General features: G+C 37.5%; 2 protein-coding genes across 3 annotated transcripts; one reads left to right on the forward strand and one right to left on the reverse strand.

Moving 5' to 3' along the window:
- Positions 1-14,641: 14,641 nt before the first annotated feature.
- On the forward strand, positions 14,642-40,551 carry LOC126809794 (polycomb protein SUZ12). Its single transcript, XM_050534572.2, has 15 exons — positions 14,642-14,895; positions 17,522-17,568; positions 18,014-18,078; positions 18,469-18,540; positions 20,212-20,264; positions 23,393-23,460; positions 24,471-24,693; positions 25,741-25,946; positions 26,653-26,821; positions 28,209-28,429; positions 28,726-28,883; positions 29,411-29,500; positions 30,135-30,243; positions 37,282-37,361; positions 38,695-40,551. The coding sequence occupies exons 1-15, from the start codon at positions 14,787-14,789 to the stop codon at positions 38,900-38,902; spliced, it is 1,878 nt and encodes a 625-aa protein (XP_050390529.2). The 5' UTR covers positions 14,642-14,786; the 3' UTR covers positions 38,903-40,551.
- LOC126809795 (methyltransferase-like protein 22) lies at positions 40,368-56,201 on the reverse strand. 2 transcript variants are annotated; one of them, XR_007674951.2, is made up of 13 exons: positions 56,044-56,201; positions 52,959-53,040; positions 52,535-52,607; positions 51,973-52,261; positions 51,693-51,795; positions 51,257-51,433; positions 50,676-50,864; positions 47,522-50,093; positions 45,589-45,651; positions 45,322-45,420; positions 44,998-45,038; positions 44,390-44,534; positions 44,111-44,227 (listed from the first exon to the last, which is right to left on the reverse strand). XR_007674951.2 is itself a non-coding variant. In XM_050534573.2 (10 exons), the coding sequence occupies exons 1-10, from the start codon at positions 47,610-47,612 to the stop codon at positions 40,852-40,854; spliced, it is 930 nt and encodes a 309-aa protein (XP_050390530.2). In that variant the 5' UTR covers positions 47,613-48,280; the 3' UTR covers positions 40,368-40,851. The 2 variants fall into 2 exon arrangements, 1 of the variants encoding a protein (XP_050390530.2); XM_050534573.2 differs by lacking the exons at positions 50,676-50,864; positions 51,257-51,433; positions 51,693-51,795; ... (2 more) ...; positions 52,959-53,040; positions 56,044-56,201 and adding exons at positions 40,368-40,890; positions 42,216-42,384; positions 42,796-42,892; positions 43,320-43,391 and having other exon boundaries at positions 44,114-44,227; positions 47,522-48,280.
- Positions 56,202-72,089: the final 15,888 nt, after the last annotated feature.

Consider the following 72,089-nt stretch of genomic DNA (forward strand, 5'->3'; position numbering starts at 1 on the left):
TTGAAAGTAATGATTGTGCCAAATTTGAACAAAGTCAGTTTACATTCGCGGCCTATAGGTAGAGTGTTGACAGATCAAACGTAAAAAAACCCAAAGAAAAAACCAGACCTATAAAAATATATTTCTAAAACTCTTTTAATTTTGAAATAATATTGTTTTCGCGTGTGCTAAGTGTTTCAGCGAATACATGTAGTTACAGAAAGGGTCTTGTAGATTAAGACTATAGCGCATGTGCAGTTTCAAACTTCCGACACGACAAGTCGACAAGTCGATGATACGACAAAACCAAACTGTCGTATCATCGACTTGTCGACTTGTCGTCTCGGAAGTTTAAAACTGCACATGCGTCATAGTCTTCATCTACAAGACCCTTTCTACAACTATTCGCTAAAACACTTATCACACGTGAAAACAATATAATTTCAAAATTAAAAAAGGTTTAGAAAATATATTTTCATAGATCTGTTTTTTTTAAGGTGTTATCTGTCAACCCTCTGGTATAACTACAGACTGCGGAACTAGATGTTCAAATTTGGCATAATCATTACTTTCAAAGACAGTGTGCTATGAGGGAATATTGCCCGGGAAGCGGCGCTACGGCCCGCTCTTATATCGAAATCCAACTGCCAAGGGATCTTTTACGTGCACGCCAATGTGTCCACGGGACCTCGGTGTTTCGTCCCATCCGAACGACTAGACAGTTGTCATTGTCAGGCCCTCCGTCCTGCATCACTGACAAGGGGGAATTTTGTCGGCCAATGCAGGGATCGAACCAATCTGTGAAAAAAGTCGTCTAATATCTCTGTAAAAGATGACTGTTTTCAACACATGCAATCACGTCACGCGGTGTCAATCATTGGACCAATGGCGCGTGCATTGTTTATATAAGACGTAACTGCTTCGGGTAGAATGATGCCTTTTACTCATTTTAATACCCATTTACGCTACATAGGAAATATTTTTTACCTACAAATACTTCAAATGTCTTTATTTATTTTTCTAATACATAAAAAAAAAATTTTTAGAATTAAATTTGTCGGAGGAATAATGTTAATATTGGGGACTCATTAAGTCGCATCGATGTCATTCTTATCAGAGGCCTAGCGAATATTCACTTCTGATCAGTGTGGGATCGAACACCCGACCTCCAGGCTAGCTAGCCAGCGTCTTGCCCACGTAGCCACGCGATCCTCTGAAAGGATGATACTCTCGGGTGTAAATACATGACCGAACCAGTACTGTCATATTGAAGACGGGTATACGCCATACTATGAGCGAAATTTTGCCAGGACAGCGCACTATGGCCTACCATTATATCGAATTCCAACTACCAAGGGATATTTTACGTGCCAGGCCCTCTGTCCAGCACAACTGACAAGACCTCGTCGTAAAATCTGGATGAACTTTCTCGTCCAATGAAGGGATCGAACACCCAGCTTTCGGGTTACCGAACCAACGTCTTACCTGCCTAGACACTGCGACTCCCCCGCAAAATATCAAGCACCAAAAACAATGGATCGAGGCCTAGATGATTACACACTATGAAAGCCTCATACGCCCCCCCCCCCCACGTCTCTTATTTTGTTTTACAAATAATTTCAGAATCAATAAAATGATATCAATGATGTTTGATACGACTGAAAAATAACATGTATAGCATTGATTAAACAACATAGGTAGTAATGAGAAATATTACATATTGAATCCGTCTTAGTGATAGCGTAGATTTACTCAATACGTTCTTTCCAATAGATCATCATTTAACTTGAAACAAGGGAAACAGTCGATCGAAGAAAACAGATTTTTTTTAAAAAAAAAACAGGTTTCAATGTGACAGTAGTGCTTCGGTCATGCATTTACCTCCGAGAGTGCCATCCTTTCTTTGAAAGTAATGATTGTGCCAAATTTGAACAAATTCCATCTAGATTCGCGGCCTGTAGGTAGAGTGTTGACAGATCAAATGTAAAAAAAACAAAAAAAACAAAAACCCCAGACCTATAAAAATATATTTTCTTAAACTCTTTTAACTTTGAAATTATATTGTTTTCACATGTGCTAAGTGTTTTAGCGAATATTTATAGAAGGGTCTTGTGATAAAGACTATAGCGCATGTGCAGTTTTAAACTTCCGAGACGACAAGTCGACAAGTCGATGATACGACAGTTTGGTTTTGTCGTATCATCGACTTGTCGACTTGTCGTGGCGATAAGTCGATGATACGACAGCACGACAAAATAAGGTCGATGATACGACAAAATCAGACGATCTTACGACAGTTTGTTCTGTCGTAAGATCGCCCGATTTTATCGTAAGATCGTGTGATTTTGTCGTGCCGTCGTATCATCGACTTGTCGTGGCGATAAGTCGATGATACGACGACACGACAAAATCACACGATCTTACGACAAAATCACGCGATCTTACGACAGAACAAACTGTCGTAAGATCGCGTGATTTTGTCGTGTCATCGACCCGATTTTGTCGTGCCGTCGTATCATCGACTTATCGCCACGACAAGTCGATGATACGACGGCACAACAAAAAGCGAAACTGTCGTATCATCGACTTGTCGACTTGTCGTCTCGGAAGTTTAAAACTGCACAGTGCACATGCGCTATAGTCTTAATCTACAAGACCCTTTCTATAACTATTCACTAAAACACTTAGCACATGTGAAAATAATATAATTTCAAAATTAAAATAGTTTTAGAAAATATATTTTTATAGGTCTGGGGTTTTTTTTACGTTTTATCTGTCAACACTTTACCTACAGGCCGCGAATCTAGATGGACTTTGTTCAAATCTGGCACAATCATTACTTTCAAAGAAAGGATGACACCCACAGATGTAAATGCATGACCGAACCACTACTATCATATTGAAACTTGTTTTGTAAAATCTTTTTTTCTTCGATCGGCTGCTTCCCTTGTTTTCAAGTTAAATGGTGATCCATTGGAAGGAACATTTTGAGTAAATGTATCATTGATACGGATTCAATAGGTAATATTTACTACCCTAAATGTATCATTGATACGGATTCAAAATGTAATATTTACTACCCTATGTTGTTTAATCAATTTTAGACACATTAATTTCCAGTCGTGTCAAACATCATTGATAGGGACCTACCATTTTATTGATTCCGAAATTATTTGTTAAACAAAATAAGAGGGGGGGGGGGGTGCGTAGGGGACTTTCGGAGTGTGTTCATAGCTGAAGGCAATACTGGGCCTATTTTTAATCATCTAGGCCCCGATCCCATTAGTGATGCCAAACGGATGAATATGCGATAAAGTCAATAACAGCTGCAAATGGCTTTCTTCACCTCATAAAAAACCTCCCCTGCACTTATTGGGATGGCGTGCTACACCAATGCGGTGATTTTATGTGGTCTGATTTGAGGTTTTATATAATCCCCTTCCCACTCTAATAAAATAAATTGGAAATCTTCTGAAATCGCTTCTAAACTATCGCTTCAGTAATCTATAAGTATTGGTGGGTGTCGTACACGAGGCAATGCATACTTGTTCGATACCTACCGACACCACTTCTTATTCAAGGAATTAACATAGCTGACTCACTTTTGTCCTGCTATTATGATTCTAGATTTTTTGAATGTAATACCAAATATAATTCAATTTTGGGCGCAAAATGTTTCATTTTTTTTTAGAAAACGAATCAACGTTTTCCTATTATCTCTTTTGACGAGTCTTATTTATATGTATCTATGTATATGTATCTGATGTAATGAGTACAGCTGTATTTTTGTGACTTGTAGAAAGAGACTAGGACAATAAGTCGACATCTCGACGTTACGATAAAAATAACACGATGATACGACAGAGTTAAGTGTCGTATGATTGCGTCAATACTGTCGTGATGTCGTGTTGTCGCGCTATGAAAAGGGCGAGATTTAACATGGCCACTATCAGCCACCATACCCATTACATGTTACAATGTGATGCCTCCAGCACTGGTCTATGCAAAGCGGTCACTCCGTGGCTTTACCCTAGTCGAACATTCACCCCATTCGAGTGAAACTATGCACAGATAGAGTTGTTAGCCATTGTGTTTGGTATTACCAAGTTTCGCCAGAAAAATTTTAGTAGAGAGTGATAAAAAAATTTCTAATAATCATAATACACCCTATTACTTGCAATTTCAATAATTTTATACGTTTGTGTTCCTTTTTGATTAGGGCGTGGATGACCGAATGGTTAGCGCGTGCGCGTTGTATCATAAGGTCTACCATTGAGTCAACTGGCGTGGTTTCGATTCCCCAGTTGTACGTGGGTTTTCTCCGGGTCCTCCCACTGCTAGACCCCTACACGCAAGCGAATTATTGAAATAAAATTGAACCATATATTAGTCCCAAAATGACCTAGTTTGTGTCGAGTGGACGTTAAAGTGGGCTTATACCTACAAATGTGTGATATTGTGATAACATCTCACCGACACACAAACACACCCAACTCGCGGGTGTCGAACACGAGACGAGGTATGCTTCCGTTTCCTAGAACACCTGTTATCACATAGCTAATGCACATTTTGTATGTCACGAAGTGCCAAAAATTGTCCATATTCCCAACCCTTTTCGTTGGAAATAACGACATCAAACAGAAAAACATATAACAATAATGTAGCAAAACGGAATGGCTGTTCGGACGCAACAAAAAGCCGAGGTCCCGTGCATACCGTTGGTGCACGCTAAAGGTCGCATGGCAGGTGGACTTGGAAGTGTATAGCGTATGTTCTTCGTTAAGCCCGGTTGGACGTTGAACTCACTGAGTAATAACTCTATGGTTGAACTCTATTTATTTCCTCAGTAAACGACCCGACAGAAGCTTTCAATCGGGTATTTCTGGTATTTTTCAACGTATTCTTGAATATATAGAATATGCGTTATGATGTTTATTCGAATATTGTATTGAGTATTGATGAACTATTGCTTTGAGTGGCAAGATTTAGTTCGTACCTCAAGCAGCCAAGCGAAAAGTTTAGATCTATCTAGAACACCTTCCAACAAGATAAATAATATTCAAGAAAGTGGAATTTGATATAACAGTCCTGAGGAAGAAGGGAGCCCAGCTACACCAACCCACAAAAACAAAAGCGGGAAGAAGGCGGAAATGTTCCAGTCATATAATCCAAGATATCCAGACCATGGTGGAAATTCGTACAGTCAAGACGTTAGAATATTCAAGCCGACGTCATCAAATGGAAGTTTAGATAACAGAAGACAAAAAGGTGTGTGGTCTTTTTATCAAGGTAATCGCCATGCGCCGTCTAGTTATTGTCAGTTTAATTATCAACATCATAGTCCTCGTGCTCTTGCTCTTGCCCCTAAACATGAGTATAAAGTCAAACGATCTGTTTCCTTAAATGTTCAAAGAAATAAAAATAAAACATCGGCTAAAACCGATCGCGACACTAAAAGAAAACATGAATATGAAACGCGGAAATTCTTTATGAGGCAACTTCCACTTTCGCAAATTGGCATACGAGCGTTTCATGAAATTCAAAATTTAAATGGCGTGATAAAGCAACAGTTAAAAGCAGTGATGAAAAAATTAAACGTTACCCATACAATTAGGAACACGCCTTTTCAAAATCTAAGCCATGATAAATGTAACATTGAAGCTAATAAATTAAACATAAACATCTCTGAATTAACCTCGGAACTTGAAAGCGCGCAAAAATATAAACTTAAGATACACCTTGATCTCGACGAATTGTTACGGTCTAAAGAACAATTAGAAACGACCCATGAAAACGCTATGCTCGAAATTGAGAGATTGGGCGTGAGAGAAAGCTTTTTAAAGTCGACCAAGAGTGACATGATACGCGAGCTTTTGAACATCAGAAACAGATCGAAGACCTTAAATAAGAAAATAAACATTTAAAACAAGATTTGGACGAATGTTACGACTATGATGAAAACGATTTTTATGATGGTCCACCCAATACTTGTCCCTGTAATAACGGGGACGATTTTTATGATGGCCCACCCAATACTGGTCAATATGATAATGGTGGCAACGATTTTAATGATGGACCACCCAATACTCTGAAGTATAATAATGAAGACGAATATGCGTCCATATAATAATGGAGGATATCATTTTAATGGCCCACCAAACAATTGGCCAAATAACAGTGGACCAAAATATAAAAATAAATTTAGAAACAAATCTCTTAAAAAACGATTTTAATTATTTTATTTACGTGATAAAGATTGACAATATAATTACCTTGATAAACCACATACCTATTCCAATTTATATTTTATGCATACTTTTTGATGGCTAAACAGTTTTAATATTTTTAATTTATATGCTTATCGGCATAGAGTGTGTTTCATTATGATTTTTTTATATTTTTGTTTTATGATATTAATTAAACTGGACCAGGGCGCATATATCCACTATGTGTCGACTCCCATCCGCTTTACAGAATTTATTAATTTTTATATTTGTACTTATATAATATGTTGATATTGATATGATGTATTATGATTATTTTATATATATGTTGCCGATTAATATTCGGGACGAATATTTTTTTTAAATCTGAGAGTATTATAGTAGGGTGAATTTGGACCCAATAGTAAATGTTTAATACGTCGTGCTAATTCGCACAGTATGACTTAATTCAGTAAATTATATTTTAATGGATCTTAACCACCTTAATTACCCCCATTTATATCTATTTCATATTGTCTTATATCTCTAGTATTCTTTGTTTTACACTACAAGTTAAAGGAGCTAAATCGCTAATATTGTGGACCTAGAAATTGGCACAAATGAGTCGCAACACACATAATAATGTAATATGAATTAATATATACTGTTTTACATTCAATCGTGTCCGTTTTACTGTGAATTGTCATCAGTTATGTTCGGCGAAATACGCCAGAAGTCTCAACCGCAAGTCAGTTTCTAGCGTCTGGTTATTCCAGTCAACACCGATATTATTTATTGCGCATGCTCCCCAAATAAGAATATGATATCACCGTTTGACATGACTTGTGGAATATGTCTAACCTCATTCTTTGAGCACCTTGTTACAAATGGCGCTGAAACGCATTATGGTACACGATTCGTGTACCAATGGTAAAATGTTTATTTTGTCTTAAATATTGGATATCAGAAGCCAACCTTTCCAGGTAAGATCGCAACACCAATGCTGATTTAAATTGCAAAAAAATTCGTGTTTTCAATGTGGAAGATTTTGGATGATATTGAGTTACGGACTTAGCTACTTTAATGTCAATTCCCATATCCACATTGAAGCTTATTTACCATTAAGGATTGGACCAATAATTGTTACATTAATTGTCTGCCGTAAGTTATGTTGATTATTGTTAACCAAAGAATACATAGTAATATTAACAATCAACAAGAATCCTGACTTCATTTCATCAACAACGAGAAATCCAGAAAGTACACAAGAAGTGCACTTGTACAGTATTTCAAACCTGTGACGCGGGATTCAGTCCTGTCACAGTTCTTTCAGTCCCGACAGCTGAGGTGGTGTGAGTAGAATCGTGACGTAATTAAACCGAATGACTACGTTCAGCAGTCATGGTTGGTTGAAATATTTTCTCATGCCGTCGGCGCATGCGTTCTAGCCCCGAATTCCCATTTTCACTCGATTGTCACGATTTTGGGGTTTGATATAAATTCAATTACGAAACGTTCAATCGAGCATCCCCTATGTAATGCATGATCTAAGGGATGTAACTATGACTTAATTTCAGGTATCAGACTAGTAATCCTTTTCCCGGTTGACTCCTCCTGTGCCTACTATTATGTACACGTATAATCTTCCAGTTAATTTTCTTTAAAGAATTGTCATCTTGTTTTCCCAGGAACTGAAAATTATCATTGAATTTATATAATTACTTATTTCTATTATTCCTACAAGTGTACCCCTCTTCCACAATCGGCCACACCAATAAAGTTTCCGTGTTTCACTATCATAACCAATATATAGAAGCTGATACCAGCACCCATTGATAATGAATTCAGACGTCTATGCTGTCCTAAATGCAGGATTAAAAATGTATATTAATGAATGTCATCATATGAATATCAATGTACATGTAGATTAATGTCAATATTGATAAAAAAAAATAATAAAAGTTTTCGGTAACTCATACATGTTGACAAGCAACTTGCCTTCACAGTCGGATGGTAAAATCGGTAAAACGATTAAATTATAGCGGAAGTATAGTTATATACAGCTTTCCTTTGATAGTATGTACTAGTCAGACCAACAATCTGAACTTTCCCCCAAACACATTGTATCAAATGTATCCAGTGGAAAGCACCAACCTTTAATTTTATACTGGGGAAAAATTTCCTCGGGGCAGAATCCAGAATACCATGCTCAACTGCAGGATCAATGGACTCTTATTTTCATCGTGTCCTGAAATTATTCATGATAGTTACTAGAATAAATCGTAGAATCAACCAATTCATTGATTTTTATGCATAATAGTTACTATATCGTAATTAAACTATCGCAATCTTGGGTTGTCCTATATAGTCATCAGAACGAACTTGTTTCAGACATCCCCCTATTTTCAAAGAACCAGGACTTCCACTCGGGTCATTTCCTGAATGAACGAATGAAATGAGGTTGAACTTATTACTTTTCTGCATTTCGGGACTAACATCTGTGACAATTTTATTTCAATAACTAGCTTGCGCATAAGGGTCTTAACAGTGGAATGAAACCAGAAGAATCGGGGCCCTCACAGTCCTATGTGGCGCCACAGGGCAAAACTTTCAGTGAGGCTCCCACCCCAGCATACTGTAACTGCTTTGTTCAATGTCTGCGCTCAGTTGACTTTTTATACGCCCACATTTTCATGTGGACGTATATTGTCGTCTCCCCTGTCCGTCCGTCCGTCCATCCACAATTGTTTGTGAACAGTCTACAGGTCACAGTTTTTATCCGATTTCAACGAAACTTGAAATATAGGTTTATCACCCTAAGATCTCAGTTCCTTTTGATATTGGCATGTATCGGACAGTAACTTCATGGATTATGGTCCTTGATTGTACGAAAAATCACGTTTTAAGCTTGTGAACACTGTAGAGGTCACAATTTTTATCCGATTTGGTTTAAACTTGAAATGTATGCTTATAACCCAAAGATCTCGGTTCCTTTCGGTGTTCGCGCATATCGGAAGGCAACTTCCTGAATTATGGCCCCTGATTGTACGAAAAATCGCGTTTTTAGCTTGTGGACCCTATAGAGGTCATAATGTTTATCCGATTTAAAAAACGTATTATTATATCACCGTTACACCCTAAGGACGACTGAGTTCGAATTTCGTGAAAATCGGCCCAAACCTGACAGACAAAATGACCGCCGTTCGTTCTCAAATAGCGTAAAAATAAGGTATATCAAGGTTGTGGACCCTATAGAGGTCACAATTTTTATCCAATTTTGTTGAAACTTGAAATGTAAGTTTGTAACCCAAAGATCTCAGATCCTTTCGATATTCGCGCATATCGGACCGTAACTTCCTGAATTATGGCCCCTGATTGTACGAAAAATCGCGTTTTTAGGTTGTGGACCCTATAGCGGTCATAATTTTTATCCGATTTAAAAAATCGTATTATTATATCACTGTTACATCCTAAGGACGGCTGATTTAGAATTTCGTGAAAATCGGCCCAAAACTGACAGACAAAATGGCCGCCCTTCGTTCTCAAATAGCGTAAAAATATGGTATATCAAGGTTGTGGACCCTATAGAGGTCACAATTTTTATCCGATTTTGTTGAAACTTGAAATGTAAGTTTATAACCCAAAGATCTTGGCTCCTTTCGATATTTGTGCATATCGGACCGTAATTTCCTGAATTACGGCCCCTGATTGTACGAAAAATCGCGTTTTTAGCTTGTGGATCCTATAGAGGTCATAATTTTTATCCGATTTAAAAAAACGTATTATTATATCACCGTTACACCCTAAGGACGGTTGAATTCGAATTTCGTGAAAATCAGCCCAAAATTGACAGACAAAATGGCTGCCGTTCGTTCTTAAATAGTGTAAAATATGGTATATCAAGGTTGTGGACCCTATAGAGGTCACAATTTTAAGCCTATTTTGATGAAACTTGAAATGTAAGTTTATAATCCAAAGATCTCGGTTCCTTTCGATATTCGCGCATATCGGAACGTAACTTCCTGAATTATGGCGTTTGTAGCTTGTGGACCCTATAGAGGTCAGAATTTTTATCCGATTTAAAAAAACGTATTATTATATCACCGTTACTCCCTAAGGACGACTGAGTTCGAATTTCGTGAAAATCGGTCCAAAACTGACAGACAAAATGGCCGCCCCTCAAGTAGCGTAAAAAATATGGTATATCAAGGTTGTGGACACTATAGAGGTCACAATTTTTATCCGATTTTGATTAAACTTGAAATGTAAGTTTATAACGCAAAGATCTCGGTTCCTTTCGATATTCTCGCATATCGGACCGAAACTTCCTGAAGTATGGCCCCTGATTGTAGGAAAAGTCACTTTCTTTTTAACTTGTTCTCTATCCATCTCTGGAGGTCATAATGTTTATCCGATTTAAAAAAAACATATTATTATATCACCGTTACACCCCAAGGACGGCTGAGTTCGAATTTCGTGAAAATAGGCCCACAATTTTTATCCGATTTTGTTGAAACGTGAAATGTAAGTTTATAACCCAAAGATCTCGGTTCCTTTCGATATTCGCGCATATCGGACCGTAACTTCCTGAATTATGGCCCTTGGTTGTAGGAAAAGTCACTTTCTTTTTAACTTGTTCTCTATCCATCTCTGGAAAATGTGGGCGTATCCTGCCTGGCAGCCGCTGGCTTTATATACTTTTAACACTTTTATCTTGATAACTATTTTAATTTATTAAATCAACTTATATGTAAAACAGTTATGTTTATTTCCCCTTCAACCCTCCATATTATCGAAAAACACTATAATATGTCTTGGAAAAATCATAATTCTACCCCCTCTATTTGCTGAAATATGAACTGGTTTACACAGGTTTAGGGGCAGCGAAGGCCGGTGATTTGCTATTTCAGCCTCCATGGAGGCTAGCCCATAAATAATCAAAGGGTCCGTTTTTAGATAATTTGCCGCCCTCCTCTGCCTCCCCTACGTGAGGGCCCCGAGAAGAATGTCGACGAGGTTGCAGGCGATCCTTCTGCTTGCCACGAATTAGTTATAGGGATCGAAACCACCCCACTTGACTTAATAACAGAGAGAGAGAGAAATGGGGTTTAACGTCCACTCGACACAAACTAGGTCATTTCGGGACTAACATATGGTTTTATTTTATTTCAATAATTCGCTTGAGCGTAGGGGTCTTTAGCAGTGGGAGGAAACCGGAGGACCCGGAGAAAACCCACGAGGTTGGACAGGCGCCCCTATTCCTTGTCACGTGCAACCGGGGATTCGAAACCACGCCAGTTGACTCAATGACAGGTCTTATGATACAGCGCGCACGTGCTAACCATTCGGCCATCCAACCCCCCGACTTAATAACAGATCGTACCACCAAAAGCGGACGCGTTAGAGCACTGCCACTGGACAACATCAACCACCCTGACAAAACGAGTAAACAGATGCTGGTTACTCTATACCATAAAATACAAATTGTAAGGATATTACTAATTATAGCTTTAATCACACATTTCTGGCTTTGTAAATACATTGCCATTATTTGTGTGTAACATTTCTATTGGTCATATTACTTACAACATTACATATTTACGTTATAACTATATTTCAAGCATACATGTGGCATTTCTCATACTTCATAATTAATTAGGTAACCCGTTTGTGTAAAAGTGAAATGGGGTTTAACGTCCTTCTTTTCTGCACCGACTGGGCCGTCTAGGACGGGTCCATAAAGTGTAATATGCTGCACTGAAAAAACTCTTGTGTTGGATTTTCGCACAAGGACTTGTGTTTAAAATATTCTAAACAAGTTTGGAGTTGTTTCAACATTTAACACAAGTTTGTGTTGTTTCAATAAAAGTTGTGTTGTCTCAACACAAGTTTGTGTTTTTAAATAGACACCTAACTTGTGTTGAAAAGAGAAGGTTTTTTTTTCAGTGTAGAAATTTTGGCCGGGCTAAAGTCTACTCTTTTTTCGATTTCCGACTGTCAAGTATTCTTTTGCGTGCACGTCAACGTTTACACGGGACCTCGTTTTACGTCCCATCTACACAACTAGACGCTATTATTTTCATGGCCCTCCATTGTGAACCACTGACAAAGGGAAATTACTTCTATTACATTATCAATTTTAAAACGGGCGAATGGATGGGCGAATGGTTAGCGCGGGCGCGTTGTATCATAAGGTCTGTCAATGAGTCAACTGGCGTGGTTTCGATTTCCTGGTTGTATAGTGACAATGAATAGGGTCGCGTCCAACCTCGCGGGTTTTCTCCGTGTCCTCTGGTTTCTTCCCGCTGCTAAAGACACTACGCGCAAGTGAATTATTGCAATAAAATTGAACCACATGTTAGTCCCGAAATGACCTAGTTTATGTCGATGGGATGTTAACCCCCCCCCCTCTCTCTCTCTCTCTCTCTCTCTCTCTCTTTGATATGTTTGAACATACCCAAACTATTATGTCTATCAAAACTTTGCTTAAAATCCCTCTCACAACATTTTAATCGTTAGGGTATTCTAAAATTTATTTTACGCAGCTCTGTCAAGCGACTTGAGTGACCCGTGTGTGTGTGTGTGGGGGGGGGGGGGGTCTAATGCAGGTGGTATTTGCCTTTACTCCTCTCCATTTACCACTTTTTTGCCGTGCAGTAATGGCACTCTGTCGTACGTTTAGGTCGCTTACTGTTCTCACAACCGCTAACCATTCGATCAAAATATAAAAATCGACCTTTACGTCCATAAGCCGACCGGTTCCAGTTTGTGATAACTTTACAGCAGTGGCGTATCTGCAGAAAATGCCGCCTATGACAAGCACTGGAATTACACCCCTGTCTATACATCTGACAAACATTTCTTTTAGATAACATAAAATTAACTCAAAAATACAAGTCAATTTCATTAATCTTTTAATTAACAAATTATGGTACTACATGTAAATTACAATTGTAGGCCTGCCTTCCTTGCGTTCACTGATACAATGGTCCTACTGCCAGTACCACATGCGCTCCATTGCAGGACGGGGGGGGGGGGCTGACAAGGAAAGCTGTCTAGTCGTTCGGATGGGACGAAAAACCGAGGTCCCGTGTACACATTGGCGTGCACGTAAAAGCTCCCTTGGCAGTTGGAATTCGATATAAGAGTAGGCCGTAGTGTATGGCGTATGCCCGTCTTCATTGGCCCAGGTTAGTAGCAGAACAGTAGGACGTTAAACTCCATTTCATTTCATTTCATTTCTACTTGCCATACCGTAGATACGCCACTGCCGTTACACGTGCGCACCCTTTGGGTAATTTTTTTTTTTAGGAAATCCATTATTTTTTTTTAGTAAAAAATGTAATTTGTTATACGTTGATTTAAAATCCGTTAATAATTTCGTGGGAAAGCATTTTTGCTTTTATTTATAATTTTTGAACTCGTCTGTCACGTATTAAACTGGTTATATTACAAGATACATTTTGTCGGTTTATAGATCGTTACGATTTTGAAGTTGTTTGATTTACTGACCACAAATCCATAGTTTAAACACTACAGACACTAAAACTATATGGGAGCCGTTGGCGGTTAAATAAACAGATACCTTTCAACAAACTCCATCCATATCAAATAAACGTTTTGTCAAAAAAGGAAAGTCGGCATGTAAACACAGCTTAAGGGAAAGGCAGAGAGGGGGGGGGGGAAATGGGGTTTAACGTCCACTCGACACAAACTAGGTCATTTCGGGACTAACATATGGTTTAATTTTATTTCAATAATTTGCTTGCGCGTAGGGGTCTTTAACAGTGGGAGGAAACGGGAGGACCCGGAGAAAACCCACGAGGTTGGACAGGCGACCCTACTCCTTGTCACGTACAACCGGTGATTCGAAACCACGCCAGTCGACTCAATGACAGACTTTATGAACAGCGCGCACACGCTAACCATTCAGCCATCCAACCCCCCAAGGGAAAAGCAAGAAACAAAATAGGACAATTAATGTTTATGTCGTGGTTCACATAGGACCTGTCATAATTATGTTGGTTGAAATTTAAATTTAAAAAAAAAAAAAAAAACAGATATAGGCCGATGTCGGAGTTTTGTTTTTTAAAGCTTCAGGGACAACAGTTAATAAGTGGAGTTCACATACCCAACACCACAAAACGTTATATCGTCTGTCTCGTGTAATAACGCCCACACAGGAAAAACTAAAACAAATATTTTCTTCTAAAAATGCTTACAAGATTTTACCGGCCAAATAAATAATAGGGCCTACGCGTTTGTACGTAATTGTTGTTTGTGCGCTTTAAAGACCTTCTTGGGCTATGTGAACTGGGGCCATTGACCGACATATTTTTTTTCTGATTATTACAGTTCTGACGTACGAATAAAGTTCCTTAACAATAATGACAACTTATATATCGTGAAAGAAATGCATGTAGAAATACAAGCGTTGTAGAACCGGCGTGCCGATAAACGCGCACCTGCCGTCCTTTAGTTTATCGACTCGATTCAACTGCTTCCGACAGAAGTATCCCATCATGCTCTAAGACTAGACCAATGTGCTTTGTTTTTGATCGCTTCCCGCGGGATTGAGGGTTAAGTTGGGTTTGAGGGGTCGAAATGAGACCCAAGGCCGTCAAGAAGAAGGAAAGGGAAAAGAAGCCACCGGTTGAACAGGCACACGAATCACTACAGGCTGATCACGAACAATTTCTACAGGCTTTTGAGAGTAAGTTATAAATGACATCGCCAGTCGTGTCTGTTTTTTTTTCTTCCATTGATTTGAATACTGACCTATAAAATATAAACCGTTGCTCCACGATATACCGTGTCAGTATCGGCGACTGTCGTCAGAATTGACCATATTCCTTACGTTTACTAAAAAAAGACATTTCTTTAAACGTTTTTTTTTTTTTATTTATTACAATTGTTGAATTAATAGCTAACCGTTCGCATCTTTCATTGGATAAGAAAGTTGTCAGCCTGGAAAGAGTTGCCCGCAAAGTAGGGTAGATAGTTAAGATAGACAGTTCAATGACTTGATAACATTATAGCACAGACATGCAACCTACTTCCTGGAAACATCTTGGGATCTTGTTCAAGTAGGTCAAGAAAGATGCTTCTGGTTATGAATCAAAACCTACAGACATTCTGACAATACTAAAGTGTCACTAGAGTGTGACTGTTTAATTAAGTCTAAATTACTAAAAAATAAAAAACAATCCTAAGGCCTATTTTAAGTATTTAATGGGAATGTTGTTTAATTGGATAGATATTATTTCAATAAATGTTGATTACCGTACTAGTATACAATTTCACAAGTTGTGAATGTAGTAGTTCAGCTCTGAACGTAGGTCTCATTACACTCGGCCTGTACGTTCAGGAACTCTCCAGTTGAATCCTTGTCGAAATTCCAATGGCTTCCCAGTCAATTTTACTGGGCAACTTTTTACTGCTAAACGGTCGCGTGTCAGTCCCTGTGAACGCCTGAACAATATAGATGAACATCTTAGTGAGAAGTAGAACAAGTATGGGCGACACAACACGCTGTTAAAAAAAATACTTTTCCGTCTTCTAACCGACTTGGCGGACGTCATTGAAAGGGTAACGCACAAATTTACGAACTCGGCGATGTAAGATGAAACGAAATTTAGGTAAGTCTGGAGGGAAAAAATTGGGATTTTTGAAAGAATTTGATTGTAAATTATTGTAATTTGCTAGGCAAAGCAATAAATGACTAAAGATTCTCAACCTTTCAAAGATTTCAATTTTTTTCTCCCAGGCTTACCTAAATTTCGTTTCATCTTATATGGCCGAATTCGTAAATTTGTGCGTTACCCTTTCAATGAAGTCCGCCAAGTCGGTTAGAAGACGGAGACATATTTTTTAACAGCGAGGTAAGCAAAGTCTTATTTTCTCACAGTCGTTCACACGGATTGACACCCCACAGTTTAGCAGTAAACAGTTGCCCAGTAAGATTGACTGGGTTCGGATCTCGGTTTCGACAAGGATTCAATAGGAGAGTTCCTAAACGTACAGGCCAAGTGTAATGAGACCTATGTTTAGAGCTGAACTATGGATGTAGTAGAGTGCCCCACACAGTCAAAATGTAGGCTACTCTAAAAGTTGAACTCACCACAGTGAATGTGCACATTCAAATGATCGGTTGTCAAGTGATTCTAGGTAAGCCATTCAGCATGAAAATTATCAGGAGTATGTTGTATTAGACTGTAGTAAATAGCTATCGCAGGTGAAATTTTCTACACATCTATCAACTATTAAAGCCATAAAAGATCTAATGTTAACGATTCTGAATAACAGTAATATTTAGCTTTTTGGTTGTTACAACAGCTATAGAAAATTACGATCATTTTGTATTTTAATATTCTTTATTATTAAAGGAGTATTAGTTAAGGTAAGATTAGGTAAAGAGCTGCCAGTTTGCACTAAAATAGTAATAGTTAAAAATAATAGATAATGAAAACAGAATATACTGAAAATTTCAGTCAAAATTACTTCACTCTGAACTGAGGTGAGAGATTCAATTTTAGGCTAGCCTCGATCATCACTACTAACGTTGGTAAAATAATAAATAAAAGTCTTGATTATCCATCACAAAATGTATTCAGATCCTTTAAATATCACAGGCAAACGATGGCATCTAGAGTTGATTATGGTCTGGATAAGTTAATTAATGTTAGGAGCAGCATCTTTTGGTTTAGTAAAATGAATATCTCCAAAGCAAGAATTAGTAGTATTTTCCTTTTGCTTTTACAAGTTTCTCGAAACAATTGTTGAGTTGCCTACTGAATTACTGAATCATTTTTTTAATCAAGCTTTCTGTAATGTTTCGTAGAAAATAGTCTTGATTATCCCGACCTGTCAATCTGCCAGAGAACGGATGGGGGATTAGTTAAGCCTGACTAATTTCAAACCAAGGGCACATAACCTATTTTGCACTAAAAAATGTCTGAATGTAATGGCTCATCCTCGTTTACCTTTCAGTCGATCTATATGAATATGTAAAATACTAAATATGGTAGACCCTATTACTTTACAGAATTCAATTTTGGGGCTAGAAAAATACATCACAATCTTTGGCTTGCAATTTGTAAATAATTATTGATGAATTTTGGTGAGAAGGGTGATGGTAGACTGTGTACAATGAGAAGTTTCTATTGTAATGGTCAAGTGGGATTAAAAGTCTTGTTACAGTCCTGATAATGGTTGAAATAGTAAAATAATAAAAAGCTGTTAGAAGTGGATTTGTAAAGCCAAGATTGTAACTGCAACCAATTACAAATTTTAGGATATGCCATCTGTGAGAGAGATAATATATTCTTGTTGTTTTTCAGAGCCCACACAGATTTATAGATATCTTAGAACAAGAAATGTAGTGTTGGTAAGTAGTGATAATAGCAGAGACAATTCAGCACAAAAGATGGCTGAAGAAAGGATGGCTATTTATTTTTTTGAAATAAAAATAAGTTTTTGATATGGAACATGAGAATGGCAGAGAAGAATAATAATACCGTACCCCTTATACACAGGCCTGGAAATAATGGTTTTAGATGTACCTGACAAAATGTCAGGCACTAATTAATTTGTATTATTAATATCAATAAAAAAGACAAATCCGTGCCAGACCAAATGACAGGCACCAGAGGTTTTGTGCCTGACAAAGCCTGATATTGTCTGTGACAGGTGCCTTATTTCCAGGCTTGTATATACATGTAATGGAAAAAGATAACAAAAAAAACTCCCCTAGTGATTTTTTAACCATTTTGACTTTCGATATACGGTAGAAAGTTTAAATCTGATTATATATAAATGAATTTATTTTTCAGCCCATTTTCCTGACCAGAAATCTGTGGTATATGAAAAATAATAGATCGGTTTCCAATGCTAAAAGGTATGTGTATAATCTCTGTCATGATTTGCAGGCAGATATACAAATGGAATGGGGTTTATAAGCTGGATATGCCATACAGTGTGCTTCGAGGGAAATTCTATCCAGACCCAGTTTTCTGTCTACTGTTGTTCATCGAATTTCAACATTCAAATGTACACCAGTGGAAATCATTTTTTTGTCCCATCCATATGACTTTGACTATACAGTCTACTAAAAGGCAGCTGTCCATTTTGGTTAAAATTGCAACCCTGTTCCTTTTAGTCCTGACATGAGCAGGGAAGAATGTCGGGAAAGTTAGGATTGAACATTCAGTCTAAGATCTTTTTTGAAAATTTGGCCAAAAAAATGTAAAAGATTTGAGTACCATATTTGTTTTTTATTTTGTTTTAGGAAGACGTTTAAAGCGGACTGTTTATTAGATCGAGTTATAGAGAGAAATAATAATGCTGGAGGTCAACCAGCGTAAGTTTACTATTTATACTATAAAATTTACTATGCTAAATATTTATACACATCAAAAGTCACTACAGGCAATCTAATATGTATTGAATAAGGGAATAATCCAAAAATGTAGTTTGGACAAATACTAAGATGTTATATTTAGGAATGTGGTATGAAATATAGTAACTAAAGCCATGCCAATTTAATTTTTTGTTCTTTTGGAACACCTGTTAAAATTGTGCTTATTTCTTCAGGGAAAGACTAATTAAAAAACCCAAACTACTTGGTTGCACTGTTCAAAAGTTTTCAGTTCTAAGTTTTGAAATTTTAAACAAAACATACTGGTGTGGTTTCGAATCCCCGGTTGTACGTGAGAAGGAGTAGGGTCGCCTGTCCAACCTCGTGGGTTTTCTCCGAGTCCTCCGGTTTCCTCTCACTGCTAAAGACCCCTACGTGCAAGCGAATTATGGAAATAAAATTGAACCATATGTTAGTCCCGAAATGACCTAGTTTGTGTCTAGTGGACGTTAAACCCCATTTCTCTCTCTCTCTCTCTTTCACATGATTTAAGTGACTATTTATTTATCAAGATCCCGAAGAACTGAAAATCAAATTGGTTTGGACTAAGTGAGGTTTAAAAGTGAAGAGCGAGACATTAAGTGATATACTGTTGCTACGCTATCTTGCAATATTTTATCACCATCTTGTATAAATAAGGTACGATTGCCTCCGATATCATTACTATGAAAGCACCAACTACTACAATAATAAGTGCAGGGGGACTGCACCACACAAAATTTACACAAAAACAAATACACGGACAGGACATCATACTCAGGAAAACACAAACATAAAGACAATTCAAAAAAAGTGAATGGATCCGGGGGCTAGCCGTAAGCTTCCACTGCGCTGTACAGTCCCGGGACTGTAGTGACACAGACTTCACTCAAATTTGAAAACAATTAGGAATACAACCCAAAGTGTAATGCCAGCATGAGTCATGATCTGTTATATGCTACACGAAATGCGAATGTAAGCATATGTAGTAAAATATAACTATACAAGTAACCACATCGGTGAAATGTATAAAAAAGTAGTCTAAACTCTAAATTCAATCAAGAAACGTTTAAGTATTCAATACATATAGGGTACATGTTCCATCGTCACAAAAACAAAACTGAATACAAAGAAGCAAAAGAGAAATGTAGACTGTCTCGAGGGACAGCCGTCTGCTGACTGAGAATGAACCATTATTTGAAAAAATGGTACCCACACATGGGCATCACATCTGTAGTCTAAGAAGACTTAAAATACAGATGTGACATCATCCTTTGATGTAGGCGTACCATTATTTCAAATAATGGTACGGTAAATGTGCCAAGCGACATTAATTGTAGTTAAAATTTTGGACCCTCATGACGTATTTCATTGCAAAGCACGTGCGAGTCTGTATGTTAAGTTGTTTAATGGTCTCGAGCTTAAGACATCGCGTAATATATTGATGTCTGTCGTGTTGTTTCAATATATAACATTATATCTCGCTCTCGACCAGTAAACCACACTTATTAACGCCTAGATCAATTTTTGTTGCAATAAGGACTGCCATTGTTGTCACGACTACTTTGGGATACCATACCCAACAAATAAATTTTTTGTGTAATTTCACTTGATAAATATTTCTGTCATTTTCAGCTACAAGTCTGAATACCTGAATATAACAGTGAAAGGGTTTTTTGATCAGGAGAGTAAGTATCCCTTTTAGTCGTCATTTTTTCATGTGGACGTATTATGCCATTGCGCTCATTACCATCTGTCCACAATTTGTTTGTGGACACTCTACAGGTCACAATATTTACCCGATTTTGAAATATAGATCTATCTCCCAAAGGTCTTGGTTCTTTCGATATTCGTGCATATCGCAGCATAAATTCCTGAATTATGGCTCTTGATTGTATGCAAAACTGCATTTTTAGCTTGTGGTCCCTCTAGAGATAACAATTATTATCCGATTTAAGAAACAAAACTTGCAAACAAGGCTCTACAATGCGACTGAAATACTCGCATTTGCGAGTGAATTTTGACAATGGCGACCAGATATTTATAAATGCTAGGTTTCTGGCGAGTGAACATATATCTTGAAGTCCCCAATTAACACTATAGCTATCTGAACTTTTCTCCGTAAAGATAACGTAATCGGCAATGATCCCGGTCAAATGTCACTCCTGTTACTTTCCTGGTTTAAAATTGGGTCAATCTCATTGTCCTCTGCGAGGAAATTCTCATTGCGCATGCGCTGTATTTATCGGAAGTTTGCGAGACAGCTGGCAGCATGGCTAGCAGACGAATCAAACCTATATCGTCTTACTTTACTAGTAAAGTAACTTCGTCTCGCAGTGAGTCTCAGTTGGGGAAAAATGATGATAGTCATGCTACTGACGCTACACCACCCAAACAAGGCAAAATTACAAGTTTCGCCGTCTTCGTCTCGCAATGAGTCCCAGTCGGAAAAAAATGTTTAAACATCTTTTTTTATTATTATTATAGGACGACGAGTTATGTATGTTCACAATATAATTTAGCTATATCATACAACAAATTATTCTAATCTTCAGACTTGGCAACTGAAAATTTTGTTTGGCTAGTGGTTTTGAAAATTTACTTATGTTTGCACAAGTAAGTTCAAAATGCTGTGTAGAGCCTTGGCAAATATATCACCATTACACCTTAATGTTGGTTGAGTTCGAATTTCGTGAAAATCGGACCAAAACTGCAGGACAAAATGGCCGTCCCTGTACGCAAATAGTGTAAACATCTGGTATATCAAGGTTGTGGACCTCCTGCAGGTCACAATTTTGATCCGATTTTGATGAAACTTGAAATACATGTTTATAACCCAAAGATCTTGCTTCCTTTCAAATTTTTTGCACATATCCTATCGTAACTTACTGAATTATGGCCCTTGATTGTAAGAAAAATTGCGTTTTTAACTTGTGGTCCCTCTAGAGGTCACAAATTTTATCTGATTTAAAAAAAAAGGTGAATATATCACTTTTACACCCTAATGATGGTTGAGTTCGAATTTCGTGAAAATATAACCAAAACTGCTGCATAAAATGGCTGGCCCTTGTACACAAATAGTGTAAAAGTATGGTATATCAAGGTTGTGGAGTCTCTAGAGGCCACAATTTTATCCGATTTTAATGAAACTTTAAATGTATATCACAAATGTGTTTATATCACAAAGATCATGGTTCCTTTTGATAATTGCACATATCCGATTGTAACTTCTTGCATTATTCGCCCCGATTGTTCAAAAAATCACATTTGTAGAGGTCACAATTTGTATTCAATTTTAAAAAGCATTTATATACATTAACTTTACACATCAATTAAAGTTGAATTCAAATTTCGTGAAATTCTGACCGAAACTGACAGGCAAAATGGTCGCAAATAGTGTAAAAGAATGTGATTACCAAGGTTGTGGACACTCTAGAAGTCACACTTTTTATCCGATTTTGATGAAACTTGAAATGTATGTTTATAATCCAAAAATCGTGGTTCCTTTTGATATTTGCACTTATTGGACCGTAACTTGCTGGGTTATGGCCCCTGTATGTACGAAAAATCTCGTTTTTAGCTTGTAGACGCTCAAGAGGTCACAATTTTTATCCAATTTTAAAAAACATTTAAATTTATCACCGTTACACTCTGGGTTCAAATTTCGTTAAAATCGGAAAAAAACTATCCGACAAAATGGCGGCTCCTTGTACGCAAATAGTGTAAATGTATGTCATACCAAGGTTGTGGACCCTCTAAAAGTCACGATTGTTATCAGATTTTGATGAAACTTAAAATATATGGTTATGTTCCAAAGATCTCGGTTTCTTTTGCTAATCGAGCATATCAGACAGTAACTTCCTGGATTGTGGCCCCAGATTGTTCGAAAAATCATGTTTTTTAACTTGCAGATTCTCTAGAGGTCAGAATTTTTTATCCGATTTTAAAAACCATTCAAATATATCACCATTCCACCATAATGAAGGTTGAATTCGAATTTTGGGAAAATGGAAATGAAACAGCCAGACAAAATAGCCGCTCTTTGTACTCAAATTGTGTAAAAGTATGTAAGACAAAGGTTGTGGACCCTCTAGAGGTCAAATTTTTATCCGATTTTGATGAAACTTAAAATATATGTTTATATCCCAAAGATCCCAGTCCCTTTTGATATTTGCTCATTTCAGACCATAACTTTCTGGATTATGGCCCCTGATTGTACGAAAAATCGCTTTTGTTTTTAGCTTGTTCTCTCTCCATCTCTTGCAAAATGTGGGCATATCTTGCCTGGCAACCACTGGTTTATTGTGTCACAGTATATTGCATACAATATAGGCTTTATGTTCTGAAGTTAACCAAGCATGCATCATCCGATGGATAGCAAATCCTGTCTATTCATGAAGGTTGATCAGGGGGAATAAGTCTTACGACATAAATGCTTGTCACATGACCCTCCAAGTTTTTGAGACATAGGAATTGAACTATTGGCAGGACAGATTTAACATCAATTATACAACAAAGAAATTACTAGAACAAAACAATATTAAGAAAATTTTTGTTTATGAAAACAAGTTAGGAACAGCGACATGTTTCAGTGGGGTTCTTTTCCTACAGTACTTTGTTCACAATCAACAATACAATTTTTTGGCCTAATCAAATAAATACTAACTGCTCCCCTAAAAAGCCTCTAACCATCCGAGTCACTAAAACTAAAACCATCTTTAAATGGTTCATAGCTATTCATGTGACTGGTGTGATGTGAGTTGCTGGAGGGAACAGTCCTGGTACCATAGGGTTAATCTGTATTTTATTTCCACAGTTCCAACGAATGCTGACAAAGCTGAAGTAGAATTTATTTTACTCAAAGTCTGTCATAAGAAAAGAAAGGTAAGTTTGAGTTATAAATGTGTAGGAAAATAAATTTTAGATGATACTAGCTGCAACAAGTGATTCTGTACTCAAAATTATAAAAATAAAATTATGCACATAATATCAACTGTTTTGTAGTTTGATTGTAGTACGGTCTATAAAGCAGCTTTGAACCTTCTCAAAATAAGAAATTTAATCACAAGACTTCTAATTTTACTTTCTAAACTGCGTTGAAATATGATTTTATATTGTTGTCAGTGGTGCATAATGGAGGGCCTGTCTAGTCGTTCGCATGGGCAAAAAAAACGAGGCCCTGTGTATATATTGGCGTGTACGTAAAAGATCCCTTAGCAGTAGAAATTAGATATATGAGCAGGTCATAGTGCCGCTGCCCAGGCAAATTTCCCTCATAGCACACTGTATGGCTTATACCCGTCTTCATTAGCCCAGTAGAAGCAGAACAATAGAACGTTATGTCCCATTTCATTTCATTTTCATATTAATATTAAGGCTACAGTTATTATTTACAGCATATTTATAGTGCACCCTTTCATATAACGTGTTCAGGGGCACAAGACTATTGACATGTCAACAGCTGTATACAGAGTCAGTTAAAATTCTGATTAAATAAATGTGTTTTTTAGTTGTTATTTAAATAAATATAGAGATGTACAACATCTTAAAATAAATGGTTGATTATTCCATAAAACATCATCCATTTGACTTTAGAATTAATGAGACGAAGTAGTTTATTGAATTTCTGATAATCATCGTTGGAGAAATCACCATTTATCAATTTGAAACATTTTAGGAACTACCTTTGGGGACTGATCGAATGCCTTAGCAGCTAGGGGCGTATGTTGTATTGTCTGGCAACCTATCTTTTTGTAAAAAAAACTTGTATGGATTTTCCTGAGGTTGCCTTGCCTGGATGTCGAACAGTTAAACCGAGTGGTGAACAGATTCTAAAGTCTAGCCAAAAATATCACTGTTACAGCATTTAAAACTGAACATTTTATTCTTTTCAGGATGTTTCCCTTCCTGTCATGCAGACATGTTTGGGACAGGTGAAGGCTTTGCTGAACCCAATAGATACTTCATTAAGTGGAGCATCTGTGGTTATCAGTAATGATAAATTTAATCAGAATAATGGTCACAGTGTGCGATCGTTTGTATTAGTGGTTAGAGTTACATGTCCTATAAAACGAGGTCTACCTAACGGATTGTGCAATGGAGATATAACAGATGAAGGTACAAAAATATAAAAATAATTAAATTAGATAACAATTACTTATAGGCCATGCTTGAAAAACTTTTGTTTCCCTTGAATTATGGTTTGAGCGGAGAAGCAGTAATGGGGATCTTAATTGTTTATAGTCCACTACAGCCATTTGATGTTTAAAAACACTGATTGATAAAACAATGAACTAGTCACCATTGTATCATAAATCAGTCTACTTCAGTCTCTATTGCAAAGATTTAATTATTACATGTGGTTATTTTTTTTTGAAAGTTTTGTTTCCCCCTATGACAAAGGAGACTGGACATAAATATTCACATGTATCTGGGGATGACTGACGAGCATAGTTGGATAATTCTAATTCAAACTACTTAGTATTCATTATCAGTTCAAATTGACTTCCAAATTATAAACTATTAAACATTCTCTGGAGAGATGAGTTTAGAAGAAATGGCGAGGGATATTGATGACATGTAGAGAATGTATTATTGATCGAATCCATTCTTACCAGAACATACATGTATGCAGATTACAGACGTACATTAATACCTATAGAATGTTACAGCATGTTGAAGCAAATATTGCAAACTCAAGTGGCACCTTAGACAATTTTGTAAATATAAACTGGATTCTGAATGTTAAAAAGTTCAGAAATATTATACTTTAGGAATGGCCAACATTTTACATACCATTCGTGGTTTTGATTCCCTGGTTGTATGTAATGAGGAGTAGGATCGTTGGTTTTCTCCAGGTCCTCTGGTTTCCTCCCACTGCTAAAGATCACTATGCACAAGCGAATTATTGAAATAAAATTAAACCATATGTTAGTCCCAAAATGACCTAGTTTGTGTCGAGTGGACGTTAAACAACATTTCTCTCTCTCTCTCACTTATAGGTGATGCTGACTTGTTTTTATTGTCTGCAAGGAGAGATGCCAAATACAAAATGTTGAATTCAGGATATCTTTATTACATTAAAATTTCAAAATACATTACTTTGCAAAGGATTCAAAATGCTTCCATTGACGTTAAACATATTTAATATTTTTATTTTGTCAGATGAACCACCAACTAAGAGGCGTAAGAATGGACATAACGGTCATACTGAACAGGATGCCATAGTTTATTGTGCAGAACTAGTCATTTACGATAAAAATAAACGATGTTTGTTAACAGACGGAGAATATGAACTTTTATTACGAGAGCAGGGACTAAAATCAATGCAGAAGAAAAATGCAACATGGGAAACTGTAGTCGACGGCAAGGTCGGTAAAATGTTAGTTTGTACGATTGTTTTTTTTAAAACCTCAAAATGAACAAGACGTAAATAGATAATTTTGGGACTATTGATCTCTGATATAGGATAAATATTTAATTTGTATTTAAGATGGGGAGAACACTTGGTCTGTGTGTCTAAAGTTTCTATAAAATACTAGCTGTGTTACCTGGCGTAGCACGACATGAAAATAAGTCTGTAGGACTAATCTCCATTCTTCTAACATTGGTAATTGTTAATTGTCAATTCCATCATTAAATACTACACCAAATACAAGTAAAAATATGGTGATTTCATGTTTTGTCTGTTCTTATTTCTTGAATATATACATAGTTAACCCTTTAGCACTTAGTACATGTAAATATTGACTACCCCCCAGTACCTTGAAGACAATTTTGAGAAAATTATTATATATATATGTACCGGTACATCCCTGGACAGACCAAACCTGCTCTTTAGACCTCCTCAAACCACCTGAGTTTTGTGAATAGCTTTCTGGATTATAGGACCATTTACTAGTTTGTGCAAGTGTGACAGCTGTGCACAAGACAATGCGGTCTAAGTATCCATAGTTAGGGGGGTTTGGGGTTAAAATAATTTTTTTTAACATGACTGTAGGATTTATTAATAGTCTTGTGTGAACAGTGGAAGAAAATTGCGACTCGTCTGAAATTTTTCTATAATGTTAATTTTAGACAATGGGACCATATGAAGTATTTAGTAACAGACCTACGCTAAAATTCCATTTAACATGGACAGCTACAGCTCAAGAAAATGGCAATCATTGTTATATCAGTGCAGCTCAAGATGAATTTGTCAGCAACAATCAACTAGCCAGTCATATCCTTGACACCCAAATCTCAGGTAAGTAAACAACAACATATTGGAAAAGAAACAGTTTATCAAAAGAAAGACTATGGGTTATAGATTATCTTAGTGCCGTAGTTCTTAACGTTGGCTTCTACAAAAGTGATTTAACACAATACCTAGGACAGCTGAAGATTCTTTGTGTAGGTACATTAGAATATGAATTTGCAATATTTCCATTTGAGGCCTCTGGCCATGGATTGATAAAAATATAGTGTTTGATAGTGGATCAATTAGATTAGATTTTTGTTTTGTTTTTAGCTTTACTTTTTATATGCTTATTAATTTTAGATCACTCAATGATCACTCCGGCATTATACCCTTTTGTTATGAATCTTATCAGAACTTTAAAAATAGCAATGATTAACCTATCTTTGAAATTTATATGGTTTGTTCTGTCATATTGATTTGTAGAAGAACCTTATAGATTTCCAAGACTGTTTGATTCTAATTCCAGAGTTGTTTCCCTTTGCTTCATAATCTTGTAAGCACCTTACATTTGTTCTAGTTTTGAGAACTTAGTTCTTGCTGAGCTTGCAACTTTTTATACGCCCACTTTCAAAATGTATTATGCCGTCGCTACTGTGTGTGTGTCTGTGTCTATGTATCGCCTACAGGTCTTGATTCTTAACGGATCGTCTTGAAACTTAGCATACTTATTCCTTATACCCTATACCCTAAGGATGATCCCTATTTTGGTTGTTTGGGGGAGGGATGGATGGCTGAATGGTTAGCGTGTGCGCGCTGCATCAAAAGGTTGTCATTGAGTCAACTGGCGAGGTTTCGATTCCCCGATTGTACGTGACAAGGAGTAGGGTTGTCTGTCCAACCTCATAGGTTTTCTCCGGTTCCTTCAGTTTCCTCCAACTGCTAAACCCCCTACGCGCAAGCGAATTATTAAAATAAAATTGAACCATATGTTAGTCCCGGAATGACCTAGTTTGTGTCAAGTGGACTTTAAACCCCATTTCCCTCTCTCTCTCTCCCCTATTTAGTTGCGTGTTCATACTTGTTCCTTATACCCTAGGGATGACCTCTAATTTTGGGGGTGAATGCCCGACCCCCAGGGATAGAGCTACGCATGATTTGTGTGTGTCGCCTACAAGCCGCTATTCTGAACAGATCCTTTTGAAACTTTGCATACCTATTCCTTATAGCCGCAGGATGATCCCTATTGTTTTTTATGAATGACCGCACCGCACCCACTTTTTAAAAAATATTTAGTCTGTAAATTTGGCAAAACAAACCCAACGCCTAGCCTTCTTTGCCTCTTGCAGTCGATGCAGCAATTTCATATTTCATTCTCTTAATTTTAAAAATTACCATATCAATCAAAGCAGGAAAGTGGACGTATATTGTAGTGATGATCTTATTTTTATTACAGGTACGACCAAGACATCGCCAATAATCAAAACTGCCAGTCAAACAACACCGAAGAAACGAATTCGCATATTTTATCAGTTTTTGTATAATAATAATACCCAGCAGCAGACAGAAGCTCGGGATGATCTCCGATGTCCATGGTGCTCTGTTAATTGTATGCAACTTTATGGCCTTCTTAAACATCTCCGCCTTTGTCATGCTAGATTTGATTTTATGTATGTGGTAAGTGCTACTCTTGTAATAGTTGACTTTCTAAATTATCTCTCCTATCGCGGGATAGTACACACGTTTCTATACACATATAATATTTAGATAATGATGACGGCTGCTCAAAAGCTTGTTTCAGATTACTATTGTTAGAAAATCAATACAGCTCAGCTATTTACTTTAAAATTTGTACTCTTTCAACCCCACCATGGTCTCTTAAGGTTTACAGTTTAATAAGTCTTGGTTTAGTTCTCTAACAAATCCCAAACATTTTATCAATTGGAAGTATTTTGAATGATTTTTCTTTTCAGCCTCATTCCAAAGGTGCTAGAATAGATGTATCTATAAATGAGCGTTATGATGGATCATATGTTGGTAATCCTCAGGACCTACATTCCCATATTGGTTATGCTTATAGTCGTAATGTACCAGTACGTCGCACACCAGTCACTCATGTCATTGTCTATAGGTAATTTATAAACCCCAATTTATTAATTTATTCCTGCTGTTAATTAAACACACACACGTTAATATGATCAAACTGAATTAGTTGTGGTTGGCCACCCAGTATTTTTGTCAGTAAATAAGGTTTTCACATGGAAGATAAGTTACAGTGAATGCAACACCACAGATGTATTTAATTACCAGATTGAAATAGAGTAATCAATTATGCATTGATTACTGCATTGCAAAGAATTAACCAATCAGATTGCTGTAGGCTAATTGTGTTGGACCTTAGACCAGTGGCTGGTATAATGAAGATATATTGATACGTTTTATCAAAACCAATTTACTAGAAATAAAGTTTTATGTCATAGTAAAGGTATATTCCAAGTTCTTTCAAAGCCGCGATTTAATAGCACTTTTGTCTGAGAACCTATTAAAATATTATTTAAAAGCATCGCCTAATACGCTTTGCTGTGTTTAAAGTCATCGCCTAATATGCTTTGCTGTGTTTAGTTTCTTTAAGTTTTCACCTTTTAATTTTATTTTCAGACCTAAACGTCCAGAAATATCACTTCAAGAATTTATTGAAGCAGAAAATGATTCTCATGTCAACAGACAATTTGTTCAGGGACACAACAGGTCAGTCAGTAATGAATGTTCTTTCTTGTGTTTCATACTTTAATAGGGGGTCGAATGGTGTAATGCATGTGCATTATATCATAAGGTCTGTCATTGAATCAAGTGGTGTGGTTTCGATAACCTGCTTGTACGTGACAAGAAGTAATTTCGCCTGTCACACAACTAAAAACCCGTACGTGCAAGTGAATTATGGAAATAAAATATATAGACCCATGTTAGTCCCAAAATGACCTAGTTTGTGTGGAGTGGACTTTTAACTCCATTTCTCTTTCTTTCCCCTACTTCAATTGAGATGGCTCTTGTCCTTTGCCATTGTTTTAATTAGTCCAGAACAGTAAACAATAAATCTAAAAACAAAATGCAGCTGCCACCAAATTGCAAATGCATAGAGAATTCAGGTTTTGATCCAGGATGTGCCTTGGGCAGCAGCCCTTTCTGAACCGTTGACAAGTATCCTGGATTGAAATTTTGAATTTTCTACTTCCTCTCCCAATGGTATCAGGGACAGCCACACTAATGGTACTGTTCCAGGAATTCTTTTGTGTACTTATAGTACAGACAGACAACAATCTTAGAAATATTTATTTGACCTTTAAACTAAAACACATCCAATTTCTTTCTTTTTTTTTTTAAGATTATATTTCTATCAAATCATTAATCAACCTATAAGACCACATGAAATCGAATTTGATTCCAATGCAACTGAACCTGTTCCTGTTTGGTTACAGCAGAAAACTGTCAACGTAAGTTACTTGAATTTTTATACTGCTGATCGTCATTGTTTTATTTCAGAAAATATCTCCTTTTTCAAGGCTTAATGTATGCTAAAATCCATACATTTTAATTGATTATTTAACATTTGAATTAGGAAAGCCAAACCAAAATATCAGTGGTAAATAAATCTCCCAGTTTGGATTCAAAAGAAACCCAATGTAGGGTATTGGACTTTGGATGCGATGGTTCATTTTGACACGGCTCTCTTTCAAGCAATCTTGACTTTATTATTCAACCATTTTTTGAGGTAATACAAAAAACAACTGCAGATAACTCTAACAATACAATGTGGAACAAGACCACCGATTATTATTCTTAATTTGGAATGGACATACTTAGATCACGGACACTCCCCCCGATGACCTGAATTAAGAAAGAAATGAATGAGACAGGTCATCACCTTTGGAATAAGTCATCTAAGAATTTATGTTGGAATATTGAGCACCTTGAATTAATGTCCTTGAACAAATCACCACAACTAGTTATAAATTATTTGGAAATATCTAACACCTTGGAACTTGATTATATTTGAACTAAAAATCCCTGGAATATTATCACTAGAAATATACACTTGAACATAAAATCCCTTGAAACCCCACTCCTTGAAAATAATCCTTGAATTTATGACATTAAATCCTTGATCCATTGTTTCCTCCTTCTATCAGATTCTTGAGCTGCAACTCTTCTAGGGCGTTGTGAACCAGAATTGGAAACTGGTGGATTGGGATCGGAACGTTGTGGGCTGGAATCCGAAATCTGAACAACTGGATCTGGATCATCAGTAGTTGACTGTTTGCTTGAAACATCGATCACTGGATCTGAATTGTCAACATCTGATGTATTGATAACAGGATTTGTTTCAGAGTGTGACGTTTCTAGTGGATACAGCTTCTGCACGGGTCTCTGGATTATATTAATCTGACCGTTTGCCGCTCGAACCTTTAATTTAACAGCTCGTATATTTTTATCTTTGCCTGGGATTAACTCTATTACTCTACCAATTCTCCATCGACATCTTGGTAGATTTTCATTATGTACTGTAACAACATCTCCGATAGACACTTTAGGACCGGACTTAGCCTTGATAGCATATCTATTTCTTAACTCCAACAAATACTCTGATGACCATCTTCGCCAAAAATGATCTAGTGTTTGATTCACATAACAAACTCTTCTTCGCATATCTTCTTGATTTAAATTGCGAGTTTCTGGTTTGTCATTCACATCATCTGGAACATTCAATATTCTACGACCATGAATAAGATGACTGGGTGTCAATGGTTCCTCGACATCTTCGGTTGATACAAATGAAATTGGTCTGGAATTCAGTACTGCTTCTATCTCGATAACCACTGTAACTAACTCATCGTAACTCAATTTTGCCCCACCAATAGTCTTCTTTAGGCATCTCTTCACCGATTGTATCATTCTTTCAAATATACCTCCCCACCAAGGGGCCTTCTCCACATTAAATGACCAAACTAATTTATCTTGAAGTAGCTTAGCTGCGGACTTAAATGTCTTCCCATTATCTGATATTACTTGTACTGGATAACCTCTTCTAGCTGTCAACCTCTGGAAACATCGTAAAAACGACGTTGTAAATAAATCTGGAACAACATCAAGATGGACGGCACGGGTTGAACAACAGGTGAAAAGACATAGCCACACCTTGTGTTGTTCTGTTGTACCATTGGTCTTGACAAATAATGGACCTGCAAAGTCTACTCCGACATAGGCGAATGGTGGCGATTTCTGAACTCTGAAGTCAGGTAGTGGTGGCGTTGATGGAGGTTGATACGGCTTACCTTCATATTTTCGACAGGTTACACATTGATGAATAAGTTTTCTGACGTACTGTCGTCCCCGAATTATCCAATAGTTTGATCTCAGCTCAGTTAACGTTTCTTTAATACCATTGTGTAAAACCTTTTTATGGCAGCTGATGACGACTAGACTTGTAAAATAATGACTGGGGTCTAACAGAGCAGGAAATTTGCAAGAAATGGTAAGTTGTGAGTTTCCCAGTCTGCCTCTACATCTTAGAACACCCTTATCGTCTTCATAAACATCTAGTTGTCGTTTCCATGTCTCAAAATTCGAATGATTGACTAGTTGGCCTTGAACTTCCTTAATCCATAATGCCTGCCCTTCTAATACATACTGACTAAATGACTTATTGACAGGAACTTTGTTAAATCTGGACTTTAAAATATTGACAAACTTCAATACATTTGCTGTTACTCTAAGTAGACGATGAAGATTACTATAATCTTGACAACTAATAACATTGGCGATACCATAATTCTCGACTGCTACCATTACAGACTCCACTTGACACTTAATGTTATTTCTATCCTTGACCTTCATTTCAATCAAACATTCTTCAGGTAGGTCAAGATCCTCATTTGAATATGGCATAGATTCTTCAAAGTTGATCAACCACTCTGGACCCTTAATCCACAGGGAATTATTGACAAATTCGAAAGGGTTCATTCCCCTGGAAGGAATATCCGCTGGATTCTGTAACCCTGGACAATGATTAAATGAGCTGGCTGACACCAGTTTTCTTATTTCCTCTACTCTATTTTGTATAAATTGCTTCCATTCTCTCTCTTCATGACGAATCCAGTAATAGGCAACCTTTGAATCTGTCCAGCATTGTATACCATCTATTTGTAATTCACACTCTAAAGCCTTCTGGATGGTGTTGACTAGTCTGGCTAAGATTAAGGCTGAGAGAAGTTCCAATCTTGGAATGGTCTGCGAGTTGATTGGAGCAATTCTGGTTTTCGATGACAGGAAGCGGACATAGATTGAGGTAGTTGTGACTATCTTAAGGTAAACCACGGCAGCGTATGCTTTAGACGATGAATCGCAGTATCCATGGAGATGACATGAAATAATTGGTTCCTGAATATTCTGGAAATAACATCTGCTGACTAAAATTGGCTTCATGTTTCTGGCTGATTCTATCAATCTTCTCCATTTAGAAAGGTGTTCTTCTTCCAATATATCATCCCATCTAACTCCACATTTACATAAATCTTGAAAGAGCAGTTTAAACTGGACTATAAAAGGTGACAGGAAACCCATAGGATCATAGAATTTGGACGAAACGCTGACCACCAATCTCTTTGTTGGAACTATATTCTGAGCCAGTTGAAGAACTTCTGACCAGTCAATGACGAAATTATCCTGAATGAAATTCCATTTGATTCCCAATATCTTCTGATCTTCATTTGACGTAGAATTTCCCAATATAAACTTAGTATATGTTTCATCTTCTTCATGGATAGGAGAGGAAGTGATGTTCTGATTTCCTGGATGCATTCTTGACTCATTTACCTGTATTCTCTCCCTTAGCTCGGACGAATTGGTGACAAATTTTCTCAAATTGAACCCACCAGTGGCGAACCTTTCCTTCGCATCCTCATAAAGCTGATAGGTGGTTTCGACATCATCCGAACCAGTGCTTAGGTCATCAACATATATAGACCTCAAAACATTCTTGACGAATTCTGGATTGGATTCCATAAACTGTTCAATATGATACCTGACTGTTGCATTAAGGAGAAAGGGGCTTGAAGACACCCCAAACATTACTCTGGTAAATCTGTAGACCGTAAAATTTGGATTCTCATCTTCAGGATTATCAAACCAAAGAAAACGCAGGACATCTCTATCCTTTGGGGCTACTGATACCATTAAAAAGGCCTTTTCTATGTCCCCTGCAAGGGCTATACGATGAACTCTAAATCTCAACAGGATGTCTAGTATATTCTCTGTAAGTGGTGGCCCAGCAAGTAAACAATCATTGAGTGATGGCAAATCTGGTTGCTGCTTAGAAGAAGCGTCGTAGACAATACGTAATTTGGTAGTTGTTTTATCTCTTCGAATTACTGGGTGATGTGGCACGAAATAAATCTTTCCTGGTTGACCTTGGCTTGGATCTTCTACCTTCTCTACTATCCCTTGATTAATCTGATCCACCATGACTTGATTATACTCTTGAAGTAAATTTTCTCTTTTCAATTTTCTCAATAAATTTTTCAATCTTCCCAGGCTCAATTCAAAATTATCAGGTAGACGTGGATGAACTGATTTCCACGGAAGCTCCACTTCATATCTGTTCTTCTTGAACTTAATTTTTTCGATGTGCTGTTCGAATAAAGATCTTGATTCTATACCAAGCGATTCCAGGTTCCAAAATTTCTCAAGATCTTCCTGTAATGACTGATCAGCTTCTGACGAAGAAATAAAATTTGTTGATATCATCTCTGGATAATAGCTGCTTTCGTCTCTGGTTGTATGACTCATCGGACCAAATAAAACCCATCCCAGTATTGTGTTCAAACCGGTAGGGCCCCTCTCCCCCCGTACGACTTCTCCGGTTACAAAATTCCAATATTCATCTGAACCAATTAACATATCTATCATCAGGTCATTTTGATCTCCGTTATAGTCTGCAAATTTTAAATTTCTCAGATGAGGGAATCCATTTTGAGCTCTGTCTAAAGACTGGTTACATAATTTGTCGCATATGAATGGAACAACTATTGCTAATATCCGGATATCTCCGTTGTTGGTTTTAATGTGTAGGCTTACAACATCTAAAGTCTGGGGAGTCTTAAATGCTGATCCAAATGTCTTGATCATAAAGGTTCTCTGTTCAACAACTGGCAAGCAAAGATAATCTTGAATGGCTCTGGTTATATATGTGCGTTGACTACCACTGTCAAATATCATCCTAACTTCTAATCTGGCACTGTAAATTGTGGGATTAAATACAACAGCTCTTGCTGTGGGTAACAATATTGCTGTTGACGAATTAACAAACATCGACAATGAACTCTGTGTTGTTTCCACCTGACCATGAAAATTTCCTTGATTTCCCTGAAACCATGTTGAACCTTCAGTATTTCTGTTTAACTGGAATCTTTGTGATGGTTGAGCTGGCTGATTATTCTGGAATCTGTGAGATAGTGTTTGTTGAGAAACTGGACATCTAACTTGACTGCCAAAGGCTGGAAATCTTGATTGCTGATAATATGATGGCGAGGGTTGGGAATATCTTTGGTGCAGAGAATGCTTATTGTTGATTGGCACATTTGGACCTCTGGCTTCACAAATACTAATATGATGATGCTCTTGACAACGTGGACATCTTTTATTTGGGTCGCAATTGTAACTCATGTGATCCTTTCTGAGGCAAACATAACAACGTTTATCCCTCCTTAGTATACTGCGTCTTGCTTCAATACTTGTAACATTGGTACACTTATTGGATGGATGTGGTTGGTGACAATAAGTACACGATAATCTATTACTATCAGTTGTCAATAAGGCTGAAGCAGTAGTTTGGTTTCTAAATCTTGCTGAAGCTGATACAGGTCGTGAAGTTGTGGTGGATATGTGGTTGGACTGTCTACTTAAGTCTAAAGCCCTCTCTCTCGCCTCCAGTTCTGTACAAATAAATTGTAGTAGTCGATCTAGTTCCCAATCACTGTCACCCATCTCTCTGCTGACTATTAATCTCAACTCGGACGGAATTTTATTCATCAATACACTTGCAAGGAGATTGCCGTAGGAGCTGGATGGAACACCTAAAGATTTTAAACTTCGAACTTGAGCTTCTACACTATCATAGAGTTGACGAATTCCCTTCAAATTATAACCAGAGCTGATAGTCTCAAAATTCAGCAGAATCTCCATATGACGATTTATAATCATCTGTTTATTTCCAAATCTCTTTTTTAAAATGCTTACAGCTTCCTGGTAGTTTGCAGACGTTAGTGATAACCCTCTTATGCTCTCCCTAGCCGTGCCTTCTAATAATGAATTGAGGTAATTAAATTTCTCTACGGCTGCCAAATCTCCATTTGAGTTAATTGATGCGTCAAATGCATCCCAAAAGGTGTTCCATTGACTTAAATCTCCGCTGAATTTGACAAGGTCCAATTTTGGAAGATTAAGATGGACTACCCTTGCATCAGCAGTAGCAGCTTGCTGTTGGGGTGTGGTTGTGGACATGTTCGGCCTTAAATCTTGATTTCCTGACTCTATGGCATCATTTTCTTGACTGGATGCATTAACAAGGTTTGACGGTATTGTTGACATGGCCTTATTTGAGAGGTTTGACTGTATTCGAATCAAAGCTAATTGTAATAGTTCCCTGTAGTTGTCCGAGGCCTCTACTTCTTCTGGAATAAGTTCTTCCTCGATTTTGGAAATGATTTGATCATCAAAATCTTCTAACTTACGTATTTTCTCTTCAATTGCAAATTTTAGTTGTTCGGACCTTTCCACTAATTCTGGACCTCGTAAACCCGATTCAAGTAATTCTTCTACTGCAGAATTTAGTCGTTTGGACATTGCTCTATGACTTCCGCGAATCCTTTTTAATCTACTTAATTCCATGGATGGATAGTGTCCTTGCCTTGAAGTTAAATTTTGGCCAGTTGCCAACGGGCTCCGTGGCGGTTGAGATTGCATGCCTGTCGCCATTTTTTTTCGCGCCGAATTTTCACTTACTTTTTGAAGTATATATGACACAAATTAATCAGTTTTCTTGGACTGTATCGTCTTACTTGGATATCCGTCTCATCGTGACCATGTAGGGTATTGGACTTTGGATGCGATGGTTCATTTTGACACGGCTCTCTTTCAAGCAATCTTGACTTTATTATTCAACCATTTTTTGAGGTAATACAAAAAACAACTGCAGATAACTCTAACAATACAATGTGGAACAAGACCACCGATTATTATTCTTAATTTGGAATGGACATACTTAGATCACGGACACCCAACAAAACGTTTTACTCAACACTTATTGGTGGATGCTAGCTTATCATATCTTTGTAAATACTTAATCCACTCTGGACGGCCTTAAAAAGTATGCAATAAAATATATTAAGAAATAACATCTCAACAAATTCAGAAGTATGAGAACATGTTAAGTATAGTTTTTGACTATAAATAATAATGCCTTTTATTTTAAACAGATGATAGATGAATTCACTGATGTCAATGAAGGTGAAAAAGAACTCATGAAAATGTGGAATTTACACATAATGAGAAATCAGTAAGGAAAATTGATGTATTTATAGTTAAAATGAAGAAATTAAACATACATTATGCAAGAGCTAAATCTGCCAATTTGAGATCTTTCTTTAGGCCTGAAATTTTATCTAAATTATTAATTAGACATTAATTGTTCTTCCATAAGTATGTGTTATAGTCTATTGCTCTAACCAGTTACTAAATGCCTCTATAAGATCTTTAACAAAGAAATAGTGGCCATTATCTAATCCACTTAATATCTTAGCCATCCGATGAACTAGCAAGTTGATTATGGGTTTGTCCTGTGAATAAATGTTTAAATAATTTATGTAACATTTGAAGCCAGAAAACAGGCCTGTAATAGAGTTCTAATATAATGACATTCTATTGTTGTAACCTTGTGAGCTCTGGACTAAAATGTATCGGTCATGGTACCAGATGGGCAGCGAGAAACCTCAGGATTCTTCATGTGTGTTTCCATAACAGACACGGACAATGTGTCATGTCAAGCATATCCATTTAAAATAAGCAGTCTCAAACTACCAATTATTTGCACTCTGTATCATAAAGTCTGTCATTGAGTCAACGGGCATGGTTTCGATTCCCCGGTTGTACGCGACAAGGAGTAGGGTTGCCTGTCCAACCTCGTGGGTTTTCTCCGGGTCCTACGGTTTCCCCCCACTGCTAAAGACCCCTACGCGCAAGCGAATTATTGAAATAAAATTAAACGATACGTTAGTCCCAAAATGACCTAGTTTGTGTCGAGTGAACATTAAACCCCATTTCTCTCTCTCTCACTACCAATTATTGATTAAGATTTATTATTGGTCTGTATGTGTGTTATTGGCTGACAAACTGTCAAGAGTTGATAAATCTAAAATACATTTCCAAATCCTTGTTTTTATAACTGAGATTGGATGCTAAAGCCTTTGATGGATTCCATGACCTTTAATAAACTAATCATTGCATAGGGGAACACACAAAAGTATGTCAACATACTTTGGTCATTTTGAGACTTTTCTTTGGAAACCTGCAATGCTGAGGAGGAGAATTCAGGCTGACAGCAACTTTTTTGCCTACCCAAATGGCAAGGGTTTTTTTTGCACTCCAGATGTGTACACAGGTGGACTGTTTTTTGGGGTTTTTTTAACCACTAGTCATCACTTTCGTTGTCATGCCTGCAGATGCTATCCCTGATATTCTAATCATGTCCATTGCCCTTGACTCAACTGTACATGTACACAAGATAAAGCATTGCATGAAGACATTCCTATTAAAGGGTGCTTGTCTTGCACCTTTCATATTTAACTGGTCACCATTAGCCTTTATGTAATATTTGATTATTTCTCTTACAGATATATTGCAGATTGTCAGATTTCACAAGCATGCAGCTCTTTTGTTGAAGCTCACGGAAAGGAAATTATAGATAAAAAATTGTGTCGTAATTTTACAATACATTTAGTGAACATGTTTGACTTTAGTCTCATCAAGCCAGAAAATGTACAAAGATGTGTTAGTCAGTTAGAAATGATGAAAGAAGAGCTAGAAATGAAATCCTCGTGACATTTTAAAAAAAAAAAAGTTACCATAGTGATCAAATAATGTGTAATAATCTTAAAGAGATGGTTTTGTCTTAAAGTGTTGTTTGGGAGTGAGGCATGACTTGATTTTGTTCCTGATAATTTATACAGATGCACATTTTTATATACTGCTCACTGTAAGAATATACTTCTCATATCCTCACCAGTATTTGTGTACATTGTTGATTGATCCTTCCATATTGAGTTCCTATTTAGATTAAGGGATTCGTTTTAGAGTTGCCATTGACCAAATTACAAGTTTTATTGTCAAATTATTCAGTGTTTAAGGATATTTAGATATAAATGTTATGTTTTTTCTGTAATTATTCTATGAATCCAAGGGCAGCTTTGCAAAAGTTAAATAACATTTGGAAACATAATTGATTTAAAACATTATTGCAGCGAAGAAGAAAAGAGGAATTGCCTTAATATTACTATATTTTCAAAATTGTTTACATTGTATTTAAAGACAATTTACATTTAGAAATTACCTGGAAGAAGGAAAGTTGTGAATTTAGGGATATTGGGTTTTTCCACTCAATAAATTTACCATTGTACATTCTGTGTGTTTACATATTTGGCATTTCATCATAATTGTTCTCACCAAGGTTGTTATTCAAGGTATTAATATCACCGATCATATTTAATGTTTTATTGTTAATTATTTTGATAAGGTCACATGTACCAGATGTGTCTATAATAAACATTATTACCTGTATGTAATCTTTATCTTACAGGTAAATAAATACAAATTTCATTTTAGTAAAATTTATATATGCAGAATTGTAAATGCTTAGAAAATTAAGTTTAGCATTTGAATAAGGTATAATTGTAGGGTTTCAAAAATAGAGAAACAGATTCATAGATATTTTAGATTTCCTTTATTTGGTTACATAGGTTAATACATGCCTGTAGATCTCAATACATACTTCATGCTCTATGAATCCTCGGCAGATCCACAAATGTACTGAATTATAAAAAGAAATGTAATGGTGTAGGTTAAAACTGATCAGCTTTCGATTCGCTGGATCCTTGTCCGATTTTGCACAGAACATGTAGAATGTAAGCTTATTGTACATGGGTAAAACTATTTATTTTAATAAAGTTAAAATATGGACTAAATAATGTTTTATATTTATTATAGATGTGCATTATAGAAGATATGTCACGCTTATTATATAAACTGTCTGTTAGTAGTATCTTGCACACAAAACCTATTAATATTTGTTTACCTTGTAGCAATAAGATAAAAAAAATTGTATATAACTTGTTAATTATTATTCTTTCAAATTGATTATTATGTAAATGTTCCCTTATTATTGACCAATATCATTGTATTTCAAATTTTGACATCATTCAAATGGCAACAAATCGCAGCATTCGGTTATGGCTGAAACGTGTTGTGTTAAGACCAAATTACATCAGGGAATTTAAAACATAGCCATTACTAGTTTTGTACAAATTTTTTTATATCCTTTGTATTATATTATTATAAAGGCAATCTCATCATTTTGTAAACTGTATATAATCAGATATATAATATTTTGACATTGTTTGAAGTTATATACTTATCGTTATTTGTTTTATCATGCTTAGAATTATTGTCTTGAATAAATATGGTTTTAGAATTGACTTTTTTTTTTGTCTTCATAAAAACTCTTCCCTAGAGCCTGACCAACTGTGGCTTCCAGATCAACATTAGAACAAATAATGAATGGAATGAACTGTGCTAAGAATCTGTAATTGCATATCACCAGATGAGACAAAAAATGCCATTTTATTGGCCAGACTCCATTATATAAGGCCCTGCTCCTCCATGCAAGTTTTCAAAAATGCTTTTCTTCTGCCTTGAACAGATCAGTCATTAAATCTGATCCAAGATATTTTCTAGTGAAAGATTAGAGTTCTTTGGTATGGACTCTTGTTCTATTTTCAACCACTGAAAACTTTAGATGTGATTTCCCATAACTCCTGCAATCAAAATAAAACAAAAGTACAGTAATGGACTTTTTCTCATATTTTCGTTGATTTGTATTTTACAACCATTGAGCATTATTAAATAGATGGCATAATATATCAATCGGTCTTTGGTTCTTTCTTATTTTGTCTGGCTGCAACACTTGTCATTGGATTTCAACCAACTGTTGCTGATATCCAGAATTGTTCAAAACATGGTAATGGGTAATGGAATGTAATCATTACATTTTTTAAGTAATGGCCATGTAATGAGTAATGGAAGATTTCAAAAGTAATGAGTAATGGAAATGTAATTAATTACATTCCAAAAATCATGTAATGGTCAATTACATTTCAATTACTTTTCAATTACATTTTATGGCACATATAAATATAATATTTCCAATATGACAAGCCTCAAATTTTATAGCACCAAAGAAATAATTAAGTGTATCTGACACAAATCCAATTCATTATATTTTTTAAAAAAGATTTAAATTAGATTTAACAAATTATAAGAAGAATAAGAAGGCATTAAACATTTTCTTTTATGTAGGACCCTTTTTTAAGACATGTAACATAAAAAAAGGATTTCTGAAATGATGTATATTGTAATCAAAGATTAGTACTAATTTACAGCCAATCACTCAATCAATCAATCAAACAGTTAGATTAAAAGACAATAAATAGTCTTACTACACTTTAATCTTAATCTCTAGGTAACAAGTGACAAACCAAACAATGACCTTCAAGTATCTCATCATTTTATGGTTACTTAAAACTAATATATATAATTTGTTTTAGTATCTACTGAATAATTTACCAGTTATTATACAATATATTATAGACAAACTATTTGGGTTGATTAAAAGAATTTTAAATTACTTAAAAGAAAATACAGTTAATTAACTATTCTTTTGATTCATTTTTCAAGTCATACAGTGAAAATGTCAGTTTTTAACACCACTGCCCATCACTATAAAATCTGCCTTGATGTTATAGTTGCTAGAAATGACAATTCATAAACAAATATCTTTTAAGTGAAACAAAGACTATTTTGAGTTTGATTTTGTAGGCGCTTCATGGCAGAAAAATAAGGTTGTCTTTTTAATTTCTATGAAAAATGTTTTTTATTTATATAGTCATAAAGTAATGGGTAATGGTAATTAATTACTTTCAATGTAATGGGTAATGGTAATTAATTACATTGCTAAAAATGAGAAAGTAATTGTAATGATTACATTTAAATGGTAATGTAATTAATTACATTGGCAATGTAATGGCCCCAGCCCTGGTTCAAAAGCACTTGGCTCCATAGACGTTGGGCAGCAACAACTTACCAGTTCTTTTACTCTGTGGTAGTCAAAGTACTGTGGAAAGTCACAGGGTATTTGAGAATGTTCTATAAGAAGGTTGGATTCATGACGATCTACAAGACGTTTTAAACATTGTTTAAAATGGGAATAAGCTGGGCTTACTACATCCAAATCTTCCAAAGTAAATACCAGTCTGAAAATAATAAATGTACCAAAAATATAATAATCCCTACTTATAAGTCTAAATTTGACATTGTGGGAGGTTGCTCTATAAACCTTGAAATAATCCTAATAATAAATATTCATTCACAATATGAGGGATTAACAAAGTAAATTTAAGATAAACTGCATGAACAACAATATTATCTAAGCTGTACAACAATAATAATATTGTTTAAACCAAACTAGATTAAAAATAACTTTACTTAAACTGAACAAGATCAATCGTTTCAAACTTACAAGAACAATAATATTATTTAACCTGTACAATAAAAATATTATTCAACCAATAATAATATTATTCAAACTGAACTATCTTGTTTAAACCTTACAAGAACAATGATATTGTTTAAACCTTACAAGAACAATATTGTTTAAACGTTACCTTTTTTCTAAAGCTATATAGACTGTTTTAGGTACTTTCTGTAAAATGATTTCTATGGTAGTGAAGAAAGCTTCCGTTAAATCAATGTCATAAATCACTGGGAAAATAAATTTATTACATTCAACCAATGGTAATAATATCATAAGAGAGAAATTGAGATCGACATCTATACAACCCTATCTAGGTCATTTTAACACTAACACTTCTTATATTTTTATTTCAATAATTTACTTTTGTGCCAGAATGTTTTAAACTTTGAGGAAAGTGGAAGTACAGAGTGAAATGGTTAGAAAGTTGATCCTACTTCCCCCATACATGAAATGGGATATAAGGTCTTACTTTGAAGAAGAGCTTACGCCAAGCAATGACTCTTCCTTGAATTCTAAGTGTCAAGGGTTCCTTTTAAAATTATTTAACAATATTATCTATAGTCATAGGTTATACATAATATGCGAAGATTGCATGAAAATTCTTTATAATTTTACATAATAATATTAGTTTATAAAAATAATTAATAATTGTACCTTCAGCAGCAAACACAAAGTTTATTTTCTCCAGCTCTTCAGAAGTAAATGTATAAATACCATTTTCTTTACCTAAAATAAAATTATTTTATATTTCTGGTCATTGTACTGCATTCATTCTTAATATTAAACAACTATCAGCAGATAAATTTCTACCTCCTATATAGTATATGTCTCAGGTTAATTAATGGAGATGGTCCACCTATTTCACTATTCTAATAGCTACTAGAATCGATCTATCATCTGTAATCTGATTGCAAATTCCCCGCAATCTACACAAAAAGTTCTTTAAAGACTGCCAAATATGAGCCCTATATCTTCTCTAGAAAGGTAAGATACCTGAAACTCAAGTAAATTATTGATACAAATTTTCTTTCGAAAACTTATGGGCAACTCATAAAACTCAAATGCCTGTATCTCAGTCAATTTTCAAGCTACAGATAACAAATTTTGCAGTTTCTAGTTTTTACATGTACAATAACATTTTTTCCAGATTTTTTCAAGGGGGTTGATTTACCACCCCTGGCCCACTTGACATGGAATGATTCTATAAACTGATGGAATCAAAACGAGCATTGTCAATTGCAAAGGGTAAAAAAACACAAAAACAGTTCATTTTGACACACTAAAACAACAAATTTGACCCATTCACTAAAACATTTCAGCTTCGAAACATCATTAGCCTGGTTGGTGCAACAAAGTAAGACTCTACATCCCATTTCACTTCATTTACAAAAAACATTATTGAACAAAGTATACAATGGCTGAATAATAATTATATTTCTCATTCCTACCACATTTGATCCAATCGATTTCTCTTACTTCTACAGAATGGCCACCATTTCTCAATAAATGGGCATTCACTTCAACATTGGTTCTTGCTATATCCAAAACATCATTTCCTGTATCTAAATTATCAAAAACCAAAAAAAAAAAAAAATTAAAATTATCTCTCAATCTCATCAACATCATTAAAACTAAATCCCACTGGCCCACCCACCCTAGAACAGTAACCCTACCTAGATGAGAAAAAAAATTGGGGGGAAGTCTCAAATAAATGTTCATTTTACCTGTAGAATAAACTTTATCAGCAAATATAGCAGACAAAATACTGGTTAATCCAACACCAGCACCTAAATCAAGAATAGTCTGATTTTTCCAGCTTAGATTACCATGCAGAATAAAATCACACATTAACAAACATCCATTCCAAACCTGTTATAAACAAAAGATCAGCAATCATTACATTTTCTTACACATACTGAATATTTTCAATACAGGTCATTTAGATATTATCCTAAATATATAATGTGAGAAGATTTTGGGACCATCTTGTTGTTCTTGGGGGCGGCTCTGTCAATTGACATGACACTTCGCATGTTTGTTGCTTGGACAAATGTGCATTTATTGATGTCGCGATTCCAAGATGGCGTGAGAGAGAAATGGGGTTTAACATCGCGTAAGGGTCTTTAGCAGTGGGAGGAAACCAGAGGACCTGGAGAAAACCAACAAAGCTGGACAGGCGACCATACTCCTTGTCAAATGCAAGATGGGAATCAAAACCACGCCACTTGACTCAATGACAGACCAAGATGGCATAGATAGAGGACATTATGCTTGGTTCCTAGTCCACAGTACCTTCGTACTTGTTTAAGATAAATAGCTCTGTATTACAAACCTGCAGACCTACATCTTTTAATTCTGTCTCGAGACCATGATCTGAAAAATAGTTTTACATACAAGCACATTTATCAGTGTAGAATAAACTGGAATGAGGTTGTACGTCTTGCGTCAAAACAATATTTTGGTCAATTTGAAACTAATATATTATTATGGTCATTGTCAATTCAATGGTTACTAATGCAATTGCAATGTGCAGAGGGGGAGGGAGAGGGAGGGAGAGAGAGAGAGAGCGAGAAAATATTGGGGAGAATATGGTTATAGATTCACCTTGTGCACGTCAGGATCAATTCCAATGAAAATAAAATAGATCTGAACTTACAGATAGTAATGACCTCTCTTTGATCAGTCAAGTTATCAACAGGTTTTCTCCGAACAATAAAATCACCATCCGCATCTTTACAATTAATTGGTTCTTTACCTATCAAAACCAAGAATATCATAATATTCACAAATATAGGCCTATTCATTTTTATCAATTCTTGATACCACACTTTATGAATATTTTACTAACTGGTTAATTATTTCTTCACATTTTAACATTACACTGATTTAAATATGGAAAATAAATACTGGTAGTAAATTATACCTTTAGAAATAACACCCACATCATCTACATCATTCTCAGGAAGCTTGAATAGAAATCTAGAAACTGCAATTTAAAGAAGACATATATACAGTAGTCAGACAGGAAATCATAATCGGATGATTGGGCGCGAAGCTATTTTATAACTTCATACATTAATTAATAAGGACCTCTAATATACCATGCTATTTACTGATATGTTATCCTAAGAAATCCAGCGGGAATCACTCAGTTTCCCCGTGCAAACTCATTTTGTTTATCACTTGATGAATGAAGAACCATAAATACAAACTAAAGATCAATGAAATAATAGTTTAAATCAAACAATATGTCTGACTCAAATAAAACAAGACATAAAAAATCAATGATGAATATGACGATTATTATGTTCATACAAAAAAAAAGAAACACATAAGCGAATATTTAATGAATTAAGTGAATAGAAGACATGTCTTTAAATGACATTTAAAATTGACGTCTTCTCGTATTATCAGCATGCATTTCTTTGTTTCGTTGTGGTGGGGTTGGATGGCCGAATGGTTAGCATTTGCGCGCTGTATCATACGGTCTGTCATTGAGTCAACTGGCAGAGTTTCGATTCCCCGGTTGTACGTGACAAGGAGTAGGGTCGCCTGTCCAACCTTGTGGGTTTTCTCCAGGTCCTGTGGTTTCCTCCCACTGCTAAAGACCGCTGGGCGCAAGCAAATTATTGTCATAAAAATTGAACCATGTGTTAGTCCCAAAATGACCTGTTTGTGTCGATCAAGTGGACGCTAAACCCCATTTCCTATAGGCCATGACCTATAACGTTGCAGCTGCGGGAGCAATTCACACCCGGCATTTTAAAACAAAATTGACAATAGTTTTAATCAAAACAACTATTGATTATTGTTATTTATAATATTTCTACAACACCCAACTACAATTAAGCATATAATCCTACCTGAAACGGGTACAAATCGTTGTTTTTAAAATCGAGGCGTTAAGCCGATACTAAGACCGCCATCTTTTTAAACGATACGCTGTCATCATGAAGGCGGGGCTAAATATAAGGCTTTTATAACAGCCAATCAAAAGGACAATCGAAAGCACAGTAACTATGAATGGATTTCGATGGCGGTGAAATGTCAGACAAAAACAACGCTTCATTAATTTAAACGCAAATATTTGGAGTTAGGCGACAGTTGTGCCACTACATTGGCTCTGTAAGTTTAAAGGAGCTAAATCGCTAACATTTGGGACCTAGAAATTGAGAAAAGTGGAATACTGTAATATGAATGTATATAAACTGATTTACATTCAATGGTTTCCGTTTTTACTCCAATTTAAAATCAGTTATGTTCAGTGAAATAAGCCAGCAGTCTCAATCTAGTGCAAATTCTTAGCGTCTGGTTATTCCTGTCTACATACGGCTTTTGATTTGGTGCAATGTGTCTAGCCTCGTCCCTCGAGTCTCTTGTTACAACTGGGGCTGAAGCGCATTATGGTACACGATTCGTGTACCAATGGTAAAATGTTTATTTTGTCTTACATATTGGATATCAAAAGCCCATCTTTTTCCGGTAAGATCACAACATCAATGTTGATTTAATTTGACAAATAAATCGTGTTTTCAATGTTGAAGATTTTGGATGATATCGAGTTAGAGACTTAGCTACTTTAATTAATCATAATATCATAAACTTGTTTATTTTAAAGATGTTACATGCATTAATAAAGAAATTGAGTTTGCCACTTGGAACTAAAGGCATCCAATCGTAGCTAAAAACAAACACACCAGTATATCTCAACGTTTTTAGCTACGTTCTCGTAGCTAGGTTTCAGATATTTCATATTTCAATACCGGTAATTCAAATGGTCACATCTAGGGATTATCTGAGCTTCTAGGTATTGCTAGATATCTGATAGATTATAAATAACCTTCAGGCATTGTTACCTGCATTTACTTTTACATGACAATTATCTGTTATTTGGTATTGTGCATAAATATGTACATCAGACAAAACTTTGGTTTCTTCTTCTGCCATTGGAAGAGAGGTAACTCTATTTAATATATACAAGGGAGACAACTTCTCTCGACAGGCATTAGGATGGAGACTAATAATTGTCTCACCATTAAATTCAATTTTATATTTAGGGCATTTCTTGGGCAATTGGCATTTTTTGCTAAAATATCTTATTTCTCACGGCTTAATCCACACTAATGTGTACTGAGATTGATTATTTAATATTTCACTAAAGTCATGATGCATCATTTTAGCACTATAGAAGCAGTTGCAAACTACAATATTGTGAAAGATGAATAAGAATATCAGTCCAAAATGGTTCAATTCTGTTCATTATTTTATTGATTTATGCTGATTGCTATGCAATAAGCTTGCGGGCATTTTGTTGACCACACAAAAATTTATTGATAGGCCTTTTTTAAATCTGATTGAATCCAAGCCCGGACATTATCTAGCGTTTTTATTTTGATTTTGTTTCTTAAAGGGACAATAACACTCTTGCTGGCTTGGCAGCTCCAGTAAATAAATATTAGCCTTATTCTAAGTATTAGATGTTTAAGTGTCCTACCTGTTGTGTAAATTATCCATTACATCCTATTTTACTTGTCCAGAGGGTTCGAAAATATTTTTAAATCCAAGTCACATTTGAAAAGGTTTACGTTAGGCTTTTCAAATCATTTAGTTGAATTTTTCCAATTTTTTAAATTAGGTGTGTTAAGATGAAATTTGTATCATCAATTAATTGTAATACTGTAAAATAGTACAATTTGTTGACCAGAATAAAGATTGGGACATATTATTCAGTTACAACAAGAGTGGTATTGAGCCTTTAACCAAATGTTAAATAATCAATCTGAGTACATATATGACTGGATTAAGCCATGAGGATTTTGATATTTTAGCAAAAATTGCAAATAGCCCATCAAAATACCAACACTAGATAACCTCCCAGCTTGGATTCAGACTTAAATTACTTACCTTTGTTCATATCACTTATACAATGTTCAAATAACTGTAAGGTTACTTCTCTATCATCATTTGTAAATCAAAATAATTAGATTACTGAACTATAAAAATAAATGAAGCTATGACCAAGGAATAGTGTCCAGTTGTTCGGATGGTAGCCTACACATTGCCGTGCATGTAAACAACCCTTGATGGTTAGGTTTCAATAAAGGGTAAGTGGAAATGCTGATGTTCAGGCAAAATTTCTCCTCATAGCACACTACATGACAATTGCCCATCTTCATTTGTCCGGTTAGTGCAGAAAGGTAAGACATTAAATTAAACACCATTTCATTATGGCCTGTCTTCAACCAGTAAAATGGCATCTTTTAGAAGCATTAAAGATATCAGAGACATACTGGAGGTTAGTAAACATTAAAGACTGCATAATCTTACGTGTCTGCATATAATATTAACAAAAAGTAGTGTTGTCTGCCCACAATTATAAAAAATGAGTTATTTTAAAATATCACTCCTCCCAGCTTTTGAATTTTTGACAATAAAACTTATTTTCTAAGGAGATAGTAACATAATTACAGTCCCAATTTTCAAAGGAATATGTCTTTAATTGGAGGATCATATAAAGCTAGAGACACTCTGTTTCTCCAGGTAACATTTTCGTGAGACAAACATTGTAAAAATGTATAGTGAAGTTCTTGTGAATGAAATTACATGTGGTCCCCAATCCCATCACATTTTCATTAATGTTCAAGGCTTCTGTAAACAAATAAAACTGGTATATTAAACAAATAAGATGCTGAAACTGATTTCTAACAACTTCCAAGATATATGTATTAAATGGAACTTTTATTAAAATGTAACAATGTCTCCTCTTCCTCAAAGACAACAAATCTTTCCAAAATAATTAAACTGCAGACTGCATGGTGTTAAGGCATGCTGGATACCTTAACTGTATAAGCCAACATTTTTGTATACACTAATATACTAATAGCCCCAATCACAATAACTGATACAAATCTTTGCATACGGATATTGATTCAATCATTTATAATCTTTTTTTTAAATCTAATACATGTTTAAAAAATATTTTAACTCCAGTGTATACAGAGTCAGTCAATACAGTAAAGGTAGGAGGATGTATGTCGTAATACCTTTAAACTGCAAAGATGAAACCATATATAGCCTTTGTAACAATATTAGTACATCCATATATATGTTCATATACTTGTATAAATCTTTTAAAAGTAAGCTATCTCACAAACATCGTGAAATTTTTAACAGTTTTTAAACATATAATAATGTAAGCTTTAATATGTAACATATGAATTATCCCATCGGAATTAAAAAGTTTCAATGTTTGCCATGAGTAACGTAGGCTATAACAATATGTCACTTCAAATAAAGCATGTAAATGATTCAGTCATTAATAGAAACAACACCACCAGAATTCACATTAAATTTTGATGGATCAAATGGCTGTCCTTTAAATGGAGAACCTTCTGCATCCCAGGCTTGCTTCATCATGTCATAAGTTTTCTACAAAGAAAAATGATAAACGGTATTAGATTTAACTGAATTTCTAGAATTATACACAACTTTTTTTTTCAAAATAGTAAATAATGGTGGATCAATCTCAAATGATTTCATATACCAGAAAATCAGTTTCTTTACTTACAGATAATTGGTTAATACTAAAGTACATGTATAAGCAGAAGGATGCAATGGGATCTTACAAAAGCCGGAGGTTGTCATATGAGAGACTTTGAACTCCTTGCAAAGAAATTTTGTGACAGTTGGATCTCTCAACAGGATATCAGTCCAAAAGTTGTTCAATTCCATTACAAAATATGACGAATTGAACTTTTTGCGACATTCATCATCTTCTGCACACAATATAAACCAGTAGCACCACCTACATGTATAAGGTGATTCTTTTATATACAATTTAATCCCAGTTGGAAGATTATATACTGTTGATATTTTGGTTTTGTTTTCTTAATTAAATGTTAAAATATCATTAACAGTACATTTTATTCAGGATTAAGCAGCGGATAATTAGGTATTGCCCAAAAAATGCAAATCACAAACAGCAGCTTTTATAATATGTTAGTATTTTACCTGTTCATGTGATTGCGGTAATCCAAGTCGTTTCTGTTGTTCATTGAACATCATTTCACCTATTTTAGCTTGGGCTTCATCATCTAATTCTGTCATGGGTCGACTACAATCTATTTTTCTCACATTTATTTTAGGTTCATTCACAAATAATCCCTCCCACCACCTTTCTTGTTTTTTTTCTAGATTGATCTAAAAATAGCCAAAACAAAAACAGTTTTAAGATCTAGTATTTTAACATTAATGAAAGTAAAAAAAAAACATGTATCTATTTATTTAGAACATCATCGCAATTCTTTTCTTTCAGGGGGTGGGGGTGGGGGCTACATAGGAATACTATCATGCGCTGTGTCAGAAATAGACTGCAATTTGAAACTGGTGTGGTCACTGGGACTAGACGAACGCATGAATTACATTTACCAGGTGACGTTTGGATATTGTACATGCACAAATCGATTTTGTTTTTCCAATCAATAGATATTGTACATGGTTGGAACGATCAAGACTTCCAAATGACTTTAAACAGTTTGCTTGTTGAACCACCAGATGGCCTCAACAACCTAAATGAATCTAATGAAACCTACATGCACATGTTCTCCTGGTACTAAACTCCATATAGACTCTTCTTTATGAATCTCCCAAGTTAAATCATTATCAACAACAATCTGTATATCACCATTGCAATCTTTATAACCAACTTTTAAATGTTTTTTATCTGTAACTACATGCACTTGATTACCTTTACAAATCGTCTTTGGAACCTAAAATGGAGTAAATGATATTGAAATTGAATGGTTATCAATAGTCTTGATCATTCTGGCCTGTTAATCAGCCAGAAGAATGGTCTGCAGACTGGTTTAGGGATTAATTTCAAACCAAGGGCATGTAACTTATTTTACACTAAAAATATCTGTGTGATGACTACTTGTAGTTTACCTTTTCAGTCTATTTTTTATTTATGTTTAAATGGTTATAACTTTTTAAATAAAACCCAACCGTTTATTTAGTGACTGTACTTACATTGACTCTAACGTCAACATCAGTAATACTCTGAGACCATGAATAATTCTCTCGAACAGCACCATTATAACTTTCTGGGTTAGCCTGAAATATCTGCTGTTGTCTGTAAATATACATAATTAATACTCATGATTTCTTCAAAGTTTCAATGAATTTGATAACTCTTTGACCCAACATCTTCATACAAATCTTATAACATGCACTGCAAGAGACATGTATGGCAAACATGTGAGCAGATATACCATATCTTGAACTACTGGTAGAAAGAAAAGGATTTTACCTGATAACTTCAGGATCATCTTCTTCATTTGTGTCTGAACATTTTTCATTTTCAGTTTTAGATTGTGAAGGAACATTTTCAGATTTAGATTGTGAAGGAACATTTTCAGATTTAGATTGTGTAGGAACATTTTCCGATGATGTTTTTGATTCAGACTGAACAATTTCTTGTTGGTTTATTTCAGTTTTCATGTCAATGTCTGTATCTAATGATGAAGTAGCTGGATTTTCTACTGTAGTACTTTTGACTGTTGTTTCTTTTTCTGATTCAGATGTGGCAGCAGGTTTATCTATGAAATAAAAGTAAATTTTCAAAATCACAGACATCTCATTTTTTTAAAAACGATTTAAGCTACAATTCATTTTGAATCCCTGTTAAAGGTAACTACATGTACTATATTATTATGTTGTAAAGTCACTCAGTGGTGTTTACAGGTATCATGCATGATGCTGGGTGTGCTTCTGGTCAATTATTAGGGAAGTTCACATAAATAACAATCTGTACAAATGAAATATGGTTAAAAAATTAAGATGACTTCGTTAACATTATACTGTAGGTCTACCTTTTTTTTCTTTTTTGGATACGTTTTTCCTTTTCTCTCTTTCTGCAGCTAACTTTTCATAATGTTTATGTGCCTGAAAATTAACATAAACAATAATTATATGTTGATTGCACTCATTCTTATATAAAATCATTTTAAAAATACAATACTACATACATGTATAACCAAGCCGGGACAGAATGCACCTGTCACAGAATTTGTCAGACACAAATTATCACACGTTTTTATAACAGTATATACGTTGTGTGATAATTTATGTCTGACAAATGTCCACACTTGCATTATAACAGAATATTTTAGGGTAACTTACGGGAGGATGGCACAGATTAGTGGCTGACCAAACTGAGGGGACCCACTGACACCTGAAAAACTGCAACCTGATTTCCAGTGAAACAATATCAAGAAAATATTTAGCTACCGGTACCTGTAAAAGTAGTTTAACTTGTGCACCAGGAGGAAATCCCATTTTATCCTTTTCTGATGTCATCGTAATATAGAAATCTGTCCTGTAATGTACAACGTAGATGAAATAATTTTAATGCATGATATATATCATCCAGCTTTTGCAGAGAAATTGTGACTTGAAGTTTTGAGGCGACTGTTATGGAGTCGCAAAAAAAAAAACACAGCGTACTTGAGCCTGGTTCGGGTTTGTTTTCATGTTTAGCATACATCCAAATTGGCATAAACCCTATAATAACTAAAAGTGGAGTTTGTCTTTTTAACAGCTAACATTTTCAGTCATTAAATGGTCCCAGATAGTTTACAATTATGACCGGAGAGTAGAAATGGAAAATAGTGACATTATTTAAGATATTTGGATTCTGTTATCTATTCTGCACATATTTTAAATGTGCCCCTTGCTCTGTAAAAGTGCTATAAACCAATCACGCTCAATGTATACATGTATATACATGCACCATCGATCAATCCTCCTTGCTCATTGACTCTCAGTAGGACAGGAAACAAGTTAAGGCTGCTGGTGATTGACTGATGGTGGCTGGTTTCCAATTTTCTCTGATTTCGATTTTAAAAAGTGTGCAGTATTTTTAGAGATTTTTTATTTTATTTCGTGATCCAACATTCAATCCAATTCCACCAGGCTCGGAATAAATGAGGTCTGATCTGACCAGGCTGCAGATGGGAGCCCTAATGTTAAAGGGGCTCCTAATTAAATTAGTTCTAAAATAATGATTTATGATTTGATTTATTATGTTGTGCCAAATAAATCTATCTATCAACCATATACTGACATACAAATTGCATTTGTGTGTGTGACCAGAATATGAAAGTTTTTTTTACTGTTGATGCAAAGGCTCCAGTGACATTTTAAGCCAAGGGCACAATGCATGATTAATCTACAGATAGTTCCAGATTAGAATTCACAGCCGAATTAACATTTCCACAATATTCAGAATCAATTAATCTGTCTTGGTTTTATTTATTTCGTTAAACGAATTTAGGAAAAAGAAAAAAAATCAGAAATCGCAACACGGGCGACAGCAACGTTTTTAGCTGTAAGCATACTCAAGGCCAATACGCTAACCTTTACCACGAAACCCTATTGACATCATTTCTTTCACCAGTTACTTCCTGGGTCAAGCTTAAATCAAACTTTTTACAACTGTGCCACGGCCGGTTTCTAAATCGGTAGCACGTCATTTCGGTCCCACGTCAATAAAAGCTGAAAAATTCTATGTATGTATTTGTAATAACTGTTTTTCCTTTCGTTTTTGGTTGAGGCCGAAGACAGACCATTCACAATAATAAAGAAATTAAACATTGTTACTTGTGTTTTATTTATCCCATACAGACCTTGTACACTTGAACTTTTATTTCTTTCGTTTTAGGTGAGGCCGAAGACAGACCATTCACAATAAACATTGTTAGTTGTGTTTTATTTATCACATACAGACCTTACGCACTTGAACTTGAAGTAAAACCAATATTTCTTGATCGGCGATTATTGTATTTAATTTGAGTAAGTTTAGATTATTGACGATAATTGGTCAATTGATTAGCAATTCTTAAAGCCGTTAAGAAATGATTGAGAAATAAAAACAACGCTAGTTTCCTTTTGTTGATTAGTGAAACCAAGCCGAGATTATTTAATCTCTACTTAATTGATTGGCGTTTGTTGTATTTAATCTGAGTAAGTTTAGATTATTGACGATAATTGATCAATTGATTGAGAAATAAAAACACTGCTACCTTCCGTTTGGTTGATTAGTGAAACCAAGCCGAGATTATTTAATCTCTATTTAATTGATTGGAGATTGTTGTATTTAATCTAGTGATTAATATTATATTATTTGAGACGGTTTATAATGAAAAGGGTGATGTACATGTATTCAATTATCTCAGGAAACTAACGACTCTCCCCTTCCTGCCAGAAGAACATATAGTAGACATGTTTACGTATCTACGAGAAAGGTGTCCAGAACAGTCAAAACCAATCTTTGAGTATGTTCTATACCCGAGTTCGAAACGTCACCTACCCGAGTCCAAAATGTCAAGGACATACATGTAATTTTTGAAGTCTGAAATGACGTAAGTTCGAAAAGACGCGGGACCGAAATGACATGTAATCTCTAAATCTTGATCATCTTCTCATTCTTAGGGTTGTGTCAGTTAACTCTTAAGAACAGAGAGAGAGAGAAATGGGCTTTAACGTCCACTTGACACAAACTAGATCATTTTGGGGACTAAAATGGTTCAATTTTATTTCAATAATTTGCTTCTGTGTAGGGGTCTTTAGCAGTGGAGGGAAACCAGAAAGAAAACCCACGAGGTTGGACAGCTGACCCTATTCCTTGTCACGTACAACCAGGGAATTGATACCACGCTTTTAATAATAGAATCGAATGAAACTTTACAGGTACCTGTTGTACGGAATACCAGTCCCTTTTGATGTTTTTTTTTCTGTACATGTGTAGTAGGTCTTTTAGTTCTTGATTGTTGCTAACTACATGTATGTTCATGTTAAAATCTTCAGGACTTAATCATAATCCCTCAACCAAGTGTCAATGTAAGATATATGTCATGGTTCAGATTTATACCTCTGAAACCCAGCCAAATTTCCTCCACAGCAAAGCTTCTCAATGACTGCTAAGCAGGTTACAAATTGTTTAGGACAATTTATTTGCTTTTCGATGATAGTTAAAATGTTTTTGGCAGTGTAAATGCATCACAATCATTCATAATGGATATGTATAGTGGCTAGCTGATAACGCTATAACCACTGCTCTGCAGTACACCTTAATTATGACAGGGGCTAATCACAATATCAATCAATAATAATCGTCTGACAGTGAACAGAGCCATTGATGAATGTACTTTAAACTTCTATATAAACGTCTGTAACTACTGTAAGTATTCCAACCAAGTTTCAGAATCAGCAGTGCCAGCAAGCCAAAATTATTGTGTTTTCATTTTTGTAAACCATAAGATTGAGATTATGTGTAATCTTTCAACAGAAATGAACTTATAAAATCTAAAAAGATTATCACCTGCGAAAAAGAAAGCCAAACATGACTTGTAAAAAACTTGATATATTTCCCTCATTCTGTAAAATTCCAAGGAGAGCGCTATCATACTTGTCATCCATTCCAGCCATGTTGTTTACTGACGGAAAAAAACGGAGATGACGTCAACGGTTTTCCCCAGTAGTCTTGATTAACATTATTAGGAAAACTGAGTCGACCCTAAGTCCAAAACAAATAGTCAGTCGAATAAACCGGTCGATGGCTTATTAAAATTTTGGAATCGTTTGTAATCTGTATAAGTTAAAGAAAAAACGCACTAATTCCAATATCTTTTATCATTGTTTTTGTTTATTTTTTACGTCCCCTCATGTTCAAATTTGATTGTTCAAATTAAAACTTTAAGGTGTTATCTTAGTTATTGCCACCGCGGCTTAATAAAGTCATGCTTGACTTTTTCCCTCATCCCCATATGCCCCCATCTTTTAAGTGCACGCCAATGTGTACACGGGACCTCGGTTTTTCGTCCCATCCGAACGACTAGACATCTGTCCTTGTCCACCTCCAAAAGAATAGAGTCCCTATATATGATATGTTGGGTTAGGGGTGCGATGGGGATGAGGTATTTGACATTATCATGTGGCCTCGTCCAGTCGATAAAATCAGTCAGTTAGTTCAGTCTAATAATCCAGTCGAATAAACCAGTCGAATAATTCAGTCGAAAAGTTCAGTCGAATAAACCAGTCGAATAGTTCAGTCGAATAATTCAGTCGAATAAACAAGTCGCTCAATATTAAGCAGCGGTGGCAGTGGGCTAAGATGATATGGTAGCAAATCATGCTCTTAGACATAGCTGAAGGAGCCGGGGCATGGGGTAGAGACCGGGGGGCTTCCCAACTAGTTTCAAGAAATGAAAAGAAATGAAATGGGGTTTTAACGTCCTACTGTTCTGCTTGGAACTGGGCTAATGAAGACGGGCATACGCCATACACTGTGCGATGAGGGAAATTTTGCCCGGACAGCGGCACTACGGCCTACTCTTATATCGAATTCCATCTGTCAAAGGGATCTTTTACGACCACGTCAATGTGGACACGGGACCTCGGTTTTTCGTCCCATCCGAACGACTAGACAGCTGTCCTTGTCCGCCTCGAAAAGAATAGAGTCCCTATATATGATATGAACGAAGAAAGGGGATGGGGTGGGGCGGGGGTGGGGGGATGAGGTATTTGACATTTTCATGTGGCCTCGTCCAGTCGATAAAACCAGTCAGTTAGTTCAGTCGAATAATCCAGTCGAATAAACCAGTCGAATAATTCAGTCGAAAAGTTCAGTCGAATAAACCAGTCGAATAGTTCAGTCGAATAATTCAGTCGAATAATCCAGTCGAATAATTCAGTCGAATAAACAAGTCGCTCAATATTAAGCAGCGGTGGCAGCGGGCTAAGATAATATAGTAGCAAATCATGCTCGTAGCCATAGCTGAAGGAGCCGGGGGCATGGGGTAGGGACCGGGGGGCTTCCCAACTAGTTTCAAGAAATGAAAAGAAATGAAATGGGGTTTAACGTCCTTCTGTTCTGCTTGGAACTGGGCTAATGAAGACGGGCAGACGCCATACACTGTGCGATGAGGGAAATTTTGCCCGGACAGCGGCACTACGGCCTACTCTTATATCGAATTCCATCTGTCAAAGGGATCTTTTACGTCCACTCCAATGTATACACGGGACCTCGGTTTTTCGTCCCATCCGAACGACTAGACAGCTGTCCTTGTCCGCCTCGAAAAGAATAGAGTCCCTATATATGATATGAACGAAGAAAGGGGATGGGGTGGGGCGGGGGGGGGGATGAGGTATTTGACATTTTCATGTGGCCTCGTCCAGTCGATAAAATCAGTCAGTTAGTTCAGTCGAATAATCCAGTCGAATAAACCAGTCGAATAATTCAGTCGAAAAGTTCAGTCGAATACTTCAGTCGAATAGTTCAGTCGAATACTTCAGTCGAATAGTTCAGTCGAATAATTCAGTCGAATAAACAAGTCGCTCAATATTAAGCAGCGGTGGCAGCGGGCTAAGATGATATGATAGCAAATCATGCTCTTAGACATAGCTGAAGGAGCCGGGGCATGGGGTAGAGACCGGGGGGCTTCCCAACTAGTTTCAAGAAATGAAAAGAAATGAAATGGGGTTTTAACGTCCTACTGTTCTGCTTGGAACTGGGCTAATGAAGACGGGCAGACGCCATACACTGTGCGATGGGGGAAATTTTGCCCGGACAGCGGCACTACGGCGTACTCTTATATCGAATTCCATCTGTCAAGGGATCTTTTACGTCCACGCCAATGTGCACACGGGACCTCGGTTTTTCGTCCCATCCGAACGACTAGACAGCTGTCCTTGTCCGCCTCGAAAAGAATAGAGTCCCTATATATGATATGAACGAAGAAAGGGGATGGGGTGGGGCGGGGTTGGGGGGGATGAGGTATTTGACATTGTCATGTGGCCTCGTCCAGTCGATAAAATCAGTCAGTTAGTTCAGTCAAATAATCCAGTCGAATAAACCAGTCGAATAATTCAGTCGAAAAGTTCAGTCGAATAAACCAGTCGAATAGTTCAGTCGAATAATTCAGTCGAATAATCCAGTCGAATAATTCAGTCGCTCAATATTAAGCAGCGGTGGCAGCGGGCTAAGATAATATAGTAGCAAATCATGCTCGTAGCCATAGCTGAAGGAGCCGGGGGCATGGGGTAGGGACCGGGGGGCTTCCCAACTAGTTTCAAGAAATGAAAAGAAATGAAATGGGGTTTAACGTCCTTCTGTTCTGCTTGGAACTGGGCTAATGAAGACGGGCAGACGCCATACACTGTGCGATGAGGGAAATTTTGCCCGGACAGCGGCACTACGGCGTACTCTTATATCGAATTCCATCTGTCAAAGGGATCTTTTAAGTCCACTCCAATGTAGACACGGGACCTCGGTTTTTCGTCCCATCCGAAAGACTAGACAGCTGTCCTTGTCCGCCTCGAAAAGAATAGAGTCCCTATATATGATATGAACGAAGAAAGGGGATGGGGTGGGGCGGGGGGGGATGAGGTATTTGACATTTTCATGTGGCATCGTCCAGTCGATAAAACCAGTCAGTTAGTTCAGTCGAATAATCCAGTCGAATAAACCAGTCGAATAATTCAGTCGAAAAGTTCAGTCGAATAAACCAGTCGAATAGTTCAGTCGAATAATTCAGTCGAATAATCCAGTCGAATAATTCAGTCGAATAAACAAGTCGCTCAATATTAAGCAGCGGTGGCAGCGGGCTAAGATAATATAGTAGCAAATCATGCTCGTAGCCATAGCTGAAGGAGCCGGGGGCATGGGGTAGGGACCGGGGGGCTTCCCAACTAGTTTCAAGAAATGAAAAGAAATGAAATGGGGTTTAACGTCCTTCTGTTCTGCTTGGAACTGGGCTAATGAAGACGGGCAGACGCCATACACTGTGCGATGAGGGAAATTTTGCCCGGACAGCGGCACTACGGCCTACTCTTATATCGAATTCCATCTGTCAAAGGGATCTTTTACGTCCACTCCAATGTATACACGGGACCTCGGTTTTTCGTCCCATCCGAAAGACTAGACAGCTGTCCTTGTCCGCCTCGAAAAGAATAGAGTCCCTATATATGATATGGACGAAGAAAGGGGATGGGGTGGGGCGGGGTTGGGGGGGATGAGGTATTTGACATTGTCATGTGGCCTCGTCCAGTCGATAAAATCAGTCAGTTAGTTCAGTCGAATAATCCAGTCGAATAAACCAGTCGAATAATTCAGTCGAAAAGTTCAGTCGAATAAACCAGTCGAATAGTTCAGTCGAATAATTCAGTCGAATAATCCAGTCGAATAATTCAGTCGAATAAACAAGTCGCTCAATATTAAGCAGCGGTGGCAGCGGGCTAAGATAATATAGTAGCAAATCATGCTCGTAGCCATAGCTGAAGGAGCCGGGGGCATGGGGTAGGGACCGGGGGGCTTCCCAACTAGTTTCAAGAAATGAAAAGAAATGAAATGGGGTTTAACGTCCTTCTGTTCTGCTTGGAACTGGGCTAATGAAGACGGGCAGACGCCATACACTGTGCGATGAGGGAAATTTTGCCCGGACAGCGGCACTACGGCCTACTCTTATATCGAATTCCATCTGTCAAGGGATCTTTTACGTCCACGCCAATGTGCACACGGGACCTCGGTTTTTCGTCCCATCCGAACGACTAGACAGCTGTCCTTGTCCGCCTCGAAAAGAATAGAGTCCCTATATATGATATGAACGAAGAAAGGGGATGGGGTGGGGCGGGGTTGGGGGGGATGAGGTATTTGACATTGTCATGTGGCCTCGTCCAGTCGATAAAATCAGTCAGTTAGTTCAGTCGAATAATCCAGTCGAATAAACCAGTCGAATAATTCAGTCGAAAAGTTCAGTCGAATAAACCAGTCGAATAGTTCAGTCGAATAATCCAGTCGAATAATTCAGTCGCTCAATATTAAGCAGCGGTGGCAGCGGGCTAAGATAATATAGTAGCAAATCATGCTCGTAGCCATAGCTGAAGGAGCCGGGGGCATGGGGTAGGGACCGGGGGGCTTCCCAACTAGTTTCAAGAAATGAAAAGAAATGAAATGGGGTTTAACGTCCTTCTGTTCTGCTTGGAACTGGGCTAATGAAGACGGGCAGACGCCATACACTGTGCGATGAGGGAAATTTTGCCCGGACAGCGGCACTACGGCCTACTCTTATATCGAATTCCATCTGTCAAAGGGATCTTTTACGTCCACTCCAATGTAGACACGGGACCTCGGTTTTTCGTCCCATCCGAAAGACTAGACAGCTGTCCTTGTCCGCCTCGAAAAGAATAGAGTCCCTATATATGATATGAACGAAGAAAGGGGATGGGGTGGGGCGGGGGGGGATGAGGTATTTGACATTTTCATGTGGCATCGTCCAGTCGATAAAACCAGTCAGTTAGTTCAGTCGAATAATCCAGTCGAATAAACCAGTCGAATAATTCAGTCGAAAAGTTCAGTCGAATAAACCAGTCGAATAGTTCAGTCGAATAATTCAGTCGAATAATCCAGTCGAATAATTCAGTCGAATAAACAAGTCGCTCAATATTAAGCAGCGGTGGCAGCGGGCTAAGATAATATAGTAGCAAATCATGCTCGTAGCCATAGCTGAAGGAGCCGGGGGCATGGGGTAGGGACCGGGGGGCTTCCCAACTAGTTTCAAGAAATGAAAAGAAATGAAATGGGGTTTAACGTCCTTCTGTTCTGCTTGGAACTGGGCTAATGAAGACGGGCAGACGCCATACACTGTGCGATGAGGGAAATTTTGCCCGGACAGCGGCACTACGGCCTACTCTTATATCGAATTCCATCTGTCAAAGGGATCTTTTACGTCCACTCCAATGTATACACGGGACCTCGGTTTTTCGTCCCATCCGAAAGACTAGACAGCTGTCCTTGTCCGCCTCGAAAAGAATAGAGTCCCTATATATGATATGGACGAAGAAAGGGGATGGGGTGGGGCGGGGTTGGGGGGGATGAGGTATTTGACATTGTCATGTGGCCTCGTCCAGTCGATAAAATCAGTCAGTTAGTTCAGTCGAATAATCCAGTCGAATAAACCAGTCGAATAATTCAGTCGAAAAGTTCAGTCGAATAAACCAGTCGAATAGTTCAGTCGAATAATTCAGTCGAATAATCCAGTCGAATAATTCAGTCGCTCAATATTAAGCAGCGGTGGCAGCGGGCTAAGATAATATAGTAGCAAATCATGCTCGTAGCCATAGCTGAAGGAGCCGGGGGCATGGGGTAGGGACCGGGGGGCTTTCCAACTAGTTTCAAGAAATGAAATGGGGTTTAACGTCCTTCTGTTCTGCTTGGAACTGGGCTAATGAAGACGGGCAGACGCCATACACTGTGCGATGAGGGAAATTTTGCCCGGACAGCGGCACTACGGCCTACTCTTATATCGAATTCCATCTGTCAAAGGGATCTTTTACGTCCACTCCAATGTAGACACGGGACCTCGGTTTTTCGTCCCATCCGAAAGACTAGACAGCTGTCCTTGTCCGCCTCGAAAAGAATAGAGTCCCTATATATGATATGAACGAAGAAAGGGGATGGGGTGGGGCGGGGGGGATGAGGTATTTGACATTTTCATGTGGCCTCGTCCAGTCGATAAAATCAGTCAGTTAGTTCAGTCGAATAATCCAGTCGAATAAACCAGTCGAATAATTCAGTCGAAAAGTTCAGTCGAATAAACCAGTCGAATAGTTCAGTCGAATAAACAAGTCGCTCAATATTAAGCAGCGGTGGCAGCGGGCTAAAATAATTAGTAGCAAATCATGCTCGTAGCCATACCCGAAGGAGCCGGGGGCACGGGGTAGGGACCGGGGGGCTTCCAAACTAGTTTCAAGAAATGAAAAGAAATAAAATGGGGGTTTAACGTCCTTCTGTTCTGCTTGGAACTGGGCTAATGAAGACGGACATACGACATACGAGGTCTCGTGTATACATTGGCGTGGACGTAAAAGATCCCTTGACAGATGGAATTCGATATAAGAGTAGGCCGTAGTGCCACTGTCCGGGCAAAATTTCCCTCATAGCACAGTGTATGGCGTATTCCCGTCTTCATTAGCCCAGTTCCAAGCAGAACAGTAGGACGTTAAACCCCATTTCATTTCTTGAAACTAGTTGGGAAGCCCCCCGGCCCCTACCCCATGCCCCCGGCTCCTTCATCTATGGCTATGAGCATGATTTGCTACTACATTATCTTAGTCCGCTGCCACCGCTGCTTAATATTAAGCGACTTGTTTATTCGACTGGATTATTCGACTGAACTATTTGACTGAATTATTCGACTGGACGAGGCCACATGAAAAAGTAAAATACCTCATCCCCACGTATCCCCATCGCATCACCTTTCTATCATATATAGGGACTCTATTTTTTTCGAGGTGGGGTGGGGGGGGGCGGGGGAATATTAGTATCTACTTAAGTACATGTATCACTTAAGACTGGTGAAGACCTCTCCCACCCCTCCTCCCGATCCCCTGGCTCCTACGGTTATGGCTTAAGCATCGCTTAAATACCTATATTATCAAACTACTTTTGCCAAAAAAATTGGGCTTGAAACTAGTTTGAAAGCCCCCCACCCCCCAGCTACTACCCTATGACCCCATATTGGATTAGTGTTAACGACACTCACGTATCTGACTTGTTTTATCGACTTGCATGAGGATACAAGAAGAAGTCTCATCAAATAACTCAATCGTATAATTCGGTCGATATTTGAGCCAGCTCACAGTGTCAATGTGTTATATTTAGTGCTCACATGGAAAAGGATAAAAAAGAAAAAAATTTGTACACAAAAACAACTTTAAGTTATCTGTTTTTTGACATTAGGTATAAGTTCTAATTAGTCTTTTAAAAGTATTAAAAGATTCTAAAATAAATATAGAAATAAAATAAAAGAATAAAACTAAATAATTGGATCTGTAAATTTTTCTAGCAAGATTTATTCAATCAATATAATATACATAATCTAAAGATACATTATTTATGGGGTCTGAAAACATTCCAGGTCTTATATACATGTAATTTCATTTCCCGTAAGAAATTATTTACAGAAATATAAATACATTGTATTTCAAACAACAAACTTAAAAAGGTGAAAACAACATAAACATAATGCCATATGACAAGTATATACAGATTTCAATATTATATACATGGGCGTTGAAAGGGTTACACATTTGACCAAGATCGAATCAACAATGATAACGAATCAACTTACACTATACTGAGCTTTCTAGGAATTATATATTTGAATATCATCATATCATTGGATGCCATCATATACAAGAGCCTGTAAATAAACAAATTTAAAAAAAGAAAAATAAAGAAAAAAAGATCTTCAATTAGAGATGCAAGGCGCTCCCCATTATTATACAGTTGAAGTTACAACACCTAATATTATGTAAAGAAAGTTCAATATCCTTCTAAAATTAACGGATATAAGAATAATAAACTTTCGACACTATTATATAGTATATACAATCAGAAATATGTGACAATTAGTTAATTCGTATATGTATGAAACAAGATTATGGGGTATAGATAGTTCAATATATATATAGTTCGTTAATAACGTTATATTCAAAGACATCTATTTATTTACAGGTGATACTTTGATATTTTAGTTTGTTTTAGAGTTGGTGTGCGTGGGGGGGGGGGTGGTATTTTGATCATTCTTCTGGTTTTATTATCCTGTTACTTCTTTCATTATTCTGTTTCTCTTTGTTGTAGACCGAACTGTATTGCATCTTGATTAGTTGGACTTGTTGCAAATTTTGTCACAAATTTGCAGACTTTTTCACAACGTAATTAGTTACAGATGTTTTATTACTTTCTTTTTAATTTATTACTTAATTGCCTCTTCTGTGTATTGCCGAAGAAGAGTTTGACTCAGAGTCTAGACACTGAGTCTAGCTCTTCACAAGCAATACACAAAAAAACATACTTAAAAGCAGCCCCCTTTTGGACACATTTCATATATGTGGAAGTGGACGTTAAACACATAGCATAGTAGTAGTAGGCCAGTTAATACGTGCCCCTAACGTTTTTAGAACGTAGTGTTTTATAATATTTCATGGAATTAACACAATGTGCCGTTAAATATGGATGATATTGATGACCATACTGTAAGTATTACAACATCATTTACTTTTCAGACGGAGGTATTTTCTTTCCGTTGCTAATGTAATGGTTCGGGCTTATAATTACATTATTTTATCATTTTTTCTATACTATTTAGGCATATAAATCCATTAATTTTTGCATAATATTGGAAAATGGCGTGTCCCTTACTCTCTTAAAAACGAGAACGGGGGTATGCTATAGACGCTTTTTTTTTTAAGGTACATTGAAAGTAGAGCTTAACTGAAATTAAATCTGGAACCTTTCGTAGTGATACAAGTATATGTGATAAATATCATAAATAAATGTGATAAATATTAAAGAGCTAAAATAAGGAAAACTGATTGACCCGGATCCATTACCAAATTCATATTGACCATTATGCAAAATATTTTAATTTAGTTCTGTATTGCTATCTAGATGGAATGAGTCACAGTGTCTATCAATAAAATATGCTTCAAAACTACAGAGACAAGTTTACTAAAAACTTGGAATTAAATGATATCATACCTCCTGTCCAAAGCGCACTGACAATTTATTATTAAGATTATCATCAATAAGTAACGGACAAGTACAGCTGTCTGGTCGTTCGGATGGGACGAAAAACCGAGGTCCCGTGTCCACATTGACGTGGTCGTAAAAGATCCCTTGACAGATGGAATTCGATAAAAGAGTAGGCCGTAGTGCCGCTGTCCGGGCAAAATTTCCATCATAGCACAGTGTATGGCGTATGCCCGTCTTCATTAGCCCAGTTCCAAGCAGAACAGAAGGACGTTGAACCCCCATTTCATTTCTTTTCATTTCTTGAAACTAGTTGGGAAGCCCCCCCGGTCCCTACCCCATGCCCCGGCTCCTTCAGCTATGTCTACGAGCATGATTTGCTACCATATTATCTTAGCCCGCTGCTTAATATTGAGCGACTTGTTTATTCGACTGAATTATTCGACTGAAGTATTCGACTGGTTTATTCGACTGAACTTTTCGACTGAATTATTCGACTGGTTTATTCGACTGGATTATTCGACTGAACTAACTGACTGATTTTATCGACTGGACGAGGCCACATGAAAATGTCAAATACCTCATCCCCGCCCCACCCCATCCCCTTTCTACGTTCATATCATATATAGGGACTCTATTCTTTTCGAGGCGGACAAGTACAGCTGTCTGGTCGTTCGGATGGGACGAAAAACCGAGGTCCCGTGTCCACATTGACGTGGTCGTAAAAGATCCCTTGACAGATGGAATTCGATAAAAGAGTAGGCCGTAGTGCAGCTGTCCGGGCAAAATTTCCATCATAGCACAGTGTATGGCGTATGCCCGTCTTCATTAGCCCAGTTCCAAGCAGAACAGAAGGACGTTGAACCCCCATTTCATTTCTTTTCATTTCTTGAAACTAGTTGGGAAGCCCCCCGGTCCCTACCCCATGCCCCGGCTCCTTCAGCTATGTCTACGAGCATGATTTGCTACCATATTATCTTAGCCCGCTGCTTAATATTGAGCGACTTGTTTATTCGACTGAATTATTCGACTGAAGTATTCGACTGGTTTATTCGACTGAATTATTCGACTGAATTATTCGACTGGTTTATTCGACTGGATTATTCGACTGAACTAACTGACTGATTTTATCGACTGGACGAGGCCACATGAAAATGTCAAATACCTCATCCCCCCCGCCCCACCCCATCCCCTTTCTTCGTTCATATCATATATAGGGACTCTATTCTTTTCGAGGCGGACAAGGACAGCTGTCTAGTCTTTCGGATGGGACGAAAAACCGAGGTCCCGTGTCTACATTGGAGTGGACGTAAAAGATCCCTTTGACAGATGGAATTCGATATAAGAGTAGGCCGTAGTGCCGCTGTCCGGGCAAAATTTCCCTCATCGCACAGTGTATGGCGTCTGCCCGTCTTCATTAGCCCAGTTCCAAGCAGAACAGAAGGACGTTAAACCCCATTTCATTTCTTTTCATTTCTTGAAACTAGTTGGGAAGCCCCCCGGTCCCTACCCCATGCCCCCGGCTCCTTCAGCTATGGCTACGAGCATGATTTGCTACTATATTATCTTAGCCCGCTGCCACCGCTGCTTAATATTGAGCGACTTGTTTATTCGACTGAATTATTCGACTGGATTATTCGACTGAATTATTCGACTGAACTATTCGACTGGTTTATTCGACTGAACTTTTCGACTGAATTATTCGACTGGTTTATTCGACTGGATTATTCGACTGAACTAACTGACTGGTTTTATCGACTGGACGATGCCACATGAAAATGTCAAATACCTCATCCCCCCCCCCCCCGCCCCACCCCATCCCCTTTCTTCGTTCATATCATATATAGGGACTCTATTCTTTTCGAGGCGGACAAGGACAGCTGTCTAGTCTTTCGGATGGGACGAAAAACCGAGGTCCCGTGTCTACATTGGAGTGGACGTAAAAGATCCCTTTGACAGATGGAATTCGATATAAGAGTAGGCCGTAGTGCCGCTGTCCGGGCAAAATTTCCCTCATCGCACAGTGTATGGCGTCTGCCCGTCTTCATTAGCCCAGTTCCAAGCAGAACAGAAGGACGTTAAACCCCATTTCATTTCTTGAAACTAGTTGGAAAGCCCCCCGGTCCCTACCCCATGCCCCCGGCTCCTTCAGCTATGGCTACGAGCATGATTTGCTACTATATTATCTTAGCCCGCTGCCACCGCTGCTTAATATTGAGCGACTGAATTATTCGACTGGATTATTCGACTGAATTATTCGACTGAACTATTCGACTGGTTTATTCGACTGAACTTTTCGACTGAATTATTCGACTGGTTTATTCGACTGGATTATTCGACTGAACTAACTGACTGATTTTATCGACTGGACGAGGCCACATGAAAATGTCAAATACCTCATCCCCCCCCGCCCCACCCCATCCCCTTTCTTCGTTCATATCATATATAGGGACTCTATTCTTTTCGAGGCGGACAAGGACAGCTGTCTAGTCTTTCGGATGGGACGAAAAACCGAGGTCCCGTGTCTACATTGGAGTGGACGTAAAAGATCCCTTTGACAGATGGAATTCGATATAAGAGTAGGCCGTAGTGCCGCTGTCCGGGCAAAATTTCCCTCATCGCACAGTGTATGGCGTCTGCCCGTCTTCATTAGCCCAGTTCCAAGCAGAACAGAAGGACGTTAAACCCCATTTCATTTCTTTTCATTTCTTGAAACTAGTTGGGAAGCCCCCCGGTCCCTACCCCATGCCCCCGGCTCCTTCAGCTATGGCTACGAGCATGATTTGCTACTATATTATCTTAGCCCGCTGCCACCGCTGCTTAATATTGAGCGACTTGTTTATTCGACTGAATTATTCGACTGGATTATTCGACTGAATTATTCGACTGAACTATTCGACTGGTTTATTCGACTGAACTTTTCGACTGGTTTATTCGACTGGATTATTCGACTGAACTAACTGACTGGTTTTATCGACTGGACGATGCCACATGAAAATGTCAAATACCTCATCCCCCCCCCCCCGCCCCACCCCATCCCCTTTCTTCGTTCATATCATATATAGGGACTCTATTCTTTTCGAGGCGGACAAGGACAGCTGTCTAGTCTTTCGGATGGGACGAAAAACCGAGGTCCCGTGTCTACATTGGAGTGGACGTAAAAGATCCCTTTGACAGATGGAATTCGATATAAGAGTAGGCCGTAGTGCCGCTGTCCGGGCAAAATTTCCCTCATCGCACAGTGTATGGCGTCTGCCCGTCTTCATTAGCCCAGTTCCAAGCAGAACAGAAGGACGTTAAACCCCATTTCATTTCTTGAAACTAGTTGGAAAGCCCCCCGGTCCCTACCCCATGCCCCCGGCTCCTTCAGCTATGGCTACGAGCATGATTTCCTACTATATTATCTTAGCCCGCTGCCACCGCTGCTTAATATTGAGCGACTGAATTATTCGACTGGATTATTCGACTGAATTATTCGACTGAACTATTCGACTGGTTTATTCGACTGAACTTTTCGACTGAATTATTCGACTGGTTTATTCGACTGGATTATTCGACTGAACTAACTGACTGGTTTTATCGACTGGGCGATGCCACATGAAAATGTCAAATACCTCATCCCCCCCCCCCCCGCCCCACCCCATCCCCTTTCTTCGTTCATATCATATATAGGGACTCTATTCTTTTCGAGGCGGACAAGGACAGCTGTCTAGTCTTTCGGATGGGACGAAAAACCGAGGTCCCGTGTCTACATTGGAGTGGACGTAAAAGATCCCTTTGACAGATGGAATTCGATATAAGAGTAGGCCGTAGTGCCGCTGTCCGGGCAAAATTTCCCTCATCGCACAGTGTATGGCGTCTGCCCGTCTTCATTAGCCCAGTTCCAAGCAGAACAGAAGGACGTTGAACCCCCATTTCATTTCTTTTCATTTCTTGAAACTAGTTGGGAAGCCCCCCGGTCCCTACCCCATGCCCCGGCTCCTTCAGCTATGTCTACGAGCATGATTTGCTACCATATTATCTTAGCCCGCTGCTTAATATTGAGCGACTTGTTTATTCGACTGAATTATTCGACTGAACTATTCGACTGAAGTATTCGACCGGTTTATTCGACTGAACTTTTCGACTGAATTATTCGACTGGTTTATTCGACTGGATTATTCGACTGAACTAACTGACTGATTTTATCGACTGGACGATGCCACATGAAAATGTCAAATACCTCACCCCCCTCCCCCGCCCCACCCCATCCCCTTTCTTCGTTCATATCATATATAGGGACTCTATTCTTTTCGAGGCGGACAAGGACAGCTGTCTAGTCTTTCGGATGGGACGAAAAACCGAGGTCCCGTGTCTACATTGGAGTGGACGTAAAAGATCCCTTTGACAGATGGAATTCGATATAAGAGTAGGCCGTAGTGCCGCTGTCCGGGCAATATTTCCCTCATCGCACAGTGTATGGCGTCTGCCCGTCTTCATTAGCCCAGTTCCAAGCAGAACAGAAGGACGTTAAACCCCATTTCATTTCTTTTCATTTCTTGAAACTAGTTGGGAAGCCCCCCGGTCCCTACCCCATGCCCCCGGCTCCTTCAGCTATGGCTACGAGCATGATTTGCTACTATATTATCTTAGCCCGCTGCCACCGCTGCTTAATATTGAGCGACTGAATTATTCGACTGGATTATTCGACTGAATTATTCGACTGAACTATTCGACTGGTTTATTCGACTGAATTATTCGACTGGTTTATTCGACTGGATTATTCGACTGAACTAACTGACTGATTTTATCGACTGGACGAGGCCACATGACAATGTCAAATACCTCATCCCCCCCACCCCCGCCCCACCCCATCCCCTTTCTTCGTTCATATCATATATAGGGACTCTATTCTTTTCGAGGCGGACAAGGACAGCTGTCTAGTCGTTCGGATGGGACGAAAAACCGAGGTCCCGTGTGCACATTGGCGTGGACGTAAAAGATCCCTTGACAGATGGAATTCGATATAAGAGTACGCCGTAGTGCCGCCGCCGGGCAAAATTTCCCCCATCGCACAGTGTATGGCGTCTGCCCGTCTTCATTAGCCCAGTTCCAAGCAGAACAGTAGGACGTTAAAACCCCATTTCATTTCTTTTCATTTCTTGAAACTAGTTGGGAAGCCCCCCGGTCTCTACCCCATGTCCCGACTCCTTCAGCTATGTCCAAGAGCATGATTTGCTACCATATCATCTTAGCCCGCTGCCACCGCTGCTTAATATTGAGCGACTTGTTTATTCGACTGAATTATTCGACTGAAGTATTCGACTGAAGTATTCGACTGAACTTTTCGACTGAATTATTCGACTGGTTTATTCGACTGGATTATTCGACTGAACTAACTGACTGATTTTATCGACTGGACGAGGCCACATGAAAATGTCAAATACCTCACCCCCCCCCCCCCCGCCCCACCCCATCCCCTTTCTTCGTTCATATCATATATAGGGACTCTATTCTTTTCGAGGCGGACAAGGACAGCTGTCTAGTCGTTCGGATGGGACGAAAAACCGAGGTCCCGTGTATACATTGGAGTGGACGTAAAAGATCCCTTTGACAGATGGAATTCGATATAAGAGTAGGCCGTAGTGCCGCTGTCCGGGCAAAATTTCCCTCATCGCACAGTGTATGGCGTCTGCCCGTCTTCATTAGCCCAGTTCCAAGCAGAACAGAAGGACGTTAAACCCCATTTCATTTCTTTTCATTTCTTGAAACTAGTTGGGAAGCCCCCCGGTCCCTACCCCATGCCCCCGGCTCCTTCAGCTATGGCTCCGAGCATGATTTGCTACTATATTATCTTAGCCCGCTGCCACCGCTGCTTAATATTGAGCGACTTGTTTATTCGACTGAATTATTCGACTGGATTATTCGACTGAACTATTCGACTGGTTTATTCGACTGAACTTTTCGACTGAATTATTCGACTGGTTTATTCGACTGGATTATTCGACTGAACTAACTGACTGGTTTTATCGACTGGACGAGGCCACATGAAAATGTCAAATACTTCATCCCCCCCACCCCCGCCACACCCCATCCCCTTTCTTCGTTTATATCATATATAGGGACTCTATTCTTTTCGAGGCGGACAAGGACAGCTGTCTAGTCTTTCGGATGGGACGAAAAACCGAGGTCCCGTGTCTACATTGGAGTGGACGTAAAAGATCCCTTTGACAGATGGAATTCGATATAAGAGTAGGCCGTAGTGCCGCTGTCCGGGCAAAATTTCCCTCATCGCACAGTGTATGGCGTCTGCCCGTCTTCATTAGCCCAGTTCCAAGCAGAACAGAAGGACGTTAAACCCCATTTCATTTCTTGAAACTAGTTGGGAAGCCCCCCGGTCCCTACCCCATGCCCCCGGCTCCTTCAGCTATGGCTACGAGCATGATTTGCTACTATATTATCTTAGCCCGCTGCCACCGCTGCTTAATATTGAGCGACTTGTTTATTCGACTGAATTATTCGACTGGATTATTCGACTGAATTATTCGACTGAACTATTCGACTGGTTTATTCGACTGAACTTTTCGACTGAATTATTCGACTGGTTTATTCGACTGGATTATTCGACTGAACTAACTGACTGGTTTTATCGACTGGACGAGGCCACATGAAAATGTCAAATACTTCATCCCCCCCACCCCCGCCACACCCCATCCCCTTTCTTCGTTTATATCATATATAGGGACTCTATTCTTTTCGAGGCGGACAAGGACAGCTGTCTAGTCTTTCGGATGGGACGAAAAACCGAGGTCCCGTGTCTACATTGGAGTGGACGTAAAAGATCCCTTTGACAGATG

The sequence above is a fragment of the Patella vulgata genome, chromosome 2, assembly GCF_932274485.2.
Source record: "Patella vulgata chromosome 2, xgPatVulg1.2, whole genome shotgun sequence".
Classification (NCBI taxonomy): Eukaryota; Metazoa; Mollusca; class Gastropoda; family Patellidae; genus Patella; species Patella vulgata.

Bases quoted from the DNA above. Each gene is read 5' to 3' on its own strand.
- LOC126809794 (XM_050534572.2), top strand. From the start codon at position 14,787: ATGAGACCCAAGGCCGTCAAGAAGAAGGAAAGGGAAAAGAAGCCACCG. The intron at 23,461-24,470 runs GTAAGTTTGAGT...TATTCTTTTCAG, and splicing joins TCTGTCATAAGAAAAGAAAG to GATGTTTCCCTTCCTGTCAT. The intron at 28,884-29,410 runs GTAATTTATAAA...TTTTATTTTCAG, and splicing joins ACTCATGTCATTGTCTATAG to ACCTAAACGTCCAGAAATAT.
- LOC126809795 (XM_050534573.2), bottom strand. From the start codon at position 47,612: ATGGCAGAAGAAGAAACCAAAGTTTTGTCTGATGTACATATTTATGCA. The intron at 44,535-44,997 runs GTTTGTAATACA...TGTTTATAACAG, and splicing joins TAAAAGATGTAGGTCTGCAG to GTTTGGAATGGATGTTTGTT. The intron at 44,228-44,389 runs GTAAAATGAACA...TTGATAATTTAG, and splicing joins TGATAAAGTTTATTCTACAG to ATACAGGAAATGATGTTTTG.